Raw genomic sequence first — 70,474 nt, 5'->3', positions numbered from 1 at the left:
CAGGGTGAGGCACGAGTCAGGCAGAGTAAAGTTGAAGGAAAAAGCTCCTCAATTAATCTGTTCCAGCATCATCTATCACTAATTGGGTAATTTTCCCCGTTATGCGGCACACACTTTTAATGCACCCTGTTTACTTAATGACTCCTGTGATCCCCTAACACAATTACCGGTAATAAGCAACTGATGGAGAAAAGGATTAGGCCAGTAATCTTCTCGCTGTACGATGCTTTATTGGAAGTGCACCGAGCATCACATTTTGATTTTTAATAGATAACTTCTCTAAGTAATTGATTAATCATAAACTCACAGACTGCAAGAGCCAGAGATAATTTTATGGCACCTAAAAAAGGGAAAGGATCTGGATGATGTAATAACTAGCAATCTAGAGGCAAATAAAGGAGGGGAATATTTGATTAAACATTCAATATACTTTTATCGCCTTGTGTGTTATGGAACTATCTTCATTGGTTTATTGTGTGGGAAGAAACATCATCATAACAGCCAAGGCGGGTGTCCACAGAGCCAGACGCAGGGTGCAGGGCTGGCAGGATGGGCAGTGGAGAGATAATGAGGATTATTTTAAATCACTTTGTCTCTGCAGCCCAGATAAGCTGTGAAAAACAAAGCCTACAGCAGGGTTTTGAGGATGTGGTGCTGTGTCACACCGCGGGTGGCATTTCAATGCCTGGCTCCTCCAGTGGTGCCCCCAGCCCAGAGCTTGGTGGCTAGGTGACCTGCAGAGTGTCCTAGCCAAAATAGCCAGAATATTAAGCAAGGAGCATTAAATATTAGGGGTGAAGTGTTGCCTGAAATATTGAGCAATGACTGCTAAATATTGGAGGTGAAGTGGCCCTGCTTTGACGTGCCACACTACATGGTGATAGACCTGGTGGAAGTCCTTGAACCTTCTCAGCTCAGAATGATGAAGGCTGTAGGACTCTTAGACCTGTCCAGAAGCACAACGTGAACTATTTGGGGAACGCCAATACCAAAAATTGTGGTGTCTCCTGAAAAAAAAAAAAAAGTGATGTCTCCTGAAAGTAGGCTTCTTCTAGGCCAGGCAGGTGCAGGGCTAGGGTTTGGAGACTGTCGATGTAATTTTTCCAAGGGTCTAATTCAAACCTTTCAAGCAGAATCTCCAATTAACTTTAATGGGCCACAAGGAAATCTTTTTCCTTGAGTATATGGGTGTCCCACAGAAAAAAATAAATAAATAAATAAATAAATAAATAAAACATTACAGGGTTATATAGTGAAAGGTAGTGCTAGAAATGGGTGAGAGGCTGCAACTTTGAGCTCTGTCACATGAAACAGCTTGCTGCACATCAGTTCTGGTAATTGGTCATGCACATACTCTTAGTGCATGCAAATGGGTTTTAATATTTTAAGACCAGGCTGCACAGGACACGGAAAAGTGTTGTTGGGCCAACAGCCCTGCCCTTCACCTCTGCCAGCTGCTTCTGCTGCTGGCTTGGACCACAGTGACCATGGCTAGGGACAGCACTGGTTGGGTTGGGGTGGTGATGGTGGAATCAGGGATGTCCTAAGGGTATTATTGCCCTCCTAATTTTCTGTGCTCTCAATCCAGCAGGCAGGACTGTCCAATTCCAGCCCGAGAAGGCTTTGAACCCAAACCCTTTGTCTGCAGCCCACCACAGCTTCTTTTCTGGCACTCAGGTGGGCTGCTGTGAGCTGGCAGCCCTTTGCCAGGCCGTACTGTTTGCTGGATTGCCAGCACAATTTGGGGGGTCTGCTTTGCAGGTGGAGGGTTTCTGGTCCATGGTGTGGTGGTGGGGGACCTCATCATGTTTGCACAGGACTGATGAGGTCTGCAGACAGAGAAAAAAAAAAAAATCATGGGGAAAGCAGAAGTTACTGTTTGAGATTAAGTCAGGAGGGGCCTGTAAGACTGTAACACACCTAGTGCTGCCCCTCATGGTGGAAAGAGCTTTGTTCTGTGCCTAGACCTTCTCTGCAGCAAACTCCACACCATGCCACTGCCTCTGGCCCCAAGGGAGCTTTCTGTGGGCTCTACGTCTTGGCTGGCATCTCCCTGCTGCTCCCTGCAATCTCTCCATCTTCTAGCAGGACCATCCTCAGGTCTCTCCATCTTCAGCTCGGTGCTGGGGCTCCCCTCCGCAGCCCCCTCATATCCTTCTGCATGAACAGACTCAGCAGATCACCCGAAACCAGCCCCCTCAAAGCATCCTCCTCCAGTTCTCTTTCTACAGAAACAGCGTAAATGGGGAACATGCAACAGAAAAAAAATCCATCACATCTTATATCAATTGGGGTGAGTGGTTTCAAGGTAACAGAAGTCAGATATCTGTTCAGGTGAGAACTGGGAAGCCCTCTCCTGGTTGCACATGCAGGTAGGGATGAATCTTTCCATCAGTGCAATTAATACAGTGTAATGTGCACTTTTGCTCTTGTACCAAAACCAAGCAACTTGCTTGGAGCCTGCTCTGTCCCTGGAAAGGCACTCGAGGGCCCAGGTTGGGCATGAAGCAGGTCCCAGAGCAATCTCATCTCCCTAACCTTGCACTAAGGTTCCCACATCCCATGGGCACCATCTGCTTTACTTCTGAGCCCCTCAGCTGTGTTGTCTCCCACCTGGGAAAATGAACATCAAGAGAAGCTCTTTTCCTGGGTTTTTCTTTCCTCCTGCCATACTTCGTGCTGGGAGATGCCTGTTATAGGTCTAAAAGAGTGCATTTGGCTTTTTGCAATGTTCGTATCAAGACATGGCTGAAAAGGTGGAAGCTGAATCCTCGTTTTCTTTTCCCTGATTGAGGCAGTCCTGGGAGTTTAATTCAGCCCTAGACAAAAGCCAAGGCTCACAAAGAGTTACGGGCAGGAAAACCACCTGAAGCAGAGGAAGAAGAGTTAATGACCGGGGTGCAGGAGAAGGGAAGAAGGGGCTTGGATTACAGCACAAATAGTAAATAAATCAAGCAGCAGGAGAGAGTGTCTTCGGTGCCAGTTTATTTATCACTGTTTTCTCTGGGCGCTGACAGGCCGAGGAAGGTGGGGTGGGCAAACAACATCATCTGGCTTGATGGATGAGGCGTGGAGAGGGAAGGAGCCTCTGCCAGGCCTTGGAGAGGCAGGAGGCAGGCTGTGAAGGGATGCACTGATGAAGCAGGGGGTGCCCTGTGCTTGGCACTGGGGGAGCATCACCTTCCTAATCTAAGCATCCCCTTGGGGAAAGGAATAGGCAGAAAACTGAGACCAGGCAGCAGGTACCTGGCATTTCTGGAGACCTCTTGCAAAGCCATGCCGAGATCAAAGCATCCCCAGAGCCAGGAGCAGCATCCTTGCTCCCTACTGCCATGAAGCTGGGCTTTACTTAGCTCTTTGCTGGACCCCAGAGCTCTTTAGCCACTAATTTTCATTTCTTTCTATTTTTATTTATTTTGGGGATGTTCTCAGGCAAAACTCTGCTGTATTCTCTGTATTCTGTCTTCTGGGTTCTGTTTATTTCAGAGAAAACACATGAGCACAGATTTCTTACAATTCCTAAGTCACCTGTGCCTTTCTTTTGTAGAAGGTCCTCACATTCAGGCTCTTCCAATGTTTGACCCTAGAAATGCTTAAATACACAGGTGTTTAGGGTATTTTCCATTTCTCTACTGGTCTTTTGCAAAGCCTCCCAACACACTCACTTGCTGCTAAGCTGCTTAAAGACATGGCTCAGCTAAAAACTTTGGAGGTCCTGACTCTACATATTCAGTCTAGGGATGGGGCATTGGCCTCATCTGGCTTAAAAGTGGCCTTGTGCTAATAGCAGGAGCACGCAACCACAAAGCTAGACATAGGAGCAGGGGGATGAAGGAAAGAAGGAAGGAAAGAAAAAACCACCTGGCTGTAGCTGCAAGGATCCTGTTTATTTAAATGGTTGTCCCAGGAGAAAGGTTTGGGATGCCTACAGGTCTGACTGTGAAAGGTCATGGTGATTTACCCCATCACCTACTGATGTGGAGTTAACACCGATAAAATAAACCCACAAGACTGTGGCTCTTACTTGAACAAAACCCCCGCTTGGTCAGCATTACTCTTGGCTTTCTCCTCTGTCAGGCATTTGTATTTTCTCCCTTGACCCTTCTGCTCGATGCCTGAGTGCTGGCTGGTTTAGCTGGCCCCTCTCCAAAGGCCCCTCATCAAGGCTGAGCATCCTGAGCAGGAGGCATTTAATGGCTTCTCATTGCCACGTCAAACAAAGCAAGAAGGCAATGCAGCTCTCTTGGCCATGCTCCAGTCCCCATGGATGAGATGTTTCCAACTTGCCTGTCTTGGTTTCGGCTCATGCTCAAGACTCTGTTAGGATGGGGCTGTGTTTTACTTATCTGTGCCCATGATCACCTGCCCGCACCTCCCTGGGAGAAATCTGTCCAGGCTCCTCTCCTCAAGCTGTTGAGCTCTGGATCCTGGGATTCTCTGCTGGAGGCATTCCCTGGGCAGGAACAACTGCCAGAAAGCCTCACAAGTCAGCGAGAAGAGCATCTCCATCCTCTACTGGCAGGCTAAGTCCACCTAGGCTTCTCAAGGCAAGGCGTAAGAACATAAATTTGATCCATCAGGGAATGTGAGTCCCTACAGAGGTGCTGCCCCTGTCCAAAAGAACCAGGGTTTCTTCCTTCTCAGTATCAAAAGAAAGAAAAAAGGGTGTAGCAAGCTGGGTAGCTTGGTAGAAAATGAGTTGATACTCACCAAGTGGGGCCCCTTTCTGCTCGCTGTGGACCAGGCTGGATCTACTTCCCCTAAACACAGAGGTGAAAAGCCATGACTGTGGCCACAAGTCCCTGGAGCTCACAGCTCCCTGCATCAGCTTGGGCAGACAAAGCCTCCGTCACTTTACAAATAGCACCAGATTTGGTTCAGATTCCAGGATTCTCTCACTTTCTTCTGGTTTTCTTCTAACCACAAATGATATCTGCAGAGGATAAAGGGAAGGGATGGGATAGGGGCTATAGCAGCCTCACAGCCAAGCTCTCAGCCTCCTCCAGAGTTGTTGGGGGCTCTTATTTCTTTAGAGAAATTCCCTTCCTCCATAGCAGCACCTTTCCTATGCAGACCCCTGTTATACATCACCCAGCTGTGTCCTCCTTTCCCCATCATTGGGAACCAACCAAATCAGTGCAGTCCTTTGGCAGAATCAAAAATAAAGGGGAACTTTCTTTTAATGTCCCATTAAAGACCAAGGCAACACTGCCTGGCTGAATCCTTTTCTTAAAAAAAATATAAAATAAAAATATGTTTTTTTCTGCTTTTTGGTTGTCTGCAAGGAAGCTTTCGGAGCGAGGAGGGATTTCAATAATTACCTTCCGATTCCGCCCCCGATACGGTACCCTATCCCCAAAGCGCAGGCCCTGCACGCCTGCCCTTCATCTGAAACTCCAAGGGAAGCAGTTTAACATGAAGCCACATTGATATTCAAATAGATTATCATGCAGGCAAATGGAGGTAGCATTCCAGCCAGCAGCGTGTGAAAGAGCAACTAATGGATTAGTATTTATGGTCGAGTATAATCCACATTTTAGGATACTGCATCTGGAAGGGACATATGATGATCTTCTTTTTTTTTCTTCTTTCCAGCCTCCCCCCCATCCCCACCTCACCCACCCCATCTCTCCGTCTTCTCCGCAGCTCCCTCCTCCTCTCTGGACAGGATACAGCAGCCTCCTGGCACCGCTGAGCTTGGCAAAATTGATGACAGGACTTTAGGATCCATTAGAAAAACAAATTCTTAAACAGTGTCTTCTAAAATCAATCACTTTTACCTTTAGTGGGATTTATCGCTGGCTTGCCTGCCCCTTGTTGCAGAGATTCATGTCTCCCAAGAAGAAAAAATGACCGAGTGGCCACGCTCAAGGCTGGAGGCACTGGCCTCTCCTTTTCCCCTAACAGAGGTGTTTTTGGGTACATGTAGGGAGTTTCCAAGGAGGCAGGAGCTCTCCTTGGAAGGCCTGATCCAGCACAGGGCATGTCCCTCTTGGGGCTCAGGATGGTGAGCAGCATTGCTCAGGAATGGGGAGCAACCTGGTGCAAAGGTGATCAGACGGAGACGTGGACATAACTACTGAACATTAGAGTGGATCATTGGGAACATTTATTCCAGTGTAATGGGTTTCCTGAATTAATCCCTGCTTGCACCAGGGCTGTTCTTTTGCGTCAAACATCTCCTGATGTGGAATTTGCTGATGTCTGCCAGAGATGCACAGCATAACAGGACAAACCCACGGGGAAGAAAACCAACCATTTAACCAGAGCAGGAAGGGTCGTAGGAGCGAGAGGGGGGCTTCATGACACTGGCTGCCACGTGCCATGCACAGAGTGGAAAATTTCCCAAACATACTAGAGGGGAATTATCTCCCCAGGGGTGGACTTCAGCAGCAGAGGGAGCAGCCCTGTCTGGATGCATGGATGCAACTGAAGAGCTGATCATATCCAGCATCCTGCGGGGTGGGTGCATTGCCTTAGGTTGTGGCTTTTATTTCACATTTATGTGGGTTTTACTGGCACATGTGGAGATCTGCTGCAAGAACGGAAAATGCAGCCACCTAACACCAAGGCCAGCAGGAAAAGCATTTTCTGAGGTCTTCTTCCAGTTGAGTATTGCAAAGTGTTTGAGATTTCCCATCCCTGGGGAGGGAGAGGGTTTTATTGGAGCACTATTATGGCTTCTCCCCCTAAACTGTGTTATTTAGTGATCAGAGAAGCAATGTTTCTCTCTAATGACCTTTATTTAATAAAATACATAGAATTTACCAAAAGCATGATTTATGCTTGCAAGTTTTAAGGGTCTGGGCTGGCTTCAGGGTTTGTTGGATTGCTTTTTACATTGGACTCACTGGTAGGAGAAATGATACTCACTGGTGGCTTTTCCCCAGGTCTCCAGGAATCAAACCCAAGCTGGCAGAGGTGAGAGGTGAATCCAGCCCCTGGTTTTAACCTCAGGATGCTTCAAGGGTTTTTCCTCCTCACCTTGATCTGGTCCAGCCTGGCTGAGCTTGTTGGATGGAAGCGAAGGAAGTGAGAGAGGTATAAGCAGTGAGGAAGACGGGTAGCAATGGGAGAGGAAAGTCAGAGCCTTCTGAGCACCCTCCCTGCCCCAGCTTCAGGGATGGGAGGGGATGATGCCAGAACATTAGTAAATTCAGAGAGAAGCTCATAATTCCTATCGATTCTCGACCAGCCAGTGCGAGGTGTATAAAAATGCTTGTTCTATCATTTAGAAAAATGGCAATGTTATGATAGAACTGATTGATTTTCCTCTTTAGGAATATTCATAAACACTGGTTCCAAGAACTGATAAATCTCGCTTCCCCTGCGCAGAGTAAATCACTCCCCAGTGCTTCCCAGAGCGCCGGGGGCAAGGGAGGTTGTTATTTCTAATTCCCTTCAAGCTGCTGCAGATGGGGAGAGTCCTGGGGCATGGGGGCTCGGCGGCCAGATCCCACAGAGCCCATCATGGCCAGACCCTCTTCCTGTGGGCGCTCCTAAAGCTCTTCTCTCTCATTATGCCCCTGGCTGAGGTAGGCTGATGATAGAGAATCGAGAGCTCCCTCCTCCGTGGACCTCAGCTGTAAAGAACTTCTTGCTCGTGCTTAATTACATGCATGCATTTTTTGTTTTGGCTGCGATTTCCAGTTTTCCCCCCTCCCAACGACAACGTGCTCATTTGAACTCCAGCTGGGATGCAAAGCCTCCTTCCTCAAGGCTTGCACCAAGATGAGCCTGCCCTGGGGAGCATGTTGTCTTATTGTGGGCTGTGTTCCTACAGACATAGGGCACATCAGCTGTTCTCAGCAATGGGACACTGCTGCTTGCAGGTTTGCTTTGGGCTGCTCTGGAAATCCATGTCTTCTGCTCAGAAAATAATCCTGAAAATAGTGTTCAGCTCCAGGATCCTCCTCCCCGAGCCCTTGTAGACGATACCAGGCACAGCTCCCATTCCTTGCCCAGGACAGGGTGGGCAGCTCTTCCACTCCACTTGAAGGTAGTTGTCCCCATCCAAGACCTGGCATGGGGCCCCTGGGGTGGAAAAGACACAGTGGAGACAAGCTGCAGATGCATTCCTAGCTAAGCCTCCTCCTCTCTTAGGGGAGTGCTGCCTGGGAGCTCCCCGTGAAGATTTTATTCCAACCCAACCCTGGAAATGCCTGGTCCTGCTGGACAAAGTCTGGTGTCCTCAATAAAATGCCTCCAGCTGTGTGTCCATCCTCTTCCCACCTTCCCTGGGCTTGTGGTGGCATTGGCCAGGCAGATGGCATCCTGCCTGCTGATATTTCCAGGCTGCTGGTGGTTCAGGTGTCTCTGGACGTGATGGCAGGGCACACAGGCAGCTCTTTCAGGCTGGCAGGGGACCGTTAGCCAACACGAGTCACCACGTTTGTGTTGCTTGCCATTCTTGAGGTCGAGCACCTGTGGTTACCAGCCACCGAGTGACATTCCTTGCACGCCCTGGAGGTTGCCCCATGGGACACGTTGCTCATGGAAAGGAGGAAAAAACAGTGGGGAGAATGAAAACTTCTTGCATCTTTTCCATTGAGGTACTGGTGAAGTAATAGCTTTTCTAAAGCTAGTGGGTATAATCAGAAAAAAATAAAATTACATTAAAACAGGAACTTTTTCAGGTTCATGATGTCTCTCCCTAGAAATGCAGTTTTGCTTATAAGCTTTAGCTCATCTCAGCTGCAGTCACATCACTACATTGCTGGTATAAATTACTAGAAATGCAAAAAGAGTAAAAGTAAATACATTTCCACTTGCCCAGGTCACTCCTAACATCTTGCCTAGAGAGTAATACTAAAAATGAAGGTTTTCAGTTGCAAGCTGGGTATTTTGATATCCAGAGAGGAGCTTCTCCCACTGAGATATGAAATGGGAAAAAAAAAAAAAAAAAAAAAAAAAAAAAAAAAGGAAAATACATGCATGTCCTGGTAAAAAATATTGGTAATTTTTATTACCTTTTAGATTTTACATCTGCAGTAATCTATTTTAATGAGGTCAGCCTGCCTGGCACCAGGTACCCAGTCTAAGTGGAGTAGTTTAATGTCAGGATCAGGGAGGAGAGGAGCACCGGGGGGGAGGGGGCTGGCCGCCTGAGACACCGGGGTCCTATATCACACAAACTTACGGTGTAAAAATTGACTCGGTTTGCACATTTTTAACTGTATTTGAAATCGACAAAAAGTGTAATTATAAAAAGGGATATATTTGCTGGGATAGGTGGGGAATTTGATGAAGCCACTTTGAAAGCATTGGCTTTTTTTTTGGAAGGAAAAAAAATATGCTTATTAGTGCACGGTGAAAATTTATTAGATGATATGATTATTTATTATAATATCAGCTCTGGTGAAGGGACTCTATTATCTCTATATTTCCTCTATTATAGCAGTAGGTGGTCAATATTAATATCACTGCAATTTAGGGTTAGATTTTAGAAAATCGCTTTTAGCCATGGTGTTCCCATCCTTCAGGAGCAGTTATGCATTGCAGTCAAAGATGGAAACTTAAGGAAAACCTCTCTCCTCATCTTTAAAGCAGTGAATCTACACCAAGAAGGTCTCTCCTGTTGGAGACAGGGCTTGGTGCTCAGCCCCATGCTCACCAGGTCCGTGCTACGTGCCTGGAGGACGTGGAGGAGGGAGGGAGACTGACAGACATAAAATCTGATAGAAAAATTGATAGAGATCTATAGTGGAGATGGGCAAATGGCTGGAGGGAGATTTGAGAACAGATAAATATGCTTGGGAGATAGATTGGGATGGATACTACCTGTCTCAGAGATCAATATATCTATATCTACTTTACACCCATCGGTTTGCCATCGGTGGCTACCTGACTTACTTCATATTTTCTGGTTTGCATGCCAGAGGGACATTTTACCTGTATCCACACACCTGTGAAGGAAAGCCAGAGCAAACCCACGAGACTTGCTCCAGAAGCTCTGGCCTAGGCACTTACCCTCTCTCCTGTGTACCCTGCTCCCCATCACTTAGCTGCCAGTGCTGACACCAGCAGAGATGTACCTAAAGCCTGGGACATAGGGGCTGAGAAGATGGTATCCAGAAGACGGGAAGGATATTTTATCCAGAACTCTCACCCCAGGCAGCACCAAGTCTTGCTATAGCTCTTAAGTCCAATAAACCTGGTGAATTTTGCAGCAAATTGCTTAACTTGCTGCTTCCGCTCCATCCCCTCCCTCCTTTTCTTCCACCTCCATCCCCATATAAATGAGGCCTCACCCTTGGCTTGGCTGCTTATTTTCCAGGGGGAATTGGTTTACAGAAGCCGAAACCCTTTGGGATGCTTTCCTTTTCTCCTCCCTCCCCTCTGCCCCCCATCTCTGCCCAAGGAGCGCTCCCCTCACCTTCTCCAGCCCTTGCCAGCTCCCTCACCCCTTCCCTCCCCACCTTCCTCCGGTGCTGGTGAGCCCGGCCAATTCATCACCCTGTCAGACCCGTGTGACAGCCCTTCATAAAATGCACCACAATGAGCCGAAAAATAAGCAACGGAGCAGCCCTCAGCCCAGCCAATTTAGCAAAGCAGGCAACATCTGAGAGGCTGAGTCCCAGCGTGCCGGCGATTGAAATTGGGAAATTGGTTCTACTCCTCTTTGGCAGCACAGAATTTTTTTTTTTTTTTTTTTTTAATGTACCTATATATTCCCCCCCCCCCTTATAGATATATATTTAAGGTAATTCTCTCCCACTTAAATCTCCAGTGCTTATTGCACACGGACACCGTGGCCCAGTTGCTCTCTCTCTCTCTCTCTCTCTTCCCTGAACAGTGGTAGATTATGAGAGGGTTTTATTGGTAAACTTGCTTAGTCTGCACAAACGTGCTGGCTTCAGCAGATTGAGGCTGTAAGCAGGGCTGGGCTCCTCCTGCCACGCTGAGCTCTCAGGCAGCGGGGAGGCAGGTCGCTTGCTCCCCCCGGCTTCTCCTTCTGGATGCTGGCAATCGCGCACGGCCGCTTCCCCCGGCATTGCTGACCCTTGCAGGAATGGCCCATGTCATCCCTTATTCCCACCCGGAGGCCAGAGGATGAAGCTAATGCACATCCTCTAAGCTGTCTACAGCGGAGACACGTAGAGCTGACCTCGCTCTGGGACCTCTCTGTAGTCAAAGGGCAGCGGCTCAGTGGAGATCATGTCATCCCCAAGCACGGTGTCTGCTCTGCTCGGATAAATAATGTCCTGAACCCCCATTGACTCCATCGCCATCAACCATAATGGGTTCAGAGATGCCTGGCGTGGATGGACGTGCCCATCCTGCAGGCACTTAGGGGAGATGAATGCCACTTGCAGTTTGAACCGAGAGCTTTTCAGAGCAGAGGCGACCTTGTCGGAGCGTGTTTGTTCAGTGCTCCGCAGGAGGGGACTCTTGGTGCTGCCTTCTGGTGCCTTGCTGGTGGGTGAGGTTGAGCTGATGAGTTTCGTGGTCTCTAGATCCAAGCTGGCAGATATACCTGGCTCATGACATGCAAGGGATGCGGACATTTGTTCTGAGTTGGCAGAAAGATGAGGTAGCAGGGGTGAGTTCACAGCGATGCTCTGACTCCAGCCTTGCAAGCTCAGGATTTACCCTGACACCTTCCCCCACCTGGCCTGGAGGAGTTGGATTAGGAGAAACCTGCTCACGGGCTCTTCCAGTGGAAGGTCTGTGGGACACTGCATGAAATCGGAAGGTGGCAAGGTCAAAACAAAACAGAAAAGCAGAGGTGGCTCCCCCGACAGCACATGGTCGAGCTGTAGAAATACCTGTCACAGGATGTTGTGGGTGCTACACCTTCACAAGGATTTAAAAAAAGAGAAAAGAAAAATCGAGAAGGTTAAGCAGGGAAAATTCTATGAGAAAGCTGTATGGCAATGCCATCACGCCAGATGTGTGCAAACCTCCACTACAGCACTCAAAATAATGCTGGGTGCCTGCTTCTCAGCCGGACAGGGTGCAAGACATCACTGACTGGTGTTCAAAACAGAAGCTAACATGCCTGGAAAAAGCTCAATCCATCCAGCTATGCTTCCAGGTGCTTGTCACTAGGTTAAAAAAAATAAATAAATAAAATTACTGACTTTGCACGTCATTACATGGGGCTGACCTCCACCAGTTTGGAGTGCTGAGCTGGTTTACACTATGGTTTGGATGACACCTACATAAAAATTTCCCAAACATGCATCAACCTACATGGGTGGTTTTCAAAGCTTATAGCGACCTGAGGTCCTTACCAAAGTGCTGTCATGCAAGGAAGCTCCTCACCCAAACTGCAGAATGTACCTTGTTCACCTCTTGCCATTTCAGCTGTTAGAATATCAGCTTCCCTAAGAGCCCGATGGCCTCTCCTTGGTGATCATTTATCCCAGCAAATTGTTAAGAGGCAGATAATTAATTGTTGCGAGTCACTAAAAAAATGATCATTCTTTTCAGAAAATTACCATGATGTTCTGCAGAAATGTTAACGCTTGCAGCCATAAAACGAATGGTGAGCTACAGCACCAGCTGCCAGGAGAGCTGTGAGTTATAATCCCACAATTGGATGCAAATGGGCAGAGCTTCCAGACGTTTCTGAAGAGAGGAAAAGCACATTCACTGCTTAGCAGTTCGGTTTTATGATTTTTTTTTTCCTGCCCCAGAGTTGACTATAATAGACTATTAATGCCTGAAGCAGGGATAGGAACTGTTTGATGATACCAGCTAGGCATGAAGATAGTCTTCAGTTTTATTTTCCATCTGACTACTGGGATTTTTCCTGAACCAGTTGGAAAAGAGGACTTGCAAAGGCACAGCTATGCTGAACAGCCTATCTGGGCTGTATTCCCCTGCCTCCTGAGGCTAAATAGCTGAGTTCAAGAACGGCAGAGAGAGGAAAGTTCAGAATGACCAAGTCTGAGAGCTAATTACTGAGATTTGCCAAGTGTTGGCATGTTTTCCCACCAACGTCTAGCTGAGGCAACTAGAAAGGTAGTCTGAACGCAGTCATTGTCCTCATATTCCAATAAATCTAGCCCAAAGAGGCTTAGGGAGCAAATCTGGTAGGTCTCCAAAGATTTGGTTTTGGAGTCAGGATGACTCCTGACTTTGCATCCAACAGAGTTCTCGTCATTCACAACGCTAATACTGCTTATTCAAGAACCTGGCTGAAGTGGGCAGGTGTAAAGAAGGACACAGGGTGGTTTTGGAAGGCATTTTTTTCATCCCTCCGCCAGATAAGACCTGACATATTTATTGATTTCCTTTTGCTATGGACTAGCATTTGCATCACTTAGTGTTACTCCACAAATGGACTAAGGAGATGACTCAGGTCACAGCTGGTTTCCCAAATATGGGTTGTTTTTCTGCTCAAGAAATGTGAAGTTTCCAAATGACTAGCTCTTTTGGCCTTCTCCTTCGTGCTTGTATTCCAGTGACTTCACCTCCCAGCAATGGGGTGGGTTTCCTGGCCATCAGACCACTTGCCTGCAGGGAAGCCTGCAAGTCACGCAGTCACCTCCTCCTTTCTCTGCCAGGCAGGGGTTTCTTCTCCCTGGTTTTCATGTAGATAGTGCAAGAAGGAAATGGACTAACACCACTCTTGCAGTGGGAGTCCAAGACCCAACGTATCCTTGTCATGTGCCAAGGAAATCCACCGGTCAGGATATGCTGTAGGCTAGATGAAATTTGGTGAGTGGAGGTTGAAATTGCATTTTAATGCCTGGGGTGAGAAAAGCACAGAGAGTAGCAGTGTTTCTGCTTGAGAAGAACATTTCCAGGCAAGAGTTTCCCTCCCTTACACCTGCCTCCAGCATCATCTGCTGTCCTCCTGGCCACATGGGCACACCACTGCTCAGGGTGCTGGTGGAGCCTCCAGTTTGGGGCTGGGGTGGTGAGTGCTGAGCAGCCAGGATGCTCAGAGAGCTACAGGATGGGAACTACAGGGAAAGATGGAAATAATTACTTTTTTTTTTTTTTCTATCTTATTTTTTTTTTCTTGCTAAAAGAAGAAAGACTGCCCTCAAATCAAATAAACAGATCAGCAAGAGGGAGGGAGTGCTTTGGTCTCTGTGTCCCTGGTGGGCAGGTTTAGAAGAGGACAGAGGAAGGAAGATTTTGGGCTAGACATTAGGAAAAGCTCCCTGACTGGAAAGAGTGAAGCAATGTCTGGGGAGGAGGGGGATCTCAGGCACTGGGGAGTTCAAGACCAGGTCAGGAGAAAGAGCAACATGGGTCTTGCTGCTCCTACCTTGCAGAGGGGTGGCCTCTCGTCCCCCAGTGCCAGCCCAGCTCTGTTTTCCATGGATTATATTTCCAGGTAACCAGAACCTCAGCTGGAAAACAGCCTTCTCGCAGCCAGACCTTTGGTGTCTCCTGATCAAAGCCAGCCTCAGAGGACTGATTGAGAGCTCACTGGCTCAGGGGCTGATCACCCTTCAATGCTTTCAGCTTTAATGAGCTGTCTGTGAGGAGGAAAGGGAGACATAAAGGTGCTCTGCCACATCGAGGTGACACAAACGTGTCACTGATGCCTCCTTTGATGGCCTCTTTCTTGGGGAACGTGCTGCAGGGAAGCCCAGCTTGTTTGGGGCTGGATTTCTCTGCCCCTTATCATTATCAGCCTTTGACAAGTGACAGCAACAGGTATCACTGGGGGAAACAGAGATCATGCAAAGCCACACCAGCAAAGGAAGCGAGGATAAATGCAGCAGGAAGCCCACAGCTGCCACACAAGAAGGACTTGTCTGCAAGCCATCCACCTCCGCTCGGCACAGATGAAGATGAAGAGCGGTGGCAGGGCTGGCAGAGCAGGCAGAAACCCTCCGAGATGGAGACATCGGCCGTCAGCACCAATTAAATCAGATCCAATGGAAAGGAGCTTCTTGATGTATGCTGGTCTTCTCCAGAGGTGGCAGCCTGCAGGTCCCAGGACTGTCTCTTCCACAACATGCCTAGATCTCTTCTCTTATATGGAGACGATCCATGTAGATGCCATTTTCCTCTCTGTGTGCACAGATTTATCAATATTTTCAATATTTTTGGACTCAGAGTGTCCATTCCAGGCAGTGTAAAGACAGAATGATCTCGGGGAGCTGAGGCTACCTCTCCCATGAAGTCCAGGAGAGATGTCACTTTGTTTTCCACCCAGGGCATATGACATGAAACTCCATCTATACACCTAAGGCACATTGGGGTCAGCTACCCTCCAGGCTGAGTCCTGGAAGAGCTGCAGAAAGAAGCAGCACAAGCTGAGTCGCAGGATTGCGAGCCTGAGTGGAACCATTTGATTGGAAACTGGCAGATGAAGTTGCTGGCTTAAGAATAAGCTAAATTGGGCAATTGCAAGGCTGTTAGCCTGGTCTCAGGGGCATGCAAGGAGCCTTTTATTGAAGGCTTGGAGCAAATGATAAATGAAAGGAAGTACATTTATTAAAGATAGGTAGTGTCCTTCACTCTTGAGCTCTCCCTTGGATAAGAGATTTTCTAGGAAGAGCAGAAGGCACCTATCTGGATTTAGCAAAGCATGTGATGTGGCACCTCATAGATAATTAGAGATGAAGCTGGGCAAGATAAGATCTGTATGAGAACTGTGAGATGGGGAAAGAAGTTGCAGACAGTGAGAGGACAGTGGCTGAGAGGGGAAATATCAGGCCAGAGGGAAGAGAATGAGTGGAGTTCCTTAAAGATTGCCTTTGGGACCACTTTTATTTCAGAATTTCATGCATGAACTCGTTTCAAAGAGGGGGAGTCTGGTGATGAAATCTGCTGATGGTATGAGGTTAGGAGGCAGTACCTATGTCCAAGTAAGTGCCAGATGACCTTGAGAGACTGGAAAAAGTGAAATGGGTTGAAATGTAGTTAGGTTAAGCACAAGGCCATGCATATACAGACTTACAACAAGATTCTCTGTTATAACTTGGAAAAAGGAAACAAACCCGACCAACCAAAAACCAAGCAAGCTGAAATTAGTCACTGACTTCATGCCATGAGACATCACTATTGCATGACCATGAAAAAAAGGTGAACGTGACTGTAAGATACACCAAGACAGGGATTTTTCTTAGAATCGGTGAAGAAACAGGCCACAAGGGCAGAGATGATTTTGAACTGGGACAGAAGGATGAGTTTGGGTGGAGGAATGGACAACACAGCTTAGAACTAGAAGATTTTGGCTTGGTTAGTCATCAAGGGGTGATCTGAGAGAAGTCATGGGTGAAGTCATGGGTCCCCTATAAACAGGGACAAACACGAGGAAGTGGAAGAATGGCTTGGGCTTAACACAGTAAGTAATGTAAAGAAATGAGTATAAACTGTCCACAGATGGGGTCCAGATTCATCTCAGAGCTGTGCTGTGACAAAAAGAACGACAATGGACAGATGTTGTAATAGGAAATTTTGACTTGATATTTCAATATAAATGTGTGCATGAGGGTCACAAACATTAGAAATTAGACTCAAAGAAAGTGTGGGTGTCCATCCTCAGAGGTACCCAGACCTCAGCTGGAGAAGGCCCCGAGCATCCCACTCCAACTTTGAAGTTGAGTCTGCCTTCGATATTGACCCCCTTGAGCAGAATTTTGGAGGTTGCCAGAGGTCCCTTCCAGATGCCAAAGGTCCCTTCCACATCCTACGATTCCAAAAAAGATGCCTGAAAAATTCAAAGTAAGCTTTAAGTTGTCAGATTAATGAAGATCTTGAATACTGCTCCTTCATGGGTATCCTTCCTTGGCTTCCCTACCCCAGGTTAAAACACATTTCCAAAGTGCCTGCCCACCTCGAGGTGTGATTCTGTTAATCAGTTTGCATTTCCTCAGGATGCAATCACATCTTATTAATTTTAAATTGCAGGGATAGTCATTACCCTTGTAATTGTCTGCTTAGTAAATACAGTGATCCCCAAGGGCTTATTGAGGCTTATCTATTCCTAGGTGATCCTTGTGGGTATTGATTATTTGCTTGTTAGTCTTCATTAAAAATGTTTTTTAATAAACAATTGGAAGATAATCAAGAAGCAAGCAGAAGCTTTTCTTGGGAAACATTGCAAAGCTACCTCAGATGGACCATCTGAACAAACAATCACACTTTACGCAATTCTTCAAGGGAAAAAGAGCTGAATCCCAGATTTCATTTCCTGCCTTTCTTATGACCAGGGATTATTTCTGGGCAGATTCACTGCTGTGGGACTGGAATGGTCTGGATGGGTAATTAGCATCCCTTTACTCTACAGGGCACAGATGCAATAGTAGTGTGGGATGTGAGCTGGGAGAGGTGAACTCGGCTCCTGCCTCTGCCTTTCCTCCCCAGGGCACTTCTCCTTTTCCACCCAGGTGTCACACCTTATGGACTCAATTAGAAACACGGGGCATTGTGTGTCATTTGAGATCCCTCCACAAGTCTGGGACACCCTCTGAGGCTGGCAGGTGTTGTAGAGGACCTATAGAAAGTGTTTTTGACTCTCTCTGGACTGGCAGCTGGAAGCTGAGCTTCCCCCCTTGAGGAATGGAAATGTTTGGACACCCACAAGCCCAATCTTGGCCACCCCTTCTCCTCTTTTCTTTCCTGGTCCTACCATCATGGGCAGCTCTCCTACAGGCCAGCCCAGCCATAAATGCACAAACCTCACTGGGAGGAGGCTTTGCAATTGGGGTGCACTTAGCATGTGAAAGCACAAAGGGTCAGCACCAAGGTTTTTGGAGATGTGTGGGTTGTGCAAAGCAGGAGGCAGGACTGGGAATGAGCGTGTGCTCATGGCTGGAGGGCACACAAGGATGTAGAGGACTCTGGGCATCTTGCTTTGCACCCATCTTGTGAATAAAGCAGGGAAAGGAGATGGTTTTATGCCACCAGTGGAGCTGTGGGCTCTTGCCAGAGCATCTCTGAGCAAGGTTTGAGTGGGGTTTGCTACCTGGAGGAGGGAAAAGGTGTGAGGGGAGAATGGATTCATGGATATATGTTGGTGGGGGGCTCCTGTTCCCCACCACAACCACTCAAGGCTACCAGACCACTTCCCTGCTGCCCCCAGGGGACAGCAAGCATGGAGGGAAGCAAAGGGAGATTCCCAAATATTCATTTTCTACCTCTTCTTTCCGCCTGGTAAGCACTGACTTGCCTTGCTGTTCAGGGGTGCACAAAAAGCAAGAATTACAAAAGGAGCAGGGGGTGGAGATTTCCCTCTTTTGGGGGGCTAAATTAATGAAAAATCAATCCGGCCTCAAAAATCCATTAGCGGCGATAATGCACTGATTACATGGCAGGAGCGAGGGCTGCAGCGAAATCCAATAGCATGAGTTAAAGCGGGCCTCTCACACCTCCCTGCAGCCGCAGTAATTTGTGGGGGATCGTGCCGGGGGCAGCGGATGCAGAAGAGATTCGGCTCCTTTTAGCATGCCTCCAGCCCCATCCCTGCCCTACAAGGTTTGGGGAGGTTTAAAGGAATGGGAAAACAAGGATGAAGTGGGTTCAGACACAGGGGATGACATGAGAAGGATTTTCTTTTCATTGCATTGTCTCATCCTGCTGCCCAGGGTGCAAGTTGTCAATGCCCAGGGACCTCCAAGCAGTGGAGATGTGGAACCAGATGCAATAAATAAAAACACATTATATGAAAAGGAAATATTTGCTTTCCCCTCTACCCAGGGACTAAATCTGGGACATTCAATGAAAAACATGATCTGAAACTGCTCCATCTCAGGAGAAGGTAATACCAGACACCCAAAAAGCTCTTGACGAAGATACCTAGTTGAAAGTGATGGAGCTTAGATATGGGCTCATAAGAGCTGTGAAATTTTTCCTCACAATGCTGCATGAGATGATGTTTCCATCCTGCCCTTGCACATGGGGATTTGCAGCTGCACAGATATTGTGGGTGAGGATCCCTCATGGGTATTTGCTCTGCAGGGCTTTGATCCTTTGTCACAGGCTGGATCCTCCCTGTCCCAAAGTCCTAGGATGTCTCAGATACCCCCAGAGAAATGGGTCCAGATCTCTGGCTTCTCCTCACCTTCCTGGGATGATAATACCACTTTTGGAAGGAACAGACCTTGGATGAGAGCTGCCCTTCTGCAAAGTGGTTGGGATCATAATAGGAAAAGTCAAAATTGTTGATTCTCCAATACACACCTTTAACTGGGAGGCCCTGGGCAAAACACAGCTCAGTGCCCAGAACAACACCTTGCACAGGGTGCATGGTTTTGGGATGACACTCACCAAGCTAAGCCACACATGTAGGGTCCCAGAACCCTTTCCTACATACAGACACGCAAGACCAAGGCTTGGGGAGACAACGTTGGCTCTGGAGCCCACTCTTGGATGTCCACCAGCCCCCACACCCCCCTACCCTCCATCCTCCCTCCATTATTGATGGAGCTTTCTGGCTGTGCACACGATGAGAGCTGTCTGGCAGCTCCATCCGGACCCAAGGAGGTTTCCCCCCTCGCCACCCCTTCCCCCAGCCCGGCTCGCTCCCCGCTCCCCTCCTCACCGGATCACGGAGATTTATGAGCCAGACTTGCATTATGAGGTGAGTGACTTATCGGTCTGTCAGGGGGAGCGTTTTAAGACAGAATTATATGGGAGAGGGAAAAGATTTTTACCAAATTAATGAAAAATCAATCCAGCCTCAAAAATCCATTAATGGTCATAATGCACTGGTTACAGATAGAGAGATACCGCAGAATCCAATAGTGCCTGTTAAATACCTCTCCTGGAATGGAGCGTCTGGGATATAACTCATTCATTAGGCTGCGTATGTTTACTTTTTAAAGTGACACCAAGCCCTGTCCCTGCAGGACTCCATGCAGCATTTATAAGCCACATCCCCCAGTGCCCATCTCGGGGGCCAGCCTGAAGGAATTGATCCTCTGCTGCCTTTTCTCCCCCTCCCCGGGACAATCCCTGCTGAGGCAGTGATGGGCTGAGTCGGTTCTGATAACTGATACCTTCCACCCTTCCCAAAAACACCGGCTTTCACCCCAGACAGCTCTCCAGAGGCCAGACCTGCAGCTGAGTGTGTCTTCTCTCCACTTTCCAGGTCTTAGCTTGGTGCCTGCTCCAGCCTTGCTAGCAACAGCAATGCTGCTGGTCCTGGGGACTGACCCTGCTCCCAGCCCAGCATCCTCCAGATGTGGACAAAGGTGGTGGCTCTTTGGGACAAGTTATCTCCTGCTTGGGAACTGTTACTGGCTCCCTTTCTCTCAGCTCAAGCCCCTCAGACAGAAAAGCAACTTGATACCTGGTTCAGAGGGTCAATGCTGGCCATCTTGTCCCTTTTAGAGCATCCCCTGCCTCTTCTCCCTTTGCTTCTGTGATTTTTGTGTGCTATTTGCCCCAGTCTGCCCCACACTTCAGTCCTTGTACCCCAGTTCTCCCATTCCCCATGGATCCAGTGGGTCTGGCTGCCCAGCATCCCGCATTTTGGCATCCCAGACCATCCCTGCAGGTGGATCTCAGGTGGCTTCTGATGAGAGCCACCCTCTCCACATCTGTCCAGCTGCTGCCCACAGCCCTCATTCACTGGGTGGCAAATTTATCAGGGAGGAAAACTGCACAGCACATCAGGGCTGCATCCAAACTGGGAACTGCAGGACACTGCAACCTCTCTGATGTGATCTCCCACCAAAGTGGTGAGCCTAATTGTCTTAAATACCTTAAAATAGGTACCTTGAAAGTTTGGGTCACGCCAGGCTCATCCCTTCCTCCACTAGTGACATCTCCACGGGGTGGTCCCATCACCCACGTATGGTTCAAGAAGGATGCAAGCACTAAGCAAAGTGAAGGCAGACAAGAGGGACTTTAAATCCAAAGCCTCAAAATGAGGACATTTCCCTTGATGGGGTGTCTCAGTTGTGTCTTGACCCTTGCTCATGCTATAAGCTTCCTTAGAGCCCACTGGATAAAATGCATCCAGCTCCTGTTGTGTGCTGACGTGCCCACATGCAGCTCTGTAGGTTGGATGTGTATTGCATGTGCACAGCTATTTTTTATCAGGCCTGGAAAAATCTCCTCCTGCTGTCACGGGAAGGTGCAGAAAGCTGGGTTTTGGCTTGACTACAGCCCAGCGGTGAGCTGTACACGGGGTGCTCCTCCGACCTCAGCTGCCTTTGCTCTGCAGCCCTGATCTACCTGCAGCTGCCACTGATTTATGCTGGTCCGAGCGAGGGTGGGATAAGGACCCAGCATGTTCCAGTGCAATGCCTGGATAGAGTCAGATACACATATCGACCCTGCTAAATGTCATAATGCACCAGGGTTTTGTTTCCTTTAAATCTTTTAAAAAGCAATAAAAGGACCCAGAATACTCCAAGCACCAAACATCTAGCAAAGTGACAGGCTGTCAAAGCTGCCTCACCAAGAAACCCTGGGCCCAGCAAATTTTAAGCAGGAAAATTTATTCCTGTGTCGCTCATCTCTCCGAGTGAAAAATGGCCAGGGCTCCTCTTTTGCATGAAGTCTTGAAACCACCACAGTGCTCAAACAAGCGGATCGGCCTGAAACAGAACCATTCATCATCTGGAACAGGCGGCCGCGACAAGCACCACCACCACCACGAACTAAAAAAAAAAAAAAAAAGAAAAAAAAAAGAAAAAAAATTAAGTTGTGGGTTTTATCCAAGCTTAAATGATCCTGCCCATTAATATGACACGACAGGGCTGCAGAGCACGCTGCCTTGCCTTGGCTGGGAAAGGGCTTCACCGGTACCTAGCAGAGGTCTCCGGGAGAGCTGCTCTATTAACCAGGCACCTTTTCTGCTGTGTATCTGTGGGGTTTCCCAATTCCATCTCCCCCCTCCCCAGGATTTTTTTTTTTTTTTTTCTAGAGGATTTCGGTGACGGATGCCTGCTGCCCAAGGTTTGCGCTGAGCTTGCGTTGTGCTGATTGCTGGGATGATGCTCGGAGCACGGGGGCAGGCTGGGGAGTGGGGAAGGAGAAGCTGTGGACGGACCACTTGCTGAGCAAAGCTTTCCACTTGTGGGAGATTGGCTGGGGATGGATTTTACTGGAGATGGCTTTGAGTAAGCAGGTTGACTCCAGACTGGCTATAATTATTTTGTACTGCCTGTGCCAGACTTCCAGCCTGACTTTTTTCTTGACTTGCCTGCACTTTGGTGTGGAGCACTCTTCAGCTTGGAGGAGGTGATCCTGGTAAAACTACCAGCTCTCCTGGACCCCTCTTCTTTCTGGGGATGTGTCCAATGGGAGCCTTCCAAGCAGTCCTAGGTCTGCTCCCCAGATGCTCAGGGCTCTGATCCTGCTTTTTTCTCGCTCCCTTCCCTACGGATCCTGAACTTCACCATCTCATGGTCACTGAAGCCAAAGGAAACACTCTCCAGCTCCTTCAAGAGAAGGGGCTGCTGTGACCTGTCCATCCCCTGAGTCTGAAACTTTGTCCTAGTTCAGGAAGGTGGAGACCAAACCAAACAGCTTTTGTCTCAAGCTGAGCCTCCATGCATCCTGCCTAGGCACTGGGGGGTGGCTGGACCAGTGATCCCACTTTCACCCCAGCCCTAAACCCGGGTGAAGGTTGCAAATCAGTGTTTGAGGTGGGGACACCACACGTGGACTTTTCCAGGAGGTGACCCTGATGCATCCAGGTGCTCACAGCTGCAGCCTGACCTTTGTTTGGGGCAGGTCCATGCCAGGTCCTTGCCCTCGGACCCATCACGTGGAGCATCACCGTGCCCCTCACAGGACAGCTCCACAGGTACAGGCGGAAGGGGATCAGGTTTTAATTTAGAAATGCTGACAGGTAAGGAGCTTAGATCCAGCATCATGGGCAGGTGTACCTTGTGGGTCTTAATTCCCCTGGCAGTTTTGAATGCAAAAATAAATAAATAAATAAATAAAACAGCATAGCAGAAACTTTCACTTTCCACCCTAAGTCCTGTGCTCCCATGTCTGTATTTAAAATGGTTGTGTTGGGTTAAAACCTTTACTTAAATAACAGACTTCCCAAAATATGTTACTGGCCCACCCAGAGGCAGTCACACAAGGTGAAAGGTTTCTCCTTTTTCATTTTGCTATGTTCTCCACCTTTATTTGTGTGAGAAACCCTCTGTCTGGAGGCACAAAGCAGCCGAGCAGATGGGTGACTCCTGTTGCATCCCAGCTCTCAGTGCCATTCCCACCCAGCCCAGGCTGTGCAAGAGCTCAGCTGAGACCACAACGCTTCCTCCTGGCCTCAAAATCTATTTCCCTGTCAGCATTATTTCTCTCCTAACACAAATACCCTGCTAAAATCGGATCCCAGCCATGCCTGACGTTATGCCCTGGACCTGTGCGTGGTCAGGGAGCCCGGGGGTGGTGGTGCCGGGGGGGTTTGTCCCCTGCAGAGCTCCGTGCAGAGGATCTGAGGTGACGTTGGGCTGCCTAGGGTAAATCTGTGGGGACACCTTGTCCCCCAGACTCTCGAGGCTTTCCCACGTTTGCAGCCCCACGTGCAGCCACGCTCCTCCTCTGCAGCCCCACGTGCAGGTAAGCTGCTCTTAGGGACCTGCGCAAAGCTGGGAAGCCCCAAAGGGATTTGAGAACAATTTTTCCCTTTGTGATACACCACACGGGTGCTGCCACTTGCCCACCACCCTGCTTTGGCTCTTCCTCAAGCTTGGGGACACCTTTGAGGGGGTCACGCATCCCCACCATGCTTCACCCTAGGCTTCAACATCTGCAGGGAAGATCTCCCCCCCTCTTTCCCCAGGGGCTTTGCAGTTCAAACAGGGGTAGGATCCTGCCAGATCTCTTTGTTTTTTCACCCTTTTCCTCCTCTGTCCCGCTTTTTGCGAACCCAGGGCTTGCAATTTCTTTTCGACGAGGTGGAAATGCTGCGGGGAAGAGGTTGACGGGGAGCATCAGCACTTGGAACGGCGTCGGCTTGGGATTGCTTTTATAGTGCTCTTCTGCTGTGTTAAAGCACATAACTAAAAAACAGTCCAACCTTTTATTTTAAAACAAAAATCTATACGTTGGGCTTAGCCAGCCCTGAGAGCGCCTCTTAATTTTTCTTTAAATAACACGTTGAGAGCTTGCCAAAACAAGAGGAGGAGAAAAGGGAAAAAAAAAATCAAAAGCATCTTCCTAACGTGTTTGGGAAGCCGAGAAGTCCCCTATTACACAGTCATGGTATCAAACAGCCTTTTTCCCCATGCAGATAAAATAATTCCCTAGATCTAATTTTAGACGATTTGCCGTTTTGTGTGGAAGCTTAAAAAAAAAATTTAACTGGTGTCTCATGAAAGTCAAATCAAGTTGGGCCTTTTTATTTTTCTTTCTTTCTTTTTTTTTTTTTCCTCCCTTAAAGATGATTTTTTTTCTCCCCTTTAGATTTTAATACATCTTGGTGCTCTCGCTAAGCAAAGCTGCGAACAAAGTCCTTCGGCACAAACCGAGCTCCTGCTTGGCTGCTTTCACGCTGTGCTCATATATGAGAAGGGATCGCATATACATATAAATATATATGTGCATGTGTGTGAGGGGGAGATACTTAACAGAGCACTTTTCCCTTCTCAAATATTAAACTTAACCTGACCCACCTCTATTCATTCCACTTTAGAGACGGGGAAACCAAGGGACACCGGCTGTGCCCACATTTTGGGGGACCCTGCTTGCTCAGCTGCTAGCCTGGGATCTTGGCTCTGTTTTTTGGGCTGGACCTGGGTCTCAAAGCTCCCTTGTCAAGACGAACATCCTCTGATGGAGACGTTTGTGCCCGGGCACCTGGGGATTGTCACGAGGCAGAACGGCTCGGTGACACTGGCCCCATGCAGGCAGGTCCCCGCGGCTCCCAAAGTAATTTGGAAGCAATTGCTGACCAGCCAAGCATTTAAATACCTTACAGGCTCAATTAAAATGTTGAGGGGTGGATGCTGGATTTTTTTTTTAATTTTTTTTTTTTGGGGGGGTGGGTGTTTTCTTTTTCTTTCCTAAAAGCCTTCTAAATACCAATAAAAAAGTCTTTATTCATTTCTGCTGGCGTGATTGGCAGAGCAAGGATGCTGAGAGCCTGGGGTCATTCGGTGAGCCATTAATCCTGCTGGACATGAGCTTTGTTAGCAATATTACCTCCTCCAGCTGGGTGAGATCCGGCTGTCACCGAGAGCCTGCCGGAGGCAGACCCACCTTTGCTCTCCAGCTGGGGCAGCAAGCATTAAGGTCATCGGCACAACACGGCCAAGCTGGGCACATCTTTATTTCTCCCTGTGAAAAGCAACATGGGGCTGAGACACGAGAGTGTTGTGACAGTGCTTTCTCCTGGCTGGGCTTTTTCTGCTCTCTTCTAGCACTCTGTTTGGGAAAACTGCCCTTTTTTGCCCTCTGTGTTTGGGAAAACACAGAGACCAGGGCAAGATGCTTTGGAGAGCATCTGGAGAAGGATGGGTTTCTTCCAGTTGGTGGCCCATGGTTTTAGGGCTTTCAAGTGACTGCTTTATTTTTCCTCCAGCCTGATAAATCCACCAACCTTAGGGACACTTCATCTGTAACACCACACTTGTTTCACCCTGCCTTGATCCCCCTGACTTCACGGGAGCTGAAAACCAAAGTGTTGAGGCTCTGCAGCATCTCAGCAACTGCTTACCATGGGCAGGACACACCATGCGATGGCTCACATTGCTGCTGAGGTCCTCCCCAAGGGCAAGAGGCTCTTGGCTGGCCAACCACCCCGTGGAGAGGTCGGCGATGGCTCCCCAGCTCCCTGCCAACCCGCCCCGGCGAGCGAGGTTGCTCCTCCACCATCCCCTGGGATCAGTCAATCTCCGAGCCAAGCGGTGGGAGGATGCCCTGAGCTCACCTTCGCTCCCTCCCCGCCACATCGCATTTCCCACTTTTGGTTTCTTGCTCTTCTGGCAGCTTTGGAGCATCTTTAGGAAAGGCAAAGCTTGCTCTTTCCCCTCCGCCACCCTCCACCACCGCTGTCCTCCCGGTCAATCCGAGATGCTGCCCATAGCAATACTCGTCATTGTCAATCCTGCCTTTGACGGCCAGGTTCGCCAGGGTCAATATGGTCAGAATTCGCCCCAGAATATTTCACGGTGGCTGTTACAGATAAAATCAATCAATCCATGAAAGACTCGTTACCAACAAGGCCTGGGCCTTCTGCGTTCTACTTCAGTGTGCGATTGATGGATAAATTCCTCTTGCCTTTTTTCTTGCCCCATTAATTCAAACGCTCATATTTCCCACCTGAAGCCTTGGAAGGTGCCTCTAATGAGCCAGCTGGGCTCCATAAGCTCTTAAGCAGCTCTGGACAGGCCCACGTCACAGCAGCCACCACTGCGATAGCAGAGGTGAGCGGGACAGATTTTCCAGAGGGGCTCATCTCCCACCGAGATGCTCCAAGGCTCGGGCAGACGTTGGATTAGGTGTTTATTATCCTTCCCCAGTTATAGCAATGCATAATCCAGGGATGATGCCTCTGACAGGTGGAGATGAGCGAGGGGCCCATCTCTGCTGCCACTAAGGTGCTTCCAGCAGCCCCGTGGCTCTCCGTCACCCATGGGTGATGCTGCCCCGACTCTCAGCATCCTCCCACTGAGGTCCTCTGCACCCTTGCTGCTGCTGGAGCATCTCCCTGTCCTATAATAAGCCCCTTTGAACCCAGCATCAGCTTGCTGGAGAGTTTTCCAGTAAGACGGGAGGGTTTCCAGCAGGAGGGGTCTCATCTCCTTCATGCCTCCATCATCCCTGGGGATGGTGGCTCTGGGACACAGCAGCAGCCCAGCAGCTCCTCGGATTTTTCCTCTAGTGCAGCAACTGACTTGGCACTTTTTTGCATCTGTGTACTAATGAAGCAGTGATTAATTTCTCTGGGCCACGCTGGGATCTTATTAAAGAGAGAGCAAGCACATCCCAAACCTGTCCCCGGCTCCCCTGCAGCCGGGCTGCGCTCTCTCCTCTCCCCCTCCTTGCTTTTCCACTCTGCCTTCTCTCTCCCACTAAATTAATCTCCATTGCTCCAAAGGTCTCTCTCACACACACCGCTGACCCAAGCTCAAATTGATTTTTTTCCCTTACCCCTCACCCCCTGCTGTTTTCTGCCAGCAAAGCAGAGAGAGGATTTTTTTTTTCCACCGGTATTATTTTTATTTTTTATTTTTGGAGGTACTAAACTTTGACCTTCTGGACTTTGGGAAAAAAAAATAAGTTAGAATTGAAAACTAATTATTTCAATGCAGGAATGTGCGGAAGGAGCCTGGAGGGCGGGGGCTCTCTTTAATGCCTGCTTAAGAGGTAAAGTTATCAAGCCAGCTGCTGGAGTTTCATTCTTTCCTGTTTGCTCCCTGCCTGCCCCCATTTAGCTGTGAGTTTGGGCCATTTATTTGTTATATTTTGGACAGCTTGGGACCACAGCTCCAAGATGCTGTGATGGTTTCGGTTTGGGGTAAGCCCCTCCGAAATCACCCTCTTTGGGAGACCAGGGGCAATAAAAAATGGGTTTTGAGCAGGGGAGCTAAGCGTGGTGCTCTGAGTTGTAATGATGCTGATTGTGGAGCTGTGGGAAAGAGCTTGCCTCTCCCCACCTCTCGTTAGCAAAGAGAAACCTTACACCAAGGTCCTCATCCAGGGAATTGGGGCTCTGCCCTGCTCCAGTCTAGGAGATACCTGGAAAAAACCTGCTGCTGACTCCTGGCACTGTTTGCAATCCCTGCTTGGGTCTGTTGGTTGTCTCAGGGGAGCTCACATCTTACCAGGTCCCTCCTCAGCATCCTAATTCATGGGGGGGCTTCTTGATGCAGCAAGCAGAGAAACGAGCCCTGCCGCAAAGCTCCCTTCAAGTGGAGCTGCCTGCAAATTGCCCTTCAAATCCTCTCGCTGACAAAAAAAGGAGGTTACCCCAGCGAGCGCCTGCTTTTGATGAAGTTTTTCAGGTCTCCGTAAAGAGCCGGCGGTGGAAATGTTCCCTGCAAGAGGAAATGAGAAGTTTGCATGTCTTTGTGAGAAAGACATTTAAAGTTTTCCATAAAAGAGAAGAGGAAATCTTCGTGCTGATATGCATCAGGACAGGGGGGGATATGGGATGGTCAGTGTCTACCTTCAATGGTTCCTTTGGAGAGAGGAGAATTCACTGATGGAGGTGGCAAATATCAGCGTGAAGGAGAAGAAAATATAATTAGTAGCCCTGCCCAATTAGTTATGACAGAATTAGGCAAATAACAGGCTTGTAGTGTTTAAGAAAGCTCACAGGAGAGAAGAAAGGTATGGACATTTTGTCTCCTGGGAAGCTGGAGAGGGATGGGGGAATGGATGGGGCAGCTCAAGTCACTTGGTGCTCCCAAAACATCTCTTGGCCACTGCCCAGGAGGCCAAGATGGGCCACTAAAGAGGTGGCCGGGGCTCTCTTGGGGACACCTGATGGACTACAGCATCAGTGCTGGCCACCAGAGACCTAATGAGAATCACAGAATCACAGAATCACAGAATTTCTAGGTTGGAAGAGACCTCAAGGTCATCGAGTCCAACCTCCAACCTAACGCTAACAGCCCTCCACTAAACCATATCCCTAAGCTCTACATCTAAGCGTCTTTTGAAGACTTCCAGGGATGGTGACTCCACCACTTCCCTGGGCAGCCTGTTCCAGTGCCTCACAACCCTTTCAGTGAAGAAGTTCTTCCTAACATCTAACCTAAAACTCCCCTGGCTCAACTTAAGCCCATTCCCCCTCGTCCTGTCACCAGGCACGTGGGAGAACAGGCCAACCCCCACCTCGCTACAGCCTCCCTTGAGGTACCTAAAAAGAGCGATAAGGTCACCCCTGAGCCTCCTCTTCTCCAGGCTGAACAAGCCCAGCTCCCTCAGCCGCTCCTCGTAGGACTTGTTCTCCAGGCCCCTCACCAGCTTTGTCGCCCTTCTCTGCACCCGCTCAAGCACCTCGATGTCCTTCTTGTAGCGAGGGGCCCAAAACTGAACACAGTACTCGAGGTGCGGCCTCACCAGAGCCGAGTACAGGGGGACGATCACCTCCCTAGCCCTGCTGGTCACGCTGTTCCTGATACAAGCCAGGATGCCGAGAAGGCATGGTGGAGCCTGAAAGATGCCATGAGAGGACTGTTCTCAACCCTGCCCTGTTCTCTGCAACAAAACTCCTGCCTGGCAGGGCCAGGACAACCAGCCTCCTTCCAAGGGTCAGCCTGGTGTTGGATTTCAGCTCCGGGGCCCAGGTGGGGAAGTTGGCCCCAAAACACCTCCCCGTGTGAGTACAGCCAATGCACCAAGTCAGCAGCTTGGGATCTGGCTCCTCAGCAGCTGCTGGGGGACAACCCAAGGACGATGCTCCCGCAGAGCCCACATGGGGCCGCGACACCAGAGAACTTTCCTTCCCACTCAGGACTGCCTTGGGCAGGGATTGAGGTCTTTGGGATATCCCTTGCCATGGCCCTAAAGAGGACTTCTGGGACCAGTCCTGCTCAGGGACAGCCTCTCCTTCAGGATCTCCCAAGGCTTTTGCAAAAGCAGAGGGAGACACAGCTTTCAGGAGGGAGACCAAAGTGATCGACCCATCACACCAGGTCTCTGAGGCTCTGATGTCAGAAAAGGCTTGAAGAAATGCTTTGGGGGCTTGTCTGCAGGGTGAAACGGATCCAAGCGGTTATGTCGTGTCCTCAGAGGCTGCTCAGGTTTCTTCTGCTTTGCTGTGCAAAACAGCCCGGCGTTGGATGGCAGGGGAAGGGTGAGGAGGTGGATGGTGGATGGGAAGGATGCTTCCCAGCATTGCTGTTGGGGGTATGTCCAGGAGCTGAGCAATATGGGGCTGAAAATGTCCCTGTATTGTTGGATGGCAAATGTGGGGAGGCAGCAGGGGGTCTGCAGGGCTACACGGAGGCCATGAGCCTCCCGTGGGGCACAGTGGGGCTGCGAGAGTTATGGTTGGTGGCATCAGATCTCTTTGGATGTGTCCTCATCACAGTTTACCAGGGTGGACAATGCCCATCTACCTTGGACTGGTGCAAAAAAAATAGAGGCAAAACTTTGCCAGAGCTATTGGAGAGGCTGGGAGAAAATGGGAAGGCTCGGTCTGGGTTGATGGGATCTGCTCAGTTGCCTGCACAGTGTGCAGAAAGGAGAAACTGGAAAAGAAGAAAGAAAGAAAGAAAGGAAGGAAGGAAGGAAGGAAGGAAGGAAGGAAGGAAGGAAGGAAGGAAGGAAGGAAGGAAGGAAGGAAGGAAGGAAGGAAGGAAGGAAGGAAGGAAGAGAAAGAGAGAGAGAAAGAGAGAGAGAAAGAGAGAAAGAGAGAAAGAGAGAAAGAGAGAAAGAGAGAGAGAGAGAGAGAGAGAGAGAGAAAGAAAGAAAGAAAGAAAGAAAGAAAGAAAGAAAGAAAGAAAGAAAGAAAGAAAGAAAGAAGAAAAAGAAAGAAAAAGAAAAAACAACAACCAAACAAAAAAACACACCCGACAACACAACGTTTACCCAGATGAAACATTTATACGCCCATTTGATCTTGGAAATGTAATTACTGCCGCTTGCCCATTGATCGCAGTGAGGCGTATTGACCAGCCCCGGAGCTCGTGGAGTCCTCATCCCGCTGCCAAGCGATGTATCAGCGAGGCCGAGCTCAGAGCCAGCTCTCCCCATGCCTCCTGCCCCTTACCGTAACCCCACCTTGATGTGCATCACCCTAGGAATAGCAAACAGCTTTTTGTTCTCAAAAATGAACTATTCTAGGACACAGAGATTGTTTGTTGTTTTTAATTTTTTTTTTTCCATTGCCAGCTTGGAAGCCTGCGATTCAAAAAAAAGCTGGGATCACAGGGAACCTGTGCTTTCCATTCAAGAGGAGATTCCCATTGCTCTGGTCCCAGGGATTTCAGGCAATAGCAGATTTTCTGAGGGCTTCCCACCCACATGCAGCATCCTCGTACGGGGATGTGTGTAGGGTGGCACCCAGTGGCTCCTTTTTGGGGAGCCAGGCTTTTGTGCAAGTCCAGGGATGTGTGCGCCTCCAGCTCCCAGCCATCCATGGGTTCAGGAGATCATCCATGAGCTGGGCTGGTCACACTCAAAGCTGTGTATCAGCACATTGAGCAGCAAGTTTTGAAGGATACCACGGGTGTGAGCAGAAGATGATCCTCCCTGGACATTTGCGCATCCCTTCCCATGGGTTTAGGATGGAAAAACCCAGCAAGAAATCACAAAAACACCCCTGTCATGAGGCAGTCATCCCTTCTGCACCAAATTCAGGGGTGAATATGATAATAAGTGCATGAATATCTATGGCTTTATTGCAAGTGGCATTTTCCCTCATTTCAGTTTATTCCTGGTGAAATTCTCCGTGTTTTCAATGAGAAAATGAAAGTGGAAAATGCTCACCTTCCGTATTTCTGATGAATGAAAACACTTTTTAAAAAGCAACCAGGAGAAACCAATTTGAGAGTTTTTTAATAAACATACCTAAGTGATACCTTGAAGCATCACTGGGATTCACACTTTTAAAGCAGACCGTCCAAACACCGCCAAAATGATCTTTTTTTTTTTTTTCTGGAAATTTTTCATAAGCAGCATAGTCCATTTCCCAACTTCTTCTCCAGACGTAGGTTTATGCGAGCTCTGGGGGGGGGGGTTGCTTTCATCTTCCTTCCCCTTCTCACTCTCTCCCCTCTTTGTTTTATAACAAAATAATAATCTTTTCATTTCATATATCTGGAGGAACGCTACCCCATGCTGATACCGTTAATCTGTCCAAATGCCTCACGTAAGGGCTGCCCGGTGCGCGGCGGCAGCCGTCGACCTTACAGCAATAACGCCACAAATGGGTCCCCGAGGGGAGGTGAAAATACTGATGTACATCGGCCGCGAATCCCCTTCGGCAGAGATGTAACCGCTTTACAACCAGGTAGGATCGAGCAGGAAGACGGAGAGCAAATTGGGAAGTGATGAGCGCTGGGATGAGCGTGTCACTGCTCCATAAATATGGGGTTGGAAGGGTTTGGGGCGGGCACCGGGGCACCTCTGGCTGTGGGTTGCAGGAGTATGAGCGGTGACAGGGGGGGACACCATCCAGTCTCTGTCTCTCCCAGGTAAAACCCATGAAAATCTGTTCATGCCACAAAAATCCTTCATGGTGTCCACCGGTGAGCCCCGGATTAAGCAGGGATGGGCACAAGGCTCAGAGGGGATGGCTAACTGGGAGAGGGGAGGATGCTGAGGTCCATTTCCCCCTGAAAACAGACCCTTCTCTGCTTTGGGATGCTCTGGGGAATGGGATTCATCCCCACCCTGCTGCAGAAGGGGCTTCGGACCACCGGTGCTGCAGGACGTGGAGGTGCTGTGCTGATACCTCCAGGCTCTGAAGTCCTGAATCCTGAAATCCAAAGCCAGGCAGCCCCGTGGGAAGCACAGCGGGGAGCTCCAGGGCTGTGCAAGGACCGTTCGCGAACATCACCACGCTGTTGAGCTGTGTTTGGAGAGGAGGAAAATGAGTTTTGCAGGGGCTCTCAGGATGAAGGAGGAGGAGGAAGGGGTTAAGAAGAACGAAGGCTGCCGGGCTGGCAGCCCCCCACCGTGGTCTCGGGGCGGAGAAGGGAGGGGGGGGCTGCGGGTTAAGGACACCTCGGGGAAGGCTGCCTCGCACGCAGCCCATTTCTGCCGGCTTTTTCCAAGCTGTGCTTTATTTACCTGCTCAATATCCGCGAGCAATTCCCACTGCAGCCTTAACACTGCACGCTGCAAAGTGCTAACGCCGCGAAACGCCGCGGCCGCTTGGAGGAGGATGCGCTGTAACGCCCTGCACGCCACCAGCCTGCTGGGCACCCATGCACCCAAAAAACACCCAACGAGGGGCCCGCAGGACCCCTGTGCACATCTGCACGTGGATTTGCACCTTCCCACTTGAACAGAATGAGTGTGCATGCGTTTGCACGCTCGGAGATGGGCGGCAGCTGCATGTGCTCGGCACACCGCGTGTTTGCAAACCTGTGCTGTGCACACATGCACAGAGCTGCAGGGGAATTTGCTCAGATGCTGCTGGGATGGGGATGCCTTTGCGCTCATCCCGTGCCCATCTGGCGCTGAACCTGTCCCTTGGAAGATCTCCAGGGAGGTGCAGAGATGGCAGCCTGCTGCAGCAAAAGCAGAGGGCAGTGCATGAAGGGGTGAGAAGGGTCCCGAAGCTCTCTGTGTTGTGATTTATTTGTTTAAAGTAGGGTCTGTGTGACCCTCAGGGAGAAATGGTCCCAGAAACCACTTCCAGGACAAGAAGGTGCTACAGAGGGGAAAGTCCCAAGCAGCAGCTCACCACAAGAGATGTGCCTGTGACCCATAAGGGAGAGAAACATCCCCCAAAATCCTTGCTCAACCCTCAGGTGCAGCATCCCCAGAGCGCAGGGGAAGCTCAGGAGCTCCCAGGTCGCTGGAAGAACCAATTTGCATCGTGACACCCCTGTCCCTCCCTGTCCCAACCCCTCACTGCAGACCCTTTCCCCAAATTTTTAGGGTGCCAGGCAGATTCTGGAGCCCCCCTTGCCTCCCAGTGACAGATGTGCTCATCTGCTGGTGCCTCGAGCTGCCTGTGCCTCCCCTCCTCGTGCCGGGGTGATAAATGGATTTACCCTGCATGAAATTGCTGGCAGCAGCTTGGCCAATCCATCAGATGCTCCTTGCTCACCACTTTTTAGTTCCCCAGGTGAGCCTTGGACCCACAGCCCTTCCCTGATGCTTGGATACTTTGGGGATAGGGACAGGGACAGGAGGAGCTGGGATTTTGGGCGGAGCAGAGACATCCTGGTGGGGTCCACCCCCAGGACCCTCCAGATGTGGTTTCAGTGCTTGCAAACCAGCAAGAAAGCAGCTTCACGTCCGTGTTTTTCATTATAAGGGACCCCAGCTGTGGATCCCTTGCCCCCTTGGGGAACCTGATCTGGGGGAGATTAGCTCTGGGCTGGGGGAGAGGTTGGAGGGATGGGAGGGATGGAGGTGCTGGAGAGGGAAGCACTTTAGGGAACATCTTCCTGCCTTGAGCCCATTCCCAACTCCGTAGAGCCCAAGGATTAATGCTTGTCCTTGCACTCCTGATGGAAACCCGTCTGCTCCTGGGGAGCCAGCTTGCCTGGAGCTTCTCCTGCAGAAACCTGGATGCTGAAAAAAATAAAATAAAATAAAATAAAATAAAATAAAATAAAATAAAATAAAATAAAATAAAATAAAATAAAATAAAATAAAATAAAATAAAATAAAATAAAATAAAATCCTGCATAGGAGGGTGTTCAGGATGGTGGGGAAAGTTTCAGGCTCCAGACGAGCCTGGTCTTGGGTTGTCCATCCATCAGCTATGGATGGTGGTGCGGTGTTGGGCCATCCATTCAACGGGATGGATGGGGTGTGTTGGCAGGTGAAACGTGCAGGTGTGGCCAGGAGAAAAACCAATTAATGTGGGTGCTGATAATAATAAAATATAATGCTGCTAAATCATGGGTGCCCAAACCCTCAGCTGGGACTGGGGGTATTATAAATGCCTCCCCCAAGGGGATGGGTTACTTCACTTCCAGCGTGAAGCCTTTTCCCATCTCCTTTGCCCTACATGTGTGCTCAGATGATGCCTGCATAGACTGGGAGATTTTTCTTTCTCACCTGAAGCAGGTGCTGAAGGAGGAAGAGCAAGGAGAGGGCAAGAGAAAGGTGGCAACTCATGCACCAAGCACAAAATCCCAGCTCGTCCCTGAGCAAACCTCTCCTGCTCTCTGTGTGTGAGGCTTAAGGGAGTTCTGGGATGGTCTGGCATCTCGTAAGGAGCATCTCAATGTCCCCAGCAAAGTTCCCCAGGGTCTGTCCCATGCAGGCACCGATTGTCATCGCTTTATCGTGGCGTTGGGGCTCAATCGATAGGTCTGGAAATAAAGAGGCACAGCAGCAGCGGCGGCAGCGTGGGCTCGGGGAAGGTAATGGATGGGAAAAGCCAGTTCATCGAGAGGAAGGGAAGCAGAAAAAAAAATAAAAATCAGAAAGCAAAAAAATCAATGGGCAGGATTGGGATGACATCATATCGCCATTATTATATCATCAGCCCCATGCTGCTGATTTATCGCTCGGGTAATCACTCTCCTCTCGCGCCTGCAGCTCGGCGTCTGCTGCCTGGTTTGCACCGGAGCCCTAAAAAGGCAGCTCTTGGGTTAAAAAGGCAGCTCTTGGGTTAAAATCAGGGAAATGAGGCTGGGGACACCAGGGACTGGTGACACCATCCTCCTCGTCCTCTGCATGTGTCCCCAGAGGGATTTGGGGAAAATGATGCCGTCGGTTTGCCACCGTTTGCCTTTTTGCCAGGTGCATCGTTTGGGGATGAGCCTTTGCTCGAAGGCTCCCTGAGCTGTGCTAATCTCTTGGCTGTAATCATATTTTCATCATTTGCCTTTCTTGCTTGGAGGAAAACACCTTAAGGAGAGTCCAGCCCTCTTTGTGCAGCCCAGACCTCGGCGGGGGTTCAAAACCCTTCTTAATTCCCCATCTGATACATCGTCTGCTCTAGTTGTCCTAGGACCTGGACAGAAATTAAGCTAGCTGCCTTTTCCATCCTTTTCTGTTGGGTTTTTGGTGCAGGTACCAACAGCAAGACCCAACACCCACAGCCCCTCTCTGTGGCTAAGGGCACGGTGACGATGCCACCTCCGGCTGCAGTTTTCTTTCAGGTCACAGAAATGGTTATGCTGGCCTCTGATTGAAATAAAATTAAAAATAATAATAATAATTAAAAAAAAAAAAAAAGTCAGGAGAAAGCAAACACACCCCAAATCGGGTAATTAAGAAGTTCAAGTCTCTGTAGCAACATTAGCTCGGGAGCATTACGGACGTATGGCAATTTTTTAATGGCTGCTCCAGCACTTTAATATGCACTTTAATATTATCTGTGCTCCCCAGCATGCGGGGGCCCAGGCAGGGAGGCTGATTTCGGCTCAGCGAGGATTAAACGATTTGGTTCTGTCACATAAGCAGCTGAGGAAACGTCACCTCCCAGCCCACAACCTGGAGATTAGACAAGGTAAGGGGCAGAATTGGAGCTAGACGAGCCTGCGTGCCTCAGTTTCCCCTCTCCATCAACCAAACCCACGATGAGATTTGGGGTTTCCATCTGGAAATCCAAGCCAACAAGACAGAAAAGCCAAATTTTTGTTTCAGGGAGAACTTAGCCTAGGCAAAGCCCATTCATTACAAGGAGGTTTAAGCCTTGTGAACCTCATCCCTGCTTTTTGTAGAGCCAAGAGGCACCTTCCAGCCTTTCCTGACCCCATCCCTGCCCCTGCAATGAAATTTTGACTTTTGCCAGGACCAAAGCACCAGCTTTGCTCGCATCCTGCAGCCATCACTTTTTCACTACTAGGTTTGTTGCCTTTTTACCAATAACACTAAGCTGCGACGATCACATTTATGTCGGCAGGATGGATTCCCAGGAATTTCCCTTGGCCTTTTTTTACTGCTCTGCTCCCATCAGGGGAACAACCCCTTCCTCACCATTAAGCCTGGGTTTCTTATCTGGAACTGGATTTATTCAAGGCTGCAGAAGTGCTGAGGACACACAGTCTTGTGACATGTGTCCCAGCATCCAGATGTGCAGGATTCAGCATCCAGATGTGTAGGATTCAGCATCCAGATGTGCAGGGCTCAGGACCAGGCTGTTTTGGGGTATTGTGACCATGCAGGGAACCTTCTTGGGGTGAATGTAGGACTTCCCCACCACAGCAGAGATGATTCACGGCCAGCGTCTGTCTGGCAGCAGGAACTCGCTCCAAGGAAAGGGCAGGGAAAATTGTGGCAGAATGGAAAGGTTTAATCACCGAGAGAGAAATCATCGGGCTGAGATCTTTCCTCGGGGGATTTGGTTTTTAAACAAAACATTTCCAATGAGCTTTTCCACTTCTGAAAGAGTTACCTGTGTGTTACGGGACGGGAGGGTTGGGGCGGAGTGAAGGAGGGGTGCAGTTTGATTTGCTTTCCAAAAGTCTGGGACTACAAGTCCCTGGGAGGATGGAAAAGCACTGCACATCAACGTTTTCATCGGTCCTGGTAGCAACTTCTGTATTTCTCCTCTTGGCACCTCACAGCATCACCAGGGGGTTACGGCAGGGATGCAGGGGAGGCAGGAGGGACCTTCGAAGCCCCTCCAGCTCCTGCACCAGCACCAGCAGCCCAGCGGCAGATGCCACCACCATGCCCTGCTGCTTGGCTCTGGAGGTGACAATTTCCCCAGGGCCCGGCAGCACAAGGTTATGGACTCTCTGATTTTTAATTAATGCGATTGACTCGGTGCGTGTTGGGAAAGGGGAGGGCCGGGGACGGGAAATTGTCCCTTCGAGGGACAAACCCTGACAACCTTGTCATCCCCAATTAGCGGGTAATTACCTCAATGACGTACATCTTTATTAATCCAATTAATAGAGCGGGTGGCGTGACCTCGGCAGATCTGCTGACTCAGGGTGATGCTCGCCAGGAGGGGACGAGGGAAGGGGGTGGAGGAAGGAATGAATTCCTCCTCTCCCATTGCCCCTTCTTCATCACTAATTAGAGCTGCTGTTCGCCAGCCCACATGCTGGCATGATGCAAGCAGACAGGGACATCTCCCAGCCCCATCTCAACTCTTTCCTCTTTCATTCCTCCTTTTCCTACCCGTCATCCACCCATCTTCTTGTGTATTTGTCCCCTTATTTATCCACTTTCCAACAGACAATTTTCTGGGGTGAAATAACCCTGTTTCAGGACATCTTTTCCCAAATGGTGGTGATCCATTGGCAGACCATGGGGATGCTTCCTAGGTGGCACGCTGGGCTCATCCTAGGTGAATTCTTTATGGGGTCACAGAGGTGTCAAGGCACCGAGCTTCCCTGGATGGAGGAAAGCTGGGTGACAGGAGAGATGGAGAGAGAGGCAGATGGCCAGAAGGATCAATGGGTGGATAGAGAGGTGGTTAGATATATGGACAGGGAGATGGATAGGTGGACAGAGAGATGAACAGCTAGATGGATGGGTAGGTAGATGGGAAGATAGATAGGTGGATGGATGGATGGATGGATGGTTGTGTAGAATGATAGAGATGAATGGATGGATGGATGGATGGATGGATGGATGGATGGATGGATGGATGGATGGATGGATGGATGGATGGATGATGGATGGGTGATGGAGCTGAGGAAATGAATTGATGATGCAGGTACACAATATATAAATATAAATATATTTGTGTATCATAGAATCATCCAAATTGGAAAAGACCTTCAAGATCACCTAGTCCAAAGTATACATATACATAGGTACAAGTATACCTACATGTATATGGGACCTGGTGCTTGGAAGCCTGCAGGGATAGCTGGACAGACTGAAGGATTTCTGGAGAGCCACGTGTGGGTCAGATGGGGGGGAAGACAAACAGATCAACCACGCAGTGATACCTCTGGCTGTAGAGAGTGATACCCTCTGATTGCAGAGGGGCAGCCCTATAAAGCTGTTGGGGATGCATCAGAAGAGGGGGTGCCCCTTCTCCTGGGGGGCTGGTGCTCTCCCCCAAAGAGGGGATGCTACGAAGGTCCCATGTCCCCAAGGCCACCAGCTAAGGCGGGATTTGCTGCCAGGCACCGAGCAGCCAGGGCAGGAGAGGGGGGGAAGGCGGAGGTGGAGGAGGAGAGAGATCTCTTTTCATGGCTCTCTTGTGGAGCGACCTCTCCTCCTTCTTTCTCCACAGATGGAGCCTCAATTAAATTCGGAAATACATTTTTTAATAGGACTTTCACCTCAGCTCCCTCCCGGGCTATTAAAGCCATTATGGCAGAGTTAAGTAAAGAACTAGCGGCCAGGCAATAAGCTTGAGAGCCTCTGTTGCTGTCATCATATGTTTATGACCCAAGCAATGTTTGCTTTATTAAAGATTCAGAAGCCATTTCCGAACGGCTCGGTTCTGTCCTTCCCATTAAAGACGGGGCCCTGCTGAAGGAGGGGGGGAGGCCCTGCGTGAGTGCAGAGAAAAAGAGGGGGACTGCTCCTGAGACCAGATCAAGTGGGATGAGCTCGTTGGGAGCAGACGGGGCAAAGGCAAATGGACAGAAAACAGCCCGATACCAGACTTAGGTGCCCTAAGCTCATTTATCAATTGGTAGGAGCTGGCATTGCTGCCCCATGTTGCTCCATGCAGAGGAGGGAGTTGTCCCCTCAAGGGCTGCTTTGCATTTATTGCCCCTGGGTGCTGCAGGGAAGGGTTCTGTGGGGTGCATTTGTCCCTGGTCTGCAGGAGATGAGCAGGACCCACAGCTCTGGGGAGGTCATGTTGGCTGCTGGCTCGGCTTGGTGCAAGTTTGGGGTACTGAGCTGCATTCCTACTGCATCCAGCTGTGCTGTGAGAGGTCAAAGCAGCCAGGCTTGCTCCAAGCCCCACTGAACACCGGGAACCTAAAAGCCTCTTTGCCCCATAGCATGAGAACCTTGCTCCATAGCAGGGCCCTATTGCCCCATAGCATGATGCTATTGCCCCATAACACAACCCTCTTGCCCCATAGCATGTCCACCTTGCCCCAGAGCATGACCCATTTGCCTCCTAACATGACCCTCTTCCTCCATAGCATGACCCATCCTTATCACAGCATGTCCTCCTTGCCCCATGGCATGTCCACGTTGTTCCAAAATCATTGAACCTGGTTCAGTACAGCTCGACCTCCTTGCCCCATAGCATGGCCCTCAGGACCTCACTGCATGGTGTAACCCCAGCCTGGTCACCCAGCTCATCCTACAGCTGGCAAAGACCCTGTAACCCATTTTTCCATGTCAGCAGAAAGGCAAAAATTCTGTCAAAAAAATTTGTCTGGGGCAAAAATCTTGCAAATCAAAGTAAAGAAAGGTGGGTTGTGGGAGTTCTGTCAGTTTAGAAAAGGTGACCCATAATACTCCAGGACTTGTCTAGATTAATCTGGTAGAGGACCAGCTTCCTCCTGCATCCTCTCTCGGGACCAGAGAGGGCTGGAGGTGTCCCCCAGGCCCTGTTGATTTTGGGGAGCAGGACTGCCGTGTGCTGACTCTGCCCTCTAGTGCAACACAGTCAGCTCACATCCCCAGCTCCTGAACCTTCTGGCCCCAGAACCAAGCCCAACATCCCGACCCCAAGCACGGCCTTCACCCCGCTGCTTTTCCCTGGCATGACCCCTTCTTGTGGTCTCACATCCAGCAGGATCCCAGCGTGATTTTTGGCCGTGCAGGAGGGCTTTTGCATCTCCAAGCTGCTGAGAACACCTTGCAAATCTCAGTGAACACCTTGCCAAAACTTTTTTGCATCAGCCCAGGGGAACAAGACCCTCTGCAGCCACAGCAGTGGCTCCCAGTGCTCCCAGTAGAACACCACATTTCTTTTATGGGGTGGACGGAGCTCGCTGTGAGCTCAGGGAGCTCTACTTCAGAGGCAGCCACACCATAGTGCTTGGCTTTATTTCTTACACTCTCCCCCTATAGGAATATAGGGTTTTAAACTGCTTTTAATGCTGTGATTTGCAATGCACTGGTCTCCAAAGCACTTCAGGGACACCCCAGTTGGTTCTCCCTTGGGTGCCAGCGTGGGCCGAGGAGTGTCAGGCTGATACTGGGTGCTGGCGTTCATAAAGTGGGTGCATTGGGCAGGGTGCTGCTGCCCTCCAGTGGGCTCAGACTGGAAAGGAAGGTGGCAGAAGGCACCCAGCGCCCAGCAGGGTGCTCAGGGCACTGTGGAGGCTGCTACTGGAGAGCTGGGCCCAGTGCTGGGCACCTGGGCAAACTGGGGAGAGCCCAGCACAGAGCCCATGAAGGGTGGCAGGGCCTGGAGCCCCATTGCCATGAGGAGAGACCCCAAGAGCTGGGGCTGCTCGGCCTGGAGAGGAGGAGGCTCTGGGGGAGCTCCCCCACGTCCCTGCGGCCCTGCAGGGAGGTGCGAGAGGCCCACGCCATCAGCGGAGGCCATGGGCCCAGCCTGGAGCCTGGGATGCTCCCCCTGGCCCCCAGGCAGCCCTACTGGGCTGGGCGGGTGCCAGAGCCCTGGTACTGGGACCAGAGAGGGGTTCGGGGCTCCTTTTTGGGGGTCTTCAAACCCATCTAGACAAGGCCCAGCCTGCTCCGGGTGTCCCTGCTTGAGCAGGGGTTGACCAGATGGCCCAGAGGTGCCTCCAGCCTCAACCATTCTGTGATGCTGTGGTGATGCTTGCTGTGGGATGGAACGAGCTGCAAATTCTTCGTAGGGAGCATGGTGCAACACCCCAACACCAAAACACATTGGAACTGGGGGCCATCAGACCAGAAGCTCTTTTCCCTCTTTTTTTTTTTTTTTTTTTTTTTTTTTTTTTTCCTCAGAACATGCAGGGGCGTTTAATCATTATCTGAGGAATCCTACAAGTTAGACCATAACCTGTACTCAGCTTGGAGAAGAGGAAAATTCAGCCTCCGAGGCAGGAAACTGTTGAAATCCTGTGGGTTTCCAAGACAGTGGTCACCACTATTTTCTGTCTCAAGGCTCCTAGAAATCAAGAATTTAGAGCTTAGTGATATGGTTTAGTGGAGGACTGGTTAGTGCTAGGTCAGAGGTTGGACTAGGTGATCTTGGAGGGCTCTTCCAACCTAGAGATGATTCTGTGATTCTGTGAAGAAGGGATTAAAACCCCTCCCTGCTGACCATAAGGGGCTCCTAGGAGATACATTAGCTGGTCCCAAAACATGACACTCAGACCAAGGAGTGCTGCACATGGCCTGGGCTCCAAAGCCCACCTGGAGCTTTTCTCTGCAGAGATGGAGGTTGGAGAGATCTCAGATCCTTAAAGCTATTTTTCCAACATTTCTTATATTTCCTGCCCATGTTCTCCCCCCAGCCAAGGTCCTACAGGACCCCTTCATCTCCCGGTCCAGATGGAGAAGACAAGCATGGTGAGATCCAGCTCCTTAGCTGCTCAGCAGGGAGCACCAAGCTCTTGCTGTTGGAGCGTGTCTCATCCGAAAAGCTGTCACCGGAGGGGGAGGTGATCCTGCCTACAGCATCACAAATTTCCCACATCACTTCGGTGGTAGGTGGGAAGGGGATCTACTGCGGCAGAACGACTTAGCGTGGGTGGCTTTAAAAACCTGGTGGAGCTTCGTGGTTTGGCAAACTGGTAGGGCTTCATGGTTGAAAACCCTGGTAGGACTTGGAGGTTGGTGCTGGGCACAGAAATCCTAACCATAGGGTAAACAAGTCCTAAGTGTGTATATGGCCGAAAGAAATGGCAAAAGAAGTCAGGTGCTGTTTTAATCCTGGCTTGATAGATGGGAAAAGCTGAGCCCAAGCAGAGGCTGCCCACCACATTTAGATGTTACTCTGATGTTGAAAGCACTGCCTTTGGTTCATTCCTGTCTCAGGGGTTTGAGCCCACCCCTGTGTCTCAGAAGAGGAGTTAGTCTGTCCTTCCATCTCCTATGGGGTGCGTGCTTGAGGGAATCGGTTGTGGGGCTGGACCATGAGCCCTGGCAGCCATGGGCTTGGTGGCCCTCCAGTGACCTCCTCCTCCATCAGGGATGTAGGGACAAGCAAAACAGAGACATCCAAGGGAAAATGGGGTGTACAGGCAGGGGTAGGAGGTGTCCCATATAGAGAGTTTGCTGTTTACCAGCTACCAGAGAGGCACATTGGCTCCTCCAGCATGAGTGATGCCTTCATCCCCTCTGACATGCTCATCCAAAACCAGGAAGACAGGCTTTGAAGCAAAGATTATTTTCTTGAATGTTGACTTTCTTTCATTTTGATTCAGGAGAAAAGTCCTCGGGGGATCCAGCCTGAGCCCCACTCCCCATCTCTTGCTTTAATTCTGTGAAATAACTCGCGTGACAAAGCTGTGGGCCACCACTACAGCATGCTGGAAATGGAGATGATGGCTCACCAAGGGCTGTGGGACTGATCCGGATGCTTCATAGCTTGGTTTGCCTTGAATCAGGTCTTACTAGAGCCCAATAATCTCTCCCAACCTCAAAAGCTCCCCATTTACATAAAACTGACCCAAACCCACTCACAAACCCAACCCAGAACTTATTCCCCCACCACAGCCAGTGCACCCAGTCCACCTAAAATAAGCAACAGAGATACACGCTATGAGGTGTTTTCAAAGCAGTGCTTTTTAATCCATAAAAGGTGAGAGTCCACGTACAAATTAAAAACCAAAACACGGGTGTTAGGAAAAATATCCAGCTGGCACGAAACGCAACCCCTCTGGCAACGCCGACGGAAGGGTCGGGTGATGCAGGAGGACCCGCGATGCCCGCAGCCGCCGCGTGTGCACGCTTCTTTTTTAAATAAATACACCTCTAGCTCCAAGACGTTTAGGATCAGTGGATGTGTTCATGGCAAGCCCCTTGCCTGGGAGTCTCACCGCCCCGCGCCGAGCAGCTGGCAAGATTAGGCAGAAAATCTGACTGCAGCAGATGGCCTCGCGGTGGCAGCCAGAGCCGTAATCCCGTCTGACGGCGTCTAGGTCTCGCATCGCGCAAGCGGAGAGGCTTCTCAGCAAGGAAGGCAGAGCTAGAAGCCCTCCTCCAGTTCTCCCGAAATAAAACCGGGGCCGAAAGCTTGGCACGTGGGCACCAGGCCACCAAGAAGTGGAGGTGCGACCCCGAGCCGTGTCCTGCTGCCAGCCCGAAGGCAGCCACGTGCTCGGCTCATTTCATTAAGCTCCCGCTACGAATTTGTCACGACTTAAAAAGTACAAAAATACAATTGCATCTCTGAAGGGTATTTTATACCTAACCAAGATCATCCAAGCACTCAAGACCAGACAGCTCTTTAGCTTTCAGAAAAATAATGCACAAGGCAGAAATGGGATTGAGAAAATTTTGCCAATCTATCTCGTGCGTATTCGGAGTCTCCCTGCATTTCCAGTACAATTACCAAGATGCATGTATCCATCAGGCCAGCTCTGGTACGAATGCTGACAGCACAGTGTTAGGGTATTAGCAACGTGTGCAAGATCCAATACTAGCACAAATTTAGTAGTTTAATAATCTGGAGGAGCTATCTTCCTGGAATTTTAATCTCATACCAAGTAAGAAACAAGGCTCTTAGCTATTAATCTACTCACATATTTAGGGCAATCCACCTCTACTGATTAAAAAAGCGAGACAACAAATGCACGTTAAGTCTTTCCCTTTTCTTCCAAAGAAGCAGGCTGTGCAGCCAGGCTGCATTTGCTGGTCAAACCTGGGTGCCCATTAAAAAAAACCCTGCACAGGAGCCCTAATTCTGCACAGCACAAGCCTGTGCTCGTGTTTCTTCTCTGTGAGCTCGCTTAGATGTGACCAAACATATGCTATTTGCAAAACTCATGGGAACATGCAGCCCACGAGCTGCCTCCTTGCTGATGACGACGGAGGATCTGACACGCTGCCACCTGGTGATGGGGACATGTCGACCCCATCCTAGCTTTACCAGCTTGCTAGGACACCCCTAACCGGTGTCACGGCAAGGATGCACAGCTCGGTGCTGCCAAACCACCCGGGCAGATCTGTCCCAGACTCTGTGACATTGTCATCGGTGCACGAGCTAAACTCTCCCCAAAACTGGGAATTCGAACGTGATCTCCACGTGCAGCCTGCCCCGATGGGCTTTGTCAACCAGGGGCTTGCAAAACTGAAACCCTCTCCACCTTCCTCCAACGGTGCCGCCGGGCAGGAGCTCCTGAACGACTTGGCTCTGCCAGCAGCGTGCTGCCTTCCACCTTGCAGAGAAAGCCTACGAGACACGCTAGAAAAGGTTACAGCTTTTGCTTTAATGGCTGGGCTTGGTTGGGCTGCTCCTCGCACCGAGCAGACGACACACAAACCAGCCCCTGCTTTATACCGAAGCACAGCTCCCCCACCCCTTAAAAGAAGGAATAATAATAATAAACCAGTGTTTCCCCCCTCCCCCGTTGTTTAGCAGAGGACTGTTTTTTAACGCAGGAGATGGAGGAGTCCGGCCATCAGCAGCGCCAGGGGCTGTGCATCACTCGCCTCCTCGGAGAGGGTCCGACCAGCGGCGCGTCCCCGGGGGGGGTCCCGGCATCCTCCAGGGGTGCTCCATGCAGCCACGACGCCAGCGCAGCCTGGATCGACAGGCAGCCAAGCCCCCAAGCTGGTGGGACACAACCTAGCCTGGCAGGCGCCTCAGTACATGGCCTCGTTGTCTCCCACGGCGGTGAAGGGGACGCTGTAAGTGCTGTTCTTGCTCCGCTTGCTTTTCTTGTTCCAGATCAGCAGCGTGCTGGCGCTCTTGCTGTTCATCAGGCTCTTCCGGCTGTTCTCCTTGTTGCTCTTCAGCAGCCCGCTGCCCGAGGACATCGCCGCAGCCTTCTTCTCCGCCTGTTTGGGGAGCAGAGAGCGGCGTGAAGCTAAGGCAGCACCAAGCTGGGGGTGCAAACGCTGATGGCTTGGCCTCAGCCCTGCCCCGGGACACTGGGAAACCTCTGTCCCCTGCAGGGCAGCTTGCTTTGGTGCCTAGCTCAAGGCTAAAAGAGAAACGACAAAGCTGGCCATCCCTGCAAGCTGCTGCCTGCTTTATATTTCCTAAGCCAGCTGCAAATGAACTTGCTTTGGAGAGGGAGCAGAGCCTGGTTTAAGCAGCCCATCTCTCCCTCCAGAGCTGCAGTTTTCCCCCCCAAAAAAAAAGGCTTGGGACGTGACTTACAGCTCTCGGCCCCTCCGAGCCCTGCAGGGTTATCACGCCGATCTCCACACCCTCCTCGCCAGTGCTCTTCAGCAGCTGCACCACCTCGGCGTGCTTGGACCACTTGCAGTCCTTGCCGTTCACCGAGATGATGTAGTCGCCCTCCTTCAGCCCGGCTTCCTGCAGGGGGAAAAAAAAAAAAAAGAGGGTGCGCTCGTTTTTGCTCACAGAGGCTGCAGCATGAGGTCTGCTCGCTTTCCTACCCACCCCAGCAGGTCCCAATCCTGCAGAGACACGAGCTGTGGGGATGGCTGGGGTCTGCCCTCAGCCGACAGCCAAAGCCTCATCACCCTAATGATCTTACAGCTGCTTTGCTGCAGGGGGGAATGCTCACAGGCTAAGGATTTCTTTTGCAGCTGCCAGGCTCGACATCCAGCACGCAATAAACTGCCAGCCCTGTGACAAGAGCACATCTGACTCTGACTCACCGACAGGAGTTCAACGCTACAGGTCTCCAGAAAACAAAAATCAGCACCTGCAAGCCTTGGGAAAACGGAGCAGGCTTAGCAAGGTCTTACGCACCAGTTCCACCATCAGGAAAGAACAAGGCTCTTGATGTGATTAAAGCAAAGCTGGGGACTGTCAGGATATTACAGCCAGGAGCAACCCCAAACCAGGACATGCTGGTGCAGCTGGAGGTTTGGAAACTTGTCCCTGTGGCCACATTTTGGTGTCTATCCAGAGTGCAATCCCACCCCAGCTCAGCGCAGCGAGGGTTAGCAGCCTGGGGGGCACACCGTGAGCTCAGATCTTCTTTAAGAAGCTTTGAGGCTCCCCAAAAGGGACGTGATCCTGCTGCTAAGGAGCCTGTTGTTATGGAGATGCTGAGCTCCGGTGGCACAGTTGGTGCTGTGCAACGATGAGAGAGTGGGGGACCACTCGGGAATCCCACCAGGATGCTCCCCTGAGCCTCTGCTGGAAAACAAAGCCACTCCTGATACATCCCACAGTGAGTTTTCGAGGAGATAATTCATGTTTCGGGCTTGCCATCTCGTTCCATCCAACGTCACGACCCCAAATGGGGGGTCCCCACCTCCAGCAGCCCCCGGGTACTCACAGCAGCACAGCCCCCCGGGATGACGCCGGCGATGAGGACGGGGGAGTCTCCCCGCAGCGTGAACCCGAAGCCGTTCTCTCCTCTCCTCAGGTGGACTCTCCGCACCGGGTACCACTTGTTTTTGGCCGAGAAAACCGAGAGGGGCCCCTGGGGGCAAAGCAGAAACAGGGAAAGCACCTTTCGGTGCGAGAGCAACGCCCTGGGGACACGCAACCTTTGCCGTCGAGGGGGCAGAGCAAGTAAGCCTGGCTTCTGCTTTTCTTTGAGGATGAAGTTTTGAGTCTGCACAGTGTTTTAATCCTCCTGCGTATCAAAACCACCACATTTGTGCACTATAAAGTGAGAAGGGTGAAGAGTGCTCATCAGAGGGTGGCTCTGTGAGCAGCACCACAGACTTGCGCAGGTTGGAAAGGATCTGGGGAGGTCCTGCCCCAACCCTTCAGCCAGTTTGGGTCGGGACATCCTCCTTGCAAGGCAGGAGGAGGGGATCTCACCAAGGTCAAGGAGCCAGAATCGTTTTAGACATCGCAGTCCCAGAGCAAATAAAACTGAAAGCTACGGTGCAGAGCAGGACCCTTAATTCTCCCCTTATGGAAATAAAATTTATCACCAAATTTGGGATGAAGGGGTGAGGTTTTCACCCCAGCCTGGCTCTGGGAGATGCAGAAGGGCGCAAGGCATTGGGATGGGTCACTTTTTTGGGGTCAGACCACTCCAAAAGCCTTTCCTGTTCTCTCAGGAGCGGGATATACCCCCCTGCCCTCCACTCAGGTCATCCAAGAGCAGAGATCCTGATTACATCCCAACCAGCCCAGCCTTTCCCCAGGGTATTTTGTGTCCTTGGGGCACCTGAGGGACAGAGACAGCACAACCACAGCAGCCCCTATAAAAAAAGCTCAACCCTGCTCCCTAGGACCCTATAAACCCTAGGAAGGGAGATAAAGAGCCCATGGGATTCTCCCAGTGCTTCCCAGCTGGTGCTGGTCACATACCTAAGACAGAGCAGTGTTTTCCCCAAGGGTAACTCTATCCTCAACCTGTTCCGCTCCCAAAAAAGCTTCCACTAAACAGTCCCTTTGGTCCTGCTTGGACCAAAGCCCACCCAAAGTGCCCGTGCACCGGAGGAGCTTCACATCACAGCACAAGGAAGACTTTTGGGGAATGTAATGAGTCTTGACCCATTTAGCCTTGCATAGACAGATCCGTGCCCTTCTACCCTTCCTCCTGCCTGGGTCCCGTGCGCAAGGAGATGTCTCATCCTGCTCGGAGAGCAGCTGCACGGGGAGGAAAGGGAGCAGGAAAGCAGAGCATGCAGGGGAAGAGGTGCCACCTGGTCCCGTGGGGCCACCCCGGTCTCGCAGCCGTACATACCAGCCTGTGGAAGAGGTCGGTCACCTTCACCTGGGAGAAGTTGGGGGGTTTGATCTCTGGCTTCTGATGCGTTTTGGCTAGCGGTCAGGAGAGAAGAGCACAAACACCCCCTTAGGCAGGAGCAAAGCGGCAGCTGCTGCCTCCGCATCCCGCTCCCCGAGCAGGGCTGGGGCAAGCCATAAAATCCCGCAGTCCCCACTCCCACCAGCAAGAAAAAAAAATAAAACAAAATACTTACGGAGAATATCCGGAGCGTCCCCAGTTTCAAAGAAGTCCTCCTCGTGGTCAATTTCAGAGTATTTGCTCAGCGAGCGCTTGTGGGCGAAGGAGAGGACCTCCTGGAGGATGTCCATCTTCCGCAGGATCTTGCACAAGCCGTGGATCCTCATGGCCTCCTCGTGCTTCATGATGGCTTTCTTCAGGTGAGCTTTGCCTGCGGGGAAGCGGAGATGGATGCAGAAGCCAGCGGACCGGCGGCGCTCTCGCTCGCTCGCTCGGCTGCCCACGGAGGAAGGCAGCCGTGACTCAGGGACGGCCCCGTCACGTTCGCAGCCTGCCAACGGGCTCGAAATGGGGTAGGTCCCAGCCGTCAGCTCGAGCCCCCCGAAGGAGGGCCGGGAAGGGACCTTGAAGGGTGACCTACTTCGCTCCCCCGGCGCCGGAGACGGGGCTGGCAGATGTTCCCAAAAAAAAAACCTCCGGCGAAGGAGCGAGAGGGAGGCTGGCACCGGGCTCCGCCGCCCCCTATCCAAAGTTCCTCCTATCGCTTAACCTAAATCTTCACAAATTAACTTCTCTCCATCACCCTGCATCCCCCGGGGGTACAAAGGACAATTGAGCCCCGTCCTCCTGGTGACAGCGTTTTAGCTTCGGGAGGATGATCTGCTGCAGCTCCCTCTTTTCTAGGCTAAGCACACACTTCGCCCTGCCCTGCAGGTCCTTTCCGCCCTCTCCGGTGCCCTCTTCTCACTTTCTTCCTCTCCACCAGCCTTCAAGGTGTTTCCACCCTCGTGGAAACGAACTGTGAAGAGAGAGCAGCCAAAAAGCAACCAGAATTGACTGAAATCCCAAATAAACGACCTACGAATATCCTACAAACATCCCCTTTGCGAGAGACCGAGGCGAAGGCACCCGTCCCCAGCGCTTCTAAATGCCAGAGAAAAGGATAAATATATTTAGATAGATGGATGTATCATCGAAACACGTGTGCCTGTAGCATTTCCAGATTTAGGACACACGGTGGCAACATAAGGCAGGGAAAATGATGGTGTTTGCTCCAGAGCTGTGGGGACCAGAGCCCACCAGGCTGCTTTGTGCAAGATGTCGCAATCGAGGGAACATTTCGAGGCTGGAGGAAAAACAGGGAGAGGAAAGAGACTCTCCCCCCAAATAATCTCATCTCACGCATCAATCGTATTCTATCCAAGCACCCCCAGCCGGCCCCACTTGTGGGCAAGAAAACGCCACGGCAAGGAGGTTTTAATGGCTTATCACTACCTGCTGCTATTTGCACTGATAATGAAGAGATAAGATAACAAGAGATTACCGAAATACAGACGTTGTGCAAGCTGCTGGCTCCAGTTTATTGACAACAGTGGAATAAAGCATGGTGTTATAAAACTATAAGGCAAGGGGAGGGGAAAAATATCCTTCTACGGACATGATTTAATGCCGCAAGGTTCTCCCCTTCCTCCAGATTCAAAGCAGAGCTGAGCCTGGTACCTGCACGTTCGTTTTTTTCACAAGCTGAATGGAGATGTTTGGAAAAAAAAAGCCCGAGAGGCAGCTTGTGGAGGAGGCAAGCAGAAGCTGACACCCCAGAAGCAGGGCACTGAGCTCGCTCTCGCTCCTGCCTCTTCAGGAGGGCTGCTAAAACACGACTTCAGCTGAATAAGCAATGCTCTGTCTCTTCCCCGAAGCTGAAAATCCGCGTGGGAGGAAGCTCTCGTCTCCCAAGCCTTTTGATGCAGCTAAAAAAACCACCCCCAGCCGTCACTGCTTCTCCTCGTCAAGTCAAGGCAGCTGCAAGCCCAAGCCAGGCTCCTTCCCAACAGATTTCTCTGTGCTGGGTGATGTTACCTGGCTCGGGATACCTCGGTGCCCGGGGTTTTACTGTCACATTTGGCCAGATGGGTCAACACGAGCACAATGGGCTGTCCTCAGCGCCTTAATAGGGAACCGTGATGCTTTCTTGCCTCCCCAGGAGAGGCTCTTTTCAAAGAAAACCCAATAAAAGTTGTCTTTGCATAGAGAAATCCCCCAAAAGCTCGTGGTGCCTCTACAAATCCTGTTCCTACAGGGATTCAGGGGTTCATCCCCCAGAAGTGTGTTTTGCCCCAGGGATGGATGCACTTACCCAGCTTCCTTCTCTCCTCGGGATCCTGCAGCAGGACACGGAGCGATGGCCCCTCTGGCATGGTGACGTGGAACTGGATAAAAGCCTTCTCGTGCTCTGGCAACTCAGCATCAGATGCCGCTGGGAGAAACAACGAGGAAAGGGGACAGAGGGAAAAGTCAGGGCATTCAAAGAGCTTCAAAACTTCAGGGGAGACGTCTGCTCCATCCCTTGGACCCACCGCTACCTTCTGCCACTTCTGTCTCCATCCCCAGGGTGTCCCACCCTCTCCCATCTCTCCCCCAGCAGCTCTTCTCGCTCAATCCTGATTCTGCAATGCACAAGCCTCAGTGGTTTCGAGCCCTGCACCCCTTCCCAGAGAGGAAGAGAGCCAAAAAGATGAACCTACCTTAGAAGATGACCTCGAGGAGCCCTCCAGCCTGCTGCTGGAGGTGGCTCGACACCGCAGGTCCCTGTGTGCATCAGCTGCCCGCCCCCAAACCCTCAGCCTGACCCAAAATCGCTCGTAGGGGCGGTGGTGGCAGAGCAGATGGAGATTATGGGTCGCATCCTGCTCCAGCTGGCTCCCCGGAGCCACGTCACCCAGCTCGGGTACAGGCAGGCTGCACACAGACACCCAGGGCAGCCAGCCACAAGCTGGCAATTAAATGCGAGCAGCTCAGCAGTTTCCTGGTTTGGTGGGAGCTTATTTTAATGTTTTTGAAGCCCCTGGCTGACCTACCACCCGGATCAGGTGGCTCTGGAGGCTGCCTGGTTGATGACACCCACCCAGCCCCGAAGGGGACAGTGGGTGACATCCCTGCAGCACCTTTTTGTTGGCTTTTTTGGAAGGACTTTGCAAGCAATGTGCAAGCCAGAAGGAGAAATATGGGGGACAGCTGCCCTGCGCATGAATCACTGCATCAGTCGGCGTGATCAGCAGCTCAGAGCATCCCAAAAACTCTAGGTTTGGCATGCTGGTGTTCTACAGAAGCCTTTTTTCCCCTCTTTTTCCCAGTGCCAAGCTGCTAGGAGAAGACGCAGCACTCACCGGGGCAGTCGCAGAGAGCGGTGGCAGAGAAGTAGTGGGAGAGGGCCTTGAAATGCTCCGACTTGACCTGGACCATGGTGGTCCAAGAGAAGGGCACGTAATCCTTCACGTGGGCCTGGGTCATGGTCTGGTGCACCAGCGAGTAGGCGTCTTCCACCTGCGGGAGTCAAAACCCAAAAGTTGATGACCCAAGGGTTGGAATCCAGCTCGCCTGTTGGGCGGCAGTGACAGCATGCTGTCACCCCTGGGCTTTTTAAAGGGTTTTATGGGGTGCCCTTACCCTGGCTGCCTCTTGGGCGAGCTGCAACCACGTCAGAAAGTCTTTCTGGGCACGCAGCAAGGTCACCTTCTCGAAGACGCACTCCTGGACCTGGGCGAGCATCAGCTGCACCAGCATGGTGAGGGAAGCCGCGCTCATGTCCAGGCTGGGAGCGTTGGAGAAGTTTTCCTTCAAGTAGTTAAAGGCACCTGCACAAGGGGAGAAGCTGCTGGGAGCTCCCGGGCTTGCAAGCCAGGAGGGTTTGGAGCATGAAGGTTTCTCTATGAGCAACGGCATGGGTTGCTCAGAGGGGTTGTGGAGTCTCAAAGCCCTGGAGATCTTCCAAAAGCCACCAGGACGTGGTGGTGGGCACCCTGCTGGAGGTGGCCTTGATCCAGATGGACCCAGAGGTCCCTTCCCACCTCGACCAGGAGAAAAGCCACGAAGATGCTCCCTGAGCTCAAACCTCTCACTGCAGCTGGCAATGCTATCCCGGGGAAAAAAACTCCCAAGGGGTGCTACCTTGCCATCTAACCCACCCTTGGACCTGCAGCTTTTCCCCTCAAAAGCCCTAAATGCAGTCCCTTGGAGACTCCCTCATCCCTCTTTGCCCAACAGCTCCACTTCTTGACGTTATTCCTGCCCCAGGGAAACGTCAGCTCCGCCAAGGGGATAAGGGGAGGGGAATCCACGTACCGGCCGCCTTCTGGAAGGCATCGATAGCCTGGTTGAGCCCCGGCAGGGTGGCACGGTCCTGCCGTGCCCCGATCTGGGTGTGCAGGGCTCCGATGTTGAAGAGGACGCTGCCCTTCTCGAAGGCCAGCGCCCGCTGGTGGGACGGGACCCCCGTCAGGGAGTCGTACCTGGGGAAGGGAAGAGTCAACACGGGGACGAGGGCATCACGGCCGTCCCAACACTGCTCCCGCTCGGGGACAAGCTTTCCAGCCCTGCCTCCTTCAACACATCCACCCAAGGCAACGTCTTCGAGCCAAAAGCAAGAGGGAAACCCAGCTCTTCACGTTGCTGAAGGAATTTCCCCAAAACGAAGACCCCGGCGCGGTGGGCAGGGAGCCTGGCCGCGCTTCCCTCCCTGCTCACCCTCCCCGTTTTTTGGGGCTGGATGGGAAAAGCTGCACCAACCAGTGGAAGAAGACCCCCAGGCTTTTGCTGGGGGGGAAGAAGCGGCTGTCGAGGAAGTAGAGCTGGTTGTAATACTCCATGAGGAGCTCGAGCCCGGCCTCGTTCCGGCTGGGGGTGCGCATCGCCTGCGGGGACGGGAGAGGAGGAAGAGACACGTCAGGAGGGGAGAGAGGAGAAGAGGAGGGAAAGATGAGATTTAGGGAGCTGGACATGCTGGGAAACCCTACGAGCTACAGCCCAGGTGGGAAAAAACTGACCCAAAGGGGTCTAGGATTGTAGGGGATGGGGGAACAGCCTGGAGCTGAGCCTGGCCGGACCCCCCAAACACAAGCAAGCAAGGAGTGGGATTCTATGGGATTGTGGGATTGTATTAATGCTGAAAAAGAAGCCCTTTTTCTGTAGCTTCCCTGCTTTTTGGCAGGTTGAAAGGGGACAGCCTGACTGCTGGCATGGGAAAGGCTTTGGGGACACCGGGTTGGGGCACCCAGACTGGAGCCAGCAGCCTGGGAGCAGGGCACGATCCAGCCGTGCTCACCTAAACCGAGCTGGGATTTGCCTTTTTTTTTTTTTTTAGGATAGAAATTCATGCAAAGTCTGATGGAATTAACACGAGGGAAGAAATACGATTTCTGTTCAGAACAGGAAAGCCTTTGGGCTTTTGACTCGACACGGGGAGGAGTGCCAGAGCTCTCCTCGTTTCGGTCACGAGCCTTTTTCCCAGCTCGTGCCTTTCCAGGGCACCCCTCCCGCGGCCCAGCGAGCAGGATTGGGACCTTCACAAAGCCTGGGAAAGCTTTTCCTTTCCACCCTTAAGACCAAAGCTGCACAGCAAGGCAAAACCGAGGTTACTTCGGAGAGCTGCTTTGTAGGAGAGGATAAAGTTCACCTTTACCGGATTGCTCTACATTTCCTCTTCTCCAAGCGCTACGCTGCGTGTTAGCTGGAGAGAGAGCAGTCATTTAGCCTCGCCGGGGGTGAACTATTCATCAAACATTAATAATGGACGGCATTGTATTTTTATTGCCGGTCGTTCTAGGTTATCAGGTCATTAAAGGACTCACTCACCGGGACAGCGAACAATTACTGAAACATCTGTACTATTTTGCAATCTATGAACCGAAGCCGGGGTGCTCAGTGCATGCTGCAGGCTTCCAGCACCCCCGAGACGCGAGGACAAGCGTGCAGTTTGGAGGGAGCACGAGGGGACATAGAGCAAAGCACGGCACCTCCAACGAGCATTTCTCAGCAAGCCAAAGCAAGACTCTGCACGCCCAGGGCCACCGACCTGCCGCAGCTCCATGAACTCTTTGATTTCCTTTTCAAACAAGGTCCCCTCCTCTCCGTAGTGCTCGCTGATGAAATCCTGGATGGGGAAAGAAAACCCTGAATCAATCTTGAAAACGGATATTCGAGATTTAAAGGGTGACTTCTGGTAATTCTGTATAAGTGGCTTGCCAGCTCTCCCTGCAAGAAAACCTGCAGCACAGAAAGGGATCTCCTCTCCACCCAGCTCCTGCTCTCCACCCCAGGCAAAACACGTTGATTTGTCCATTGCTCCAGACCCTGTAACCCTTTTTCCACTGTTTTAAGTCCACCTCATCCCCCTAAGTATGGAATCGTACCAAAAAGGGAAATGTTTGCAGCTGCTGCAGCATCTCCTCTACAGCTCCCCATCATGCCCACGTGCAGAAACCTCTCCGAAGGGCAAATCTGCTTCCCTCCATCAGCCTTCGCCGCCTTGCATGCGCCAAAGTGATGCTCACCTTCAGTGGCAGCAGCAAATCCAGCTCCTTCGTCTCCTTCAGGCCCAAGGGAATCATAGGGACGCTGATGGACTCACTGGAAGAAGACAACAACCTCTTTGGTGGCTGGTTTTTTGAAGGGCAAAACTAGAAGAGAACCCAATTCTGCACGGCAGCAGGACGCGCTTTGCACTGAAAAAGCATGCCAATAACCCCAAATCTACCATATTTATGTTTTATTTTCTACAAGAGCAATCAAACTGGCTGCCGTGACGCAGCTGCTTTCATTAACAGCCCTTGGGAAACGGGTGTGATGCGAGCACAGGTCACGGATTCATGAGCTCCTACGTGCTAATCTGGGCTCTGTCGCTGATAAGGACTGGCTCGGGGAGCGCAGCTCCGCCTGATATTGAAATTTGCTATTAAAAGCAGCCATCTAATAATAGCTCTTATCGGGCAGACAGGTTGATACTGTAAAACACTGAAGATTAGGATGACATTGGTAACACCCAGCTGGGAGGGGTTTGTTTTCCACCATTAAAAACGGGGCATTTGTGCCAAAACGGGAAAGGAATGCTACACGGCGGCAGGATGACAACCAGGAAGGGCCATCTTTTGTGGGATTTAGTTGATATTTTGAATTTTGATGCCAAGAAGTAAAGAAATGGTCTTTGTGGACCTCGAATGTGCAGAAAATTACAGCATTATTGCTCTGCAAAGAGCCCCAAAGCTGGTCCCAACATCTGGCTGCTGTATACGGATGGGAGGTGAGAATCTTTGATGGTATCCGCAGCTTGCACTGGGCTCTCTGAAGGCAAGACAGGAGGCAGGTCGGGCAGGATCAGGCCCTCACCAGCCTGGGGTTTGCACAACAGGCTCATCTCGTTATCTGCAGAAACTGCACGTTAGCAGAAACGTGCATTAGCACATCACAGGCCAAGGAGGGCAAAAACTGGGGAGCAGGGCAGAGGTTGCACCCACATTCTGCTCTATTCATACACCCCGAACAAACAGCTTCGAGAGCTATAATTAGTGCTGAAAAGCCATTATCACTCGTTCTCTAGCAAGATTTCCGCTCGAATCCAGTGCCCAGAGCAAACAAAGGAAATTTTGTTTGGCCTGGGCAAGGTTTTTGGGGTTGCTGCTGGCATTTTGTTTATAAACCACAGCAAACAAGCACGTGGAGGGCTGCAAAAGCTGAGCATCCCTGGAGTCCAAGCCCAACAACCCCACATGGCCAGCACATTGCTGGGGAAGAGGGAAACCATCCAGGGTCACGTTCAGAGACTGCAGCAAGCACCCAAGGGTGCTGGAGATGCAGGATCCTTGATCTTTCTTAGGGTCAGAGTGGTTGAGGTTGGAGGCACCGCTGATCTCCCCCCCCTTGACCTGCTGGAAGTGCATTTCCCCGTGCATCCCAGGATATTTTCTCTACAGTAAAGCCAGCCCTTGCTCTCTGCGACCCTAAAGCATCAATCACACCTTCAGACCGCCCTCGTCCTGTATTGCAGCAAACAGGATGGAGCCACTGATGTTCTTTCCACCTCTTTCTGCCCCCAGCAGCAGAACAACGCTCCCCAGGGAGGACCAGGCACTGGGCAAAGCACACGGATATACCAGGAGGAATATCCATGGCTCCACATTGCTGCAGCATCCCTGGGCTTTGCTGCCTGGGGGATTTCTGCTTTTTTAACCCCATAAATTGCTGCTGGGATTACCCAAGTCAGGCACAAGGTGGCTGGGTGAGCATTTCAAGGTGACAGCAAGGTTTAATTGCAGAAAGAGGGGGAAGAAATTCCTACCCTTGATGGGAAAATAAACCATCCCAGGAGCAGCCAAAGTGTTAATTGCTATTAAATCCCTTGCTGGAAGACATCGTGCTCTGGAGGATGCTTAGGTCAGGCGGATGAGGTAAGGGATGATGTGTTTTTGTTTTTCCTGATCTATTTTTCCTGCTTTTGGGACATCTGCATCCAAAGGACACACCGTAAGTATCCAAACACCTCCTTTAAGGATCTTTTGGGAAAAGCTCTTGAGTTTGGTCGATGAAATGTGGATGTTCCCAGGTTGAAAAACTGTTTCTGGCCAATCTGCCCCATGCCCCAGCCCTCTCCTGTCTCCTGTTCCCCAGCCACCAGGGCACGAAGCACCTACCTTTCGTTCTGGTAGACATCCATGCAGCTGTTGAGCTCCTCCAGCTCCTCCTTCAGCAGCTGCAGGTTGGAGTTGACGTAGCTCAGCTCCAAGGCAACCGTCTCCTTCACCTTGTGGTTACTGGTGGCTCTGCAGGACAACACAGCATGGATCAAACCTCCCCATAAAAGCCTGGCTGCGTCGATAAACAGGGATAAAGTGACCCAAAGGGACGATGCCATCGCCTCTTCCCTGCCATGTGCATCCACCCCAGAAGGCTGAGCCTTCACGACCAGCTACTTCCATCCACCTCTTCATGATGCAGAGAAAAATTTGGGTTATTTGGGTGGTTTTTTTTCTTGGGGGTGCCCATTCTCATTTCACCCAGTCCCTCCGTGAGCCCCGTCCATGCTCCCACCTCCAGCACAGCTTCAGATTTGGTTACAAGAGCTCAATGTTGGCCTCCCACACTAAATAAAATCTATGTTTTATGGGGGAAAAACTTCATTTTTGGGTGCAAATAACCATTCTGCGAGAGCCAGGCTTGCTGTGCTCGCCCATTAGAGGCGTGGGACCTTCCCACCCTCCCTCCTCGTGCACGGCAGGAGATGTAAACACCGAGGATTGATTTCAGCTGCAGCGAGCTGCCTGCTCCCAGCAAGCCAAACTCCCAGGCCGATTATACCCTCCTTATCAGCTCCCAAGGAAAGCAGGGAGAGATAACCCAGCGGCCACGCAGCCAGCAACGTGCAGTCCTTGGCCGAAAGGGGCTCTGGCTGCTGGCCCTAAATCACGCCAAGCCCCCGAGGGAGGCAGTAAAAACCCCATGGCCAGAGCAATTTTTGTTTTGTTTTGTTTTGTTTTCCCCAGCTTTTCCAGAGCACGTTGCTTTTGATTTATTTTTTTATTGACAGCCTCCCTCAGGGGCCTCGCCCTGACCTGGCCATATGGAGCTCTGCTGCTTTTCTTTAGGGTGATAGCACTTTAGGGTCTCCTCCCTTGTACCTCCCTCGCTGGGATTCCCCAAGACCGATGGATTTTTTATTGTTTTAAACAAAGCAAAGCAGGTCCAAAGATCCCCGCAGCCACTTCCGTTTAAACATCCTTTGGCATTTCTGCAATCCCCCATGCAGCATCAGCACAGCATCCCTCCTCTTCCATAAATACATCAGCTCTGCGCCATCATTTCAGTCCTCTACACATCCCACCTCCTCCAGGATCAAGGTGCAGTGCTGCTTTCACTACAATTTTCTTCTAAATAGTTGAATACCTTCCTATTCTTGCCCTCAGTTGGCACCAGATTTATTTTCCCCCTTCAGTTACAGCAGCTGATTTTTGCTGACTCGCAGCCTGGTGACTTGCAGACACACGATGGATTTCTGAATGGTGTTTCCATTCTTGCTCTGCAGAAAAAAAAGGACTTTCCATCCTGCAACGCCCAATTTTACACACCTGTGAGCTTTTCCATGGACAGCTTTGCTTAGTTCAGGTTCAGAGCAGGCAGCATAAAGCCTGGTGTTGCTTTGGGGCGCTTCTGTTTGCACTCCGCAGGCGCTGTTTGGAGCCACGCAGAGCACAGCACCTCTCCGAGAGGCGATTTTGGGAACAAGCAATTGTTTGCCAGGAGCAAACCCGTGCTGAGGGAGGCTTTGGTGCTGCCTGGAGCAGGCGCTGATCTCCCTGCGAGCACGCAGAGCCTCCAATCTTGCTCAACCTCAGTGCAGTCATCACCTGTTTGCTCAGCTAACACTCAACAAAGGTTTTTGAGTTATTTGGAAGAAATGGGCTTACTGGCGACACCTTTATCTTCCCGATTGCTTTGCCGTGCCCCACTATTTGGACAAGAAAAGGGAAGGGTTTCCCCTGCCTCTGCCCACGCGTTTACCCAGCAAACAAACCCCTCGTGCTGCTGAGCAAACACCACGTGCATTTTTCCAGCGCGCCCTTCGTGGCAGCCTCTCAGGAAAAGGGACCGAGAGGCCGAGCACAACAGCTGAGGAAATTACTTTCTTTAAAGCATTGAGGGTGGTTTTTTTTATTATTTTTTAAAGTTGGAAGTGCAGAGGCAAAGCTGCAAACACTGCGCCGGGCTGGGCACATCACTGACCTGGTAGATATAAAGGAAATTTCTCAGTGCAACTCAGCAGCTTTTGAGTAATAACCTTTTAAAACTTCTAATCCTCCTCTTCCAGCCTTTAATTTCAGGCACAGACTTGATCTTTTCCTCCTGATTCCCCCAAGATCCTCAAATTTTGAAAGCCAGAGCACCCCCAAACCCACCCATCGCTCAGCTGCAAAATAGACTGGAGGGAGGGAAGGAGGAAACCTCATTACCACCAAAGGACACTCAAATTGCTGATCCAGCCAAAAAAAAAGGGCCCCATCAGTGCATTCTGCCTCTGCCCTGGCAGAGAACAATCCCTCTCCTCCCTGGACAAGTAATTAAGATGGGTTTTGCATCACATTTTTGCTCGCTCCCCGGCGAGGGAGGAAGCAGAGCAGCTCTGATGCACGCTCTTGACACCAAAACCACGGCCGGGCGCATTCCTGCTGAGGCAGCACATTTTCAGGGCTTTTTTATTATTATTATAACAAAGGGGAGTTGCATGGAGTGGCACACATGAGGACGTCAAGGCCTTTTTAATTAGATGAATTATGGTCCCTAACAGCCAGCCTGGCGAAAGCTGAGGGATAACAGGGCTTGAACCTCACCATCCTCCAGGGTGTCCCTGCTGTCCTAATCTGCCTAAAAAAAAACCCATTACTTGCCCCAATAACTTTTCTTTCAGGTACAACAGGCACAGACTGACATTAAATTATTAAAAAAAAAAAGTTTTATTTTTTTTTGCTGGGAGTGGGGAGTGAAATCAACACCAAACTTGCAAGACAAGCAGGAAAAAAAAGAGGATATTTTCTTGCATTAAGAAGTCTGCCCACCCTGCACTACAGGAATTTGATACATACACACACAAAAGCTATAAAAAAGGGTCACGGGCAGGTTAAAGAAATACATATAATTTTTACAGATCTCTTGTCTCAGTTATATATACAAAATAAAAACTGGGGTAGAGTATCATGGTTTCATCACGACCACTCTCTGGGGATGGCGGCGATGCGCTGGCTCTACTGGTGCTGGACCAGTTGCAACCCAAAAGCCCTGCACAGGGACTGGTTTTTGCACCACGCCATAAATGCATCCTCCCAGCAGGAGGGAGAGCTGCTGGGCTGTATCAATATGCAGTGACATGCCTGGGTTTTCAGACAGATTCTGCTCAGGAGAAATTACTGAAACACTTTTGTGTTATTTTTTTTTTTTAAATGAAGCTGGATTTGACCCACTTTCTGGGGGTATCATGCAGGATGCCTCCACTCAGAGCTCAATCCCAGTCCAACATCTGTCCCCTTTCTTGCTCCCACTCGCACCCTGCCTTGTAACAGGCTTCCAGGGCTTTAAATCCCCACTTTTCATTAAGCATCAGTGCAGCACGGAGCAGAGGGCAGGCGTTTCCAGGGCGAGTGCTACAAAGCCTGAGCAAACTGAGCAAACCCCAAGCAGGGTACGGCCACAGAAAGCCTCCCCAGGGCAGAAAGCAGCCATTCAGGGACTGATCCACGCTTGCAGACAGGTTTAAAGAAAAAAACCTTGTCCAAAAAGCCTTGCACTTGCCTCACAGGGGGGAAAACAAGCAGCTGATAATCCAAAAACATCCCTCGGAGCAAGCAGCCTGCAGGTGCTTCCTGGACATGCCACGGGTCACAGCAGTGAGACAGACATGGATAAAACAGCCAAAAGCCATCCCCTGCATGGGGAAGGATATATCCCAGGGCCGGAGGGATGCTCTGGGGACTCACCTGAAGAGGTTTTCTGCCCCGGCACGCATCCTCATCTCCTTGTTGATCTGCTGGTTGATCCGCGCCCGGCGGTGCTGCAGTTTGCTGCGCTGGGTCTGGGCGAAGGGGTCGCAGCCCTGCTGGGAAAAAGGGACAGGTTCTCACCACGGCATCGTGGCAGCTGTTCCCATCCCACCTCCATCTCCTGACGTCCCCCAGCACGGTCTCAGATCCCCCTCACCAGCCCTGCCGCACGCAGAGGCTTTGGGGTGGGGGCAGATGGTCTTCAACAGAAAAAAAATAAATAAATCAGATTTAATATGCATCATTGCTACACCTGGGGACAGGCAGCAGAGCCACATGAAAAATATTTCATTATCTAATAAAATCTGTTGCTTACAGCATATTTTTTTCTCCCCTGAAGTTATTCAGCGAAGGGTTCAAGTGCAGCAGGGAAGGGATAAAGGAATGAAGCAGCTCCTCGCCAGGGTCTGGCTGTGTGGACACAACCCAGGAGTGAAACCAGATGTCCCGGGGGGGGGCAGACGAGCCAAAATACCCCTGGAGCTCACAAACAGACGTGACGCCGTGTCTGCCAGAGCTCCCATCTCCCGCTGGCTGCAGGGGATGGAGTGGAAGCGAGTCAAAAGTTCACAGGCCGGAGACACGAGCTGCAGAAAGCAGGGAATTAATCCCACCCCCGCCTCCTTCCTCAGGCTTTCCTCAGACGTTTAATCTCCGAGTTGAGGAGCTAGCAGACAGCAGCATCCCTGTGCACTGAAAGAAATCACTCAGAGCCACCACTTCACCCCCTTAATTTAGAAAAACCTCCCTTTGCTGTAGTCTTATGTGCTTTACCTGCACCACCACTGCTGGTGGCCCCTTGTCCCTACACCAGGAGGGGATTTTGCAACCCTAGGGACTCAGAAGACCCCAAACAGTACCTGCCCAAAGCTCTCAGATCATTTTTTTCCATGTAGCCAAAATCCTCAGGTCTCACCCCTTCCTCCAGGATGGGTTACAGCAGTTTTTAATCCAGCAAGCCAGGATGATGCTTGCTAACACCTCCAAAAAAACACTAACAAAAAACCCTGGGTAACACTAACCCGTTTCCAAAGTATTTATTCAGATTATTTTTCTGGGATGCTTTACTTGAATTATTTTTCTGCGATGCCAAAAAGGAAAGAAAGAGGGGGAACAGTGCAAGGGCAGCTTTGGCTGGGAAGCAGGGAACGAAAAATTTGGCATTTTGATGGATTTCAGCTTTCTGGGCACTCGTTTCTCACATTTGACATCTAGTAACAGGTGCCCAGTTTGAAAAGGGCCTGGGATTAACATCGCCTCTTTCATTTACGTGCAAGATTTGAGCTCCTAATTGATACATCGGAGACCGAGCAATCGGAGCCGCTCCATCTGGTCCGTAAATCTGCAGGCTCGGTGCTTTACAGTAATCCACGAATTTGTGCAAGTTAAAGGGCCGGGACGAGAGCACGAAGCCACGATTATTCTGCAAAAGCAATTACGGGGGATGTTAAAGGGAAACAGCTGCACAAATCCCAGGTCCGAGACGCTCAGGAGTGAACCCAAGAGGTTGCCCTGAAAGTGCCACCTCTGGGTTCTCCCCCGGGGGAAATTCTCTCACCCGTCCTACAAAAAAAAAAAAGCAAAAACTACTTAAACCTAAGATGTTCTGGGGGAAAAGAAGAGCAAGGACTACATGAATTACACGATAGCCAGAGGAACTGTGGCTGAAAAAAAGATGGAAGAAGCACTAGGAGCACCCAAACGCCTCGCAGGAGGGCCACAAATGCCTTGGCTGGAGGCAAAATGAGAAGAAATTAGGGAAAAACAAGAAGTGAGATGTAGCGTGAGGTAAGGAGATGCTAGGAGGTCTATACAGGACATCCAGAAACTGAAAATGTTATTGGAGGGGGTAATTAATTGGCTTGGCAGCTCCCCACTTCTCCCAGGTCAAGCCTGAGACAACCCCACAGGAGAAAATTCAAGCCACCGCGGTGCCAAAGCTCGGGACACAGAAGCTGATGAACGAGACCTTTCTCAGGCATGCAGACACAGCAGCAAGTCCTGATAATCACCGATCATTTTGGGCTTTCCACCCAGGAACAAAGGAGCTCTCCAGGAACTCTCGCAAGCCCTGATTTGGCTGGGGAGCGAACACGCTCCGACTGCAACCGGGACATTGGGATTTGCCCAGACTTCTCCCTGAGCTGTTTGTACAGCCACGAGAGTTTTTTTTCCACCTGAACAACATCTCCTTGATCGGATTTAGCAATTTGGTTACCGGTTCCCATCCAGGCTCCTCTCCAACTGCAGAAAGGCACAGGAGAGGCAGGCACCGGGGCCCCGGAGCTCCTAAATAAGTCAGGATGGATTTAAGAATGCCTTACGTAAGAGGGAATACAAAGAGGAAACCCAAAACACACTGTTAAGTCATAGAAAGGATTTTCCTCGCTTTGCACAAGCTTTTGAGATCAACCCTTTAAAGGTCAGAGGAAAGATTGGGTGTTTCAACCACCCTCTTGGGTGCGCCCAGGGACATCAATGCCGGAGCGAAGTTGGGTGCCTGAGAAGGGGCCGGGCTCGACGTGGGATTTCTCAGCCTTTCTTTGTCAAAGCTTTAAATTCGGGAAAGAAAACACACAGCTCTCCCAACGAGGGGAAATAAATAAATCCCGGAGTGCAGCAGAGTGCAGGGCTCGTTGCGAAAGCCCAGACGGCGTGCGAGGTGCGTGCCGCTGAATTACCCACGCCGGGTCCCGCTCCAAAGATCACCACCCAGGACAACGCAGGATTACAGGCAGAATTACAGCAATAAAAATAAGCAAGGGCATTTTATGCCTCGAATTCACCCGCCAAATGACTTCACGTTCAGCCTTCAGCATGCAAAGATGGCAGGGAGCACTCAACCTACCGTGGAGGCAGAGATAAAACTCCCCGCAGCGGGACGTCAAAAGTTTTTGGGAACACCTAAGGGTGGTGTCAAGGAGCCAGCAGCTCCTCCTTGCAGCTCAAGAGCACCCTTACGGGGTGTTAAATAGGGCAATTACGCGGTTAGTCCTGAGGGAAAGTTTGTTTGGAGGTGATCATGGGGTGCACTTTGCTCCTGGTGGCTCCAATAAACTCGGGGAGATGAAGCCTGGATGTGTCTCCTGGATGATGGGGCACACCTAGAGCTTTGTTTCGTGACCCGGGTGCAAAAACAGGGTTATTGCCTCCCAGCTTCGTTCTGGACAGTAACAGGTAATGCCAAGCACTTGTGGGAAGAGGTGGAGGCCAGCAGGTCCAAAGAACAAAGGCGTGTGCTAAGGGACTAATTTCTCTTTCATTTCGGGTAGAAGAACGGGAGCTCCGTAGCTGGAAGTGACTGGAGAAGAGCAAAAAGAGCACATGGAGTGATCAAAGGACTCTGTCAGAAAGGAAAACACAGCCCTAGGAGGTGCTGGTAACGTTACAAGCAAGAAAAAAGGACAGGCAGATCCTGCTGAATCCCTGTCCACAGGAGCTCAGAGCAGGGTGACACAAGCCAGGCGTGGATCTGTCAAAAAGAGAAGTGGGGACGGGGTCTGTGGCCGTGAGTTTAGGTTGAGCCCCAACAGGAACCGCAGCAACAGCTCCCAGGAGAGCTTGGCTGGATCACAAGGGGCTCTCCATGGACCAGAGGACGGCAGGAGAAAGCTAAAAATGTTTTAAAACAACCTTAAAAATGAGCAGCACGTCCCTGCTGCGGTCACAGCGCTCAGAGGCAGGTAACAGGGGCTGAGATCCACCCCTTGACTGCAGGGCGATGCTTTTGGCTGGCGTATAACTCAGGATCCTGGACCAACAGCAGGATCAGACCCTTCCACTGCTTAAACCAAGGCAGGAGATGTCAAATACCAGGAATACAGAAAGCCCAGCCCAGCTGCAGTTAGCAAAGCGAGCCGTGATGCACAACCTGCTCCTCTACATGCCCCGAAGTCTCACCTGCCTGCAGCATTTTCATTATCCCAGACTGCTGCATGCGTTCCCTAAAGCCTCACGCTTCTTTATTTTATAAATCATCCCTCCCAGGGAGCAGTTTATGGCATTTTTCAGGGAGGAGGACAAAAGGCACCAGGAGTGTTACTGCTCAGCCCTTCCCCAGGGGAGCAGCGGGACACGGTTTGACTCGTGGCGGATGATCCGTGGTGATTTCCCCGGGATGATCCGCGGTGATTTCAATCCCTTGACCTCTCCGGCGTTGTTCTGCTCCCTCCCTGCACCAAATTCCCCTTGGGGATAAGGCTCAGGGTTGTAAGTGCCAGGAGCCTGGCTCTCCGTGACCCACCTTGATCTCATCGCCTCCTACTCAAAAAGCCTTCCCAGGCTCTACTCCTGCACGCACCAAGAGCTGTAGGGTCAGAATTACAAGATCAGGGTCTGAATAAAAGAAATAAAAAGCATTTCCGAGCCAGAACCAAGCAAGGCTCCAAAATCTCACCCTAATACCCGAGAGCCACGCTCCAGATAGCTCTCGATGCCTTGCTGCTGGTTCCGTCCCCTTGTCCAAAGAGGGATTGCCCCAGGCAGGATCAGGATTTTTAGGCAGTACCAAAGCCACGCCGGCGCTGGGTTTTCCTTATTACTAACCCCAAAGAGCTGTTTTGGGAGCGTTGAGCAGGCAGGGGGTGACCCTGTGTGAGTTATTGAGCCCTCAGCCTCAGAATTTTCTCCAGCATTTACTGACAGCAGCTCCAGCAGAGAAATAGGATGGGTACCAACCTCCATCCACTCTCAGGAGCAATATTCCCTCCTAACAAAGCCACCACAGGGGCTTGTCCCTAAAAAGGGACGTTTCTGAGTAGCCCAGCAGCCACAAAGCTCTCTGGGGGAATAGGGCAAGCTCTGTTTCACTTCCAAAATAACTCTGAGCCATGCTGGTGTAAAAGCCCTGCTATTTTTCTGCACTCAGAGCTGTCAGCCAGCATTATTTTTCCCCTTTGCAACCCGTGAGTTATGGATTAGGGAAGCCCAGGACAAGTGGCCAAGTGACACTGGCCTGGGGGACAGAGACAACAAACCCCAGAGAACCGCTGCAAGCCCTAAAAAGGACTTTAAAATGCTCATTTTTTTAGAAAAAACTTCAATAATTTCCTTCTCCTGACAGCTAAAACTCATTTCAGAAAGAGGGGGCTCCTACAGGTGGGTCACTCCCCAGGTTTTTCCCCTTTTTCTCCCTTCTGGTCTATTTATACCAAAAAGCCCTTATCAGGGAATTAATCTCACCCAGCACTCCGGCCAAAAGCTGGCTTTTCTGTGGGAGACTAAAACCCCTAAAAGCTTTATTGAGAATATGGTTACATCACGCGGCCTTTAAAAAAAAAAAAAAAAAAAAAGAAAGAAAAAAAAAGAAAAAATGAGCCGAGGATTAAGGTTTTAAACTTCCCCAAGTGCCCCGACTGTCGGCTAAGGCACTCAGCAAAGGGGGAAAAAAACGGGGGAAATGGGGCACCGGGTTTTTTAAAGGGCTTAATAGCCACAAACCTGAGCCAAAGCTTGAATTTTTGGGAACGTGCAGCCGTGGAGAGGCTGCCTGTGTGTCCCGGGAGCCGGGGCAGGGAGCCAGGAGGAAACAGATGTGTGAAACCTCCGGCCCCACAACGCCAACCCCGGCAAAAAGACGGGCACCGCCGCGGCGCCTCCGATCCCCTAAAAGCCAGGAGAAACACGTGGGGCCACATCCACGGCCTCCCACGCGGCCAGAAGAGAAAAAAAACAGCTGGAAAAAGGGCGTGCTGAGGGTTTCTTTTAAATAAGAATTGGGAAAAGTAATAGGAAACCCAAACAGGTCAGGGGTTTTAGTAAGAAGTGGTGTATAATGCGTGTTTTTCCCACCTCTGAGAAGCTTCGTGATGCTTTCCTGCCTCATCCTCTCCCGTTCAATCATCCGACAGATGGAAAAAGAGTAAACGGAGGGCTCGGAGAAGGGAAATTTGGGTGAGAAACCGGGAAAAATGAGCCCTGCAAGCGGCACCTGCCAGAGAGGTAAGCGCAGCCCGGTTTAGGGTTGCAGCCTGGGGTCAGCTCGGTCCCTGCTGATGAAAAGCCACCTCTCAGCTTTTTTTTCCCCCTTTTTTAACCTTTTTTTTTTTTTAAAAAAAGGGTTGCTGAAAGGCAGCGGCTCCCCGCCGAAGAACAACTTTAGGAAATCACCTCCTCGGATGGAGGCTTCGGTTTGGGGGCAAAATCACTGCGGGTTCATAAAACCAGCTCCCAGGGGACGGACCTAATGGGAAAGACGTGTAAAAACTCCTAAAAAAAGTTTTTTGGGGAGTTTTTATCACTGCTTTGCCCCCCCCCAAAAGCCAGGGGGGTGCAAGCCCAGCTGGCACCCATGGGGTGATGGGGTCAGGGGCACCCATGGGTGGTCCCTGCTGGGTGCACCCCCTGTAACCCATGAAATAAGGGGTGCTAATGGGGTCGTTTTTTTGGGGGGACAGAGATTTTTGGGGGGTGCACCCAGCTGACGGGTGATTTTGGGGGGGGGGGGCACCCAGTTGGTGGACCTGCACCACCAAGTGGGTAAAATGGGAGGGGGAAATGGGGTTAAAAACCTCAAAGCAATTCAGGGGGTGACAAATAGTGGGGGGACAGCTGGGGGGGACCCCAAAAAAACACAAGACCCCCCCAAAAAAAGAGGTTGGGGGGGTCCATACGGACACCCCCCCACACACCACACCCCCAAAGCGGAGATCCCAGCAGGACCCCAACCCCAAACCCCATGAGGCACCGTTCTGGGGTGGGGACCCCCCAAAAATCCTCCCCCCTCCCCAAAATCCTTCCCCCCAAATCCCCCCCCCCGTAACCTCACCTTCCTGGCGCTGCCGCAGCTGGGAGCTCGCAGGAGGACGAAGCCCCCTGAGCCCTCCCCAGCCCCAGCAGGGCTCCTCTCGTCGTCCTCAGGGGGCACCATTTTGGGGGGGCTCAGCCCCTGCCCCCAGTCCCTTTTGGGGTCCCCCCCCCTCAGCCCCGGCAGCGAGCGCGGAGCCGGGCCCCGGGAGCGGCGCGGGGCATAAGCAAGGCGGAGGGGCGGGGCGGAGAGGGCTGTCAGCCAATGGGAAAGGGGATCCGCGAAGACGGGCGTGGGGTTGGACCAATGGGAGCGCGGCGGGGTGGGAGAGGGGGGAGAACGGAGAGGGGGGGGGGGTTGTCGCCCGTGGCAACGGTGGGGATTAGAACGCGGTGAGGTCACCGGGAGGGGGCGTGGCCTGGTGGGGGAAGCCACGCCCCCCTCCTCCTCCACATCTGGGAGCCCCCCCCCCTCCGAAAACATCTGGATGGTGGGGGGCACAAAAATATACGAATAATGAGAAAATAAACTAAAATAATTTAAAAATATATATATAATTAGATGAATAAAAATAAAAATATATTTTATTATATTTTATATATTATTGTTTTTATATTACACATCATATATTATATATTATATTTATTTATATTATATTATATATTATATTTATTTTTATTATATGTATTATATATTATATGTATTTATATTGTTATATTATTATTAATTTTTATCTATTAATTTTTTAATTATATTCATACGTTAAAAAGTATTTTTGAAAAAATAAGTACAAAATATTTGAGAAATACCCCTAAAAATACCCTGAGAAATAACCCTAAAAGCCACTTTCTGGCTTTTTTCAGGCAAATTCTGCCCTGCTCTCAATCCCCTGAGCCGTCCCATTGAGCCCCGGTGGGGTTTGGCTTGCAGGGTTTCTCCCCAAACAGGAGCTGGGTGGAATTTGGGGGGGGGGAATTTCCATCCTGAAAAAGAATAAAATAAACAAATAAAATAAAATATAAAATTAAAAAATATATATAAAACAAATAAATAAAATAATAAAAGCACCCAGGGGTGGACAAACGCTGGTTCTGTGGGACCTCAAGGTGTGAGGTGCCCACACGGGGATGCTGAGCTGGTTGGGTCATCCCAAAATGGGGCTGGGGTCTCCACCGGGACAGGGCTTTGATCCTAAAATGAGGCTGATATAACTACTCCTGTGCACTGTAAATCAATAGGGTATCAATAGGGTCCTGGACCATTGCCAGACTGTGCAGGACCCCATTTGTGGTGTGGGTTTCCCAGCTGCAGAGCCTCACATGGAGCCATCCTGCTCCCACTTTCAAAGAGCTTTAGCACCCAGAAAGGGAAAAGATGTGAAACCCACCTCGATTATTAAGGTTTTTAACCCAGGCAGGGTTTGGATGCACAAACCCAAGTGAGTTTGGGTAGGAACAGGCATTTCCCAGCACAAACCCCGTCCTTTCCCAGGAGGGCCAACCCTCCCCAGCACTGGGGCTGAACAAACCCATATGGGACTGCCACAAAACCCCCCCCAAAAAAACATATAATCGCTTGGCAGAAGAGCAAACAAGGCCCGGCTCCTGCTCCCTGCCCCGGGGCCGGCTCCCAACCCCTAAATTTTTTTATTATTATTTTTTTTCCTCATCCAGCCAGAAAGGTGGCTTGGGCGCCTCTTCCCCGGGTGGTGCAATGGGGGATCAAAGAGGTTCTCCCCGAGCCAGCCCTGCCTCGGAGGGTTTCCGCTCCGGCACCTTCCCAAGGGAACACGTGGCCCCACTAACTCGCCCCAAACACAGGGCAATGCCTCGAAATTCCCTCAGAAGCCAAAATTTTTTGGGAAAAGGGGTGTTTCTTCCCATTATGCAGTTGAAGGGCTCTGCAGCAGCTGCAGGCCCCTTTGTAGCAGGCCCTGGTGCTGCTGTAGGGCCGCTGTTTGGGGTTAGGAGACCCTCCTGAGGCTCAGCTGGGAGAATTTTGGTGGGGATGAGGGCAGGTGGAAGTAATAGGCTCGTCTGCATGAATAGGGCTGGAGACGGGTGGGATGGGGGCTGTGCTGTAGGGGCAGAGCTATGGGTGGTAGTGTCATTTGGGATCTGGCCTCTGTGTCCCCCTGCCTGGGCTTAAAGACCCCACTGAAACCAGCCATGGGGATCTGATGGGGAAGAAGAAGGTGAGAAAGGCTGGATTTGGGGTTTTATTTTATCACTTGATTGTAGGGGTGGCCTCCCCCAGGAGGGAGGTGTTTGTACAGCGTTATTTTTGAAGCAACACACCTGAGAAATGCAAAGGGGTTTGGTCCCCACTTAGGGAATCCTCTTACCAAAGTTATGGGGTTCTACTGAAACTCAGATTTGGGGCTAAAAACTTCATTTCCCGGGGCCCACCTTGGGTTGGGGGCCTCCAATCAACACTGAGGGGAGGTTTTAGGGAGGCTGCCTGGGGGAGGACATTTCCCCTAGGGTGGCAGTGAGGGTGAGGTTTTCTCCAGCTTGGGGTAGCTCTGAGTATGTCACCCCATGCTGGGTGAGCGTGGTCCCACCACCAGCTGGTAAAACACCAAAATTTTCAACATATTTCTTCTTCCTTGCAAAGTTTGTGGGATATCTTATGGTGCTTTGCAGCTTGCCCTTCAATCCTTGGAAATTCCCCTGGTTTCCTTGATGGGGAAGGACCTTTATGGGTGAAGTCCACCTTGGTGCTTAAATCTGAGCTTTGTTGTTTGCTTCCTCTCAGACTTTGAGTTTTTTTGGGGTGATTTGGGGAAGGATTTGTCTGTCCCAGACCTGAGAAGGAGGGGAGAGGACTGCTGGGTGATGGTGGCCTAGCTGCGTGCTTTGGGGGGAGTCAAATTCATAGTTTTACTATTGCTTATTTGTTGTAATCCATTATTTTTTTTCATTATGCTCATTTTCAGGGTGTAGTGAGTGCCTGGGGTAATGTACAACCCACCCAGGCTGCTCTGAGGGTGCAATCTACCCCAGCACACAGCCCCCATCTACCCATATGGGTCTGTGAATTCTGACGTTTGGGGATCCCTTTTATTTTAGGACAACCTTATTTTTACTTCTTTAACAGCATTTTAGGTGCTGAGCTCAACG

General features: G+C 50.8%; 1 protein-coding gene across 2 annotated transcripts; it reads right to left on the bottom strand.

Moving 5' to 3' along the window:
• Nucleotides 1-43,005: 43,005 nt before the first annotated feature.
• RHPN1 (rhophilin Rho GTPase binding protein 1) lies at nt 43,006-67,577 on the bottom strand. 2 transcript variants are annotated; one of them, XM_084508496.1, is made up of 15 exons: nt 67,374-67,577; nt 60,545-60,663; nt 56,714-56,842; nt 54,581-54,656; nt 54,103-54,180; nt 52,818-52,942; nt 52,374-52,540; nt 51,699-51,886; nt 51,419-51,575; nt 50,389-50,508; nt 48,271-48,465; nt 48,033-48,109; nt 46,662-46,808; nt 45,566-45,724; nt 43,006-45,240 (listed from the first exon to the last, which is right to left on the bottom strand). In XM_084508496.1, exons 1-15 carry the CDS (start codon nt 67,473-67,475, stop codon nt 45,046-45,048), a joined length of 2,034 nt encoding a protein of 677 aa, XP_084364622.1. In that variant the 5' UTR covers nt 67,476-67,577; the 3' UTR covers nt 43,006-45,045. The 2 variants fall into 2 exon arrangements, with proteins under 2 accessions (XP_084364622.1, XP_084364623.1); XM_084508497.1 differs by having other exon boundaries at nt 60,545-60,660.
• Between the last annotated feature and the right edge of the window lie 2,897 nt (nt 67,578-70,474).

This window comes from Aythya ferina (genome assembly GCF_964211825.1).
Source record: "Aythya ferina genome assembly, chromosome: 2".
Classification (NCBI taxonomy): domain Eukaryota; kingdom Metazoa; phylum Chordata; class Aves; order Anseriformes; family Anatidae; genus Aythya; species Aythya ferina.
The sequence above is the reverse complement of the archived record's forward strand: the minus strand, read 5'-3'. Positions and strand labels throughout refer to the sequence as shown.

Coding starts and splice junctions, on each gene's coding strand:
- RHPN1 (XM_084508496.1), bottom strand. CDS start 67,475: ATGGTGCCCCCTGAGGACGACGAGAGGAGCCCTGCTGGGGCTGGGGAG. Junction 60,664..67,373: donor GCTGCGGCAGCGCCAGGAAG/GTGAGGTTACGG, acceptor CCTTTTTCCCAG/CAGGGCTGCGACCCCTTCGC. Junction 48,110..48,270: donor GGACGCTCCGGATATTCTCC/GTAAGTATTTTG, acceptor CCTGACCGCTAG/CCAAAACGCATCAGAAGCCA.